The sequence below is a fragment of the Triticum urartu genome, chromosome 2, assembly GCF_003073215.2.
Source record: "Triticum urartu cultivar G1812 chromosome 2, Tu2.1, whole genome shotgun sequence".
NCBI classification, from domain to species: domain Eukaryota; kingdom Viridiplantae; phylum Streptophyta; class Magnoliopsida; order Poales; family Poaceae; genus Triticum; species Triticum urartu.
This window is the reverse complement of record NC_053023.1, coordinates 111,616,402-111,688,005: the sequence shown is the minus strand read 5'-3', so window position 1 is coordinate 111,688,005 and position 71,604 is coordinate 111,616,402. Positions and strand designations below refer to the sequence as shown.

Genomic DNA, 71,604 nt, shown 5'->3' with positions numbered 1-71,604 from the left:
AGCTTAAACCCTAGTTTATGCGTTGCTTCGTAAGGGGCTGATTTGGATCCATATGTTTCATGCTATGGTTAGGTTTACCTTAATACTTTTGTTGTAGTTGCGGATGCTTGCAATAGACGTTAATCATAAGTGGGATGCTTGTTCAAGTAAGAACAACGCCCAAGCACCGGTCCACCCACATATCAAATTATCAAAGTATCGAACGTGAATCATATGAACGTGATGAAAACTAGCTTGATGATATTCCCATGTGTCCTCGGGAGCGCTTTTCCTATTATAAGAGTTTGTTCCGGCTTGTCCTTTGCTACAAAAGGATTGGGCCACCTTGCTGCACTTTATTTACTTTTGTTACTTGTTGCTCGTTACAATCTATCTTATCACAAAACTATCTGTTACCACTTATTTCAGTACTTGCAGAGAATACCTTGCTGAAAACCGCTTATCATTTCCTTCTGCTCCTCGTTGGGTTCGACACTCTTACTTATCGAAAGGACTACGATAGATCCCCTATACTTGTGGGTCATCAAAAAAAATTTCTGGCGCCGTTGCCGGGGAGTGTAGCGCCTTTGGTAGGTGGAATTTGGTAAGGAAAAATTTATATAGTGTGTTGAAATTTACTGTCACTTGTTACTATGGAAAGTAATTCTCTGAGGGGCTTGTTTGGGGTATCTTCACCCCGTCCAGTAGAGCAAAGAGTTGCTCCTCAACCTACTGAACCTATTGAAAATGAAATTCCTTATGAGTATCCTTCGGGTATGATAGAAAAACTGCTAGATAACCCTTTTATAGGAGATGGAACAAAGCATCCTGATGAGCACTTAATATATGTGGATGAAGTTTGAGGATTATTTAAGCTTGCAGGTATACCCGATGATGTTGCTAAGAAGAAGGTCTTCCTTTTATATTTGAAGGGAGACGCATTGATATGGTGTAGGCTATGTGATGATATGAGATCATGGGACTATAAAAGATTGAAGTTAGAATTTCATCAAAAGTATTACCCTATGCATCTTGTTCATCGTGATCGCAATTATATATATAATTTCTAGCCTCGGGAAGGAGAAAGCATCGCTCAAGCTTGGGGGAGGCTTAAATCAATGTTATATTCATGCCCCAATCATGAGCTCTCAAGAGAAATAATTATGCAAAGTTTTTATGCTCGGCTTTATGAAAACAATCGCACCATGCTCGATACTTCTTGTGCTGGCTCTTTTATGATGAAGACTTGTCGTGGAATTGTCATGGCAGATGTCCTCTTGCAAGGACGTAGTCATGGAGCCATCGCAACTAGGAAGCTTAAAGGGGTTAATCGGGACAAAGGACACGAGAGGTTTATACTAGTTCAGCCCCTTACGGTGAAGGAAGGCCTACGTCTAGTTAGGTTGGTATTGCTTGAGGTTTCGATGACCAGGGAGCGAGATACGCTATGCCCAGTTCTCGATCGGTTGTTTCTAGTTATATACACAGGTTGATGCCCTTCGGCCTACAGAGTCCCGGCCGGCTCATAAACAGTGTCCGGCTCAGTGACTAGTTACTTCTACCTTACAGTACAAGTCATGCCATCATGGCGGTTTATCTTTACGGGCTTCAAGTCTCCTGTGGGCCTTTAGACCCTTTAGTGAACCGCCATCTTCATGCCTTGTTCTTGGGCTTCTGATGAGCTTCTCTTTGCGTAACTCGGCCCCTCCTGGGCGGCTTACACAAATAGTTATATCCCCAACATTAGGCCCCAGATTGATTTGAACCGGTTCATGTCAATGTTAAAAACCTTATGAACTGGCCTTTAGTCTTCTGTCTTGTGCGAAAGTTTTTAACCCGCCATGACGTCATCATTTGGATCCGGGTTAAATCATCGTGACGTCATCTTCAATAAAACTCAAATTTTATTTCGTTATATCCTCCAACGGATCTTTTGCCTTTACTGACCTTCCCGAGAATCGAGGCGTCGGGACCACTGGATAATGATGTCTTGGTCTCCTCGTTTTTCACGCTGTCTCGGTCGTATCCTCTTTATAAATAGACGCGACCTAGGTCTTTTTCATTTCCTTCAGTCGTCTTCCTCCTCGCACTTCCTTTCCGCCGCTCGAGCTCCGCCGCTGCCGCTGTCGAACCCCTCGTCTTCACCGACTCAGGCCGCTGCATCACCCTGTTTCTGACCAGAAAACGACGGCGACTGTCCGCAGCTCTTCCGCATATGTGAGTTCTTTTTACCCCCTTTGTCAGATCTGCATTAGTACTGCTTTGAGTTCGTCGACGTTCATCACCGCCTGACGCAAACCTCCATTAGTTCTTACCTCTACTATCTTGCTCAGATCGTAAAAACAACATAGAACTACCGCGGTACTTGTTTGTGTTTATCTTGCATAAAAACAGATATCATTCCCTTGTTTTGGAAGCTCTCCTCGAGTATATGAACATCTCGGTACTGTTTTTAGGTCTAGAAATTTTTCCTTTCCAGAGCATCGTTTGATCCAAAATAATGACTGCAACTTGTGAAACCTGTTTGTTCCACACTTAGCCAAAAACTGCGTCTGTTGACTCTGTTTCAGCCATAGTAGTTCATGTGACCGGTTTAAGATAATACCGGCTGTCAGCACTGCTTGCTTCTGGCGACTTAAGAAAATTGTAATTGCCTTTGATACCTGTCGTTTTTAAACATTATCACATAGTTACCGTATGTCATTAGGCCCCTTCTTAAGCCGCCATCTTTAAATAACCCAATAATGTTTATTCTCTGGGTTATAATAAACTGGAAAATTTCCTTTATCTTGTTGTAGGCTTCAATTTATCCAATGGCACCCAAAGCTGTTAAACCTCCGGTTACCTGCAACTGGGTCCCATCCATTGTTACAGAAAGCAAACTGTCCGAGTTTGTAAAGTCTGGCCATCTGCCCAAGAAGGATGTCATGTCTTATCGTGCTCCTGACCCGTCTGAAGAGAAACCTCAACCCAAGGAAGGGGAGGTGATCATTTTTACCGATCACATGAGCCGAGGATTTGCTCCTCCCGGTTCAAAATTCTTTAGAGACGTTTTGCACTTATTTGACTTAAGACCTCAAGACATCGGGCCCAATTCCGTGTCAAATATCTGCAACTTCCAAGTTTTCTGTGAGGTCTACCTTGGAGAAGAACCCAGCCTACTTTTGTTCAGGGAATTGTTCTATTTGAACCGGCAGAATGAGCGCGCCAACGGACCCAGTCTAGAACTTGGTGGCATCTCGATTCAGCGGCGGAGAGACTGTCTTTTCCCTTATGCTGAACCGCCGAGTCATCCAAAGGATTGGAACCAAACGTGGTTCTACTGCCAGGACACTTCTCCGGCTGGTGAAAACCCGCTGCCCGGCTTCCGCGCCTTGCGCCTTGAATCCAACCACCCGCTGCCGGACAAGTTGACTGCTATTGAACGTCTGTCACTCACCCCCACTATTAAGAAAATCAAAGCTCTTTTGGGGAATAGTTTAGATGGCATCGACCTGGTCCTAGTCTGGGTTGCTTGGCGAGTGATTCCGTTAAGCCGCCGCCCCGGCTTAATGTGTACTTACTCAGGCGAAAAGGATGACCCACTGCGTCATAGTCCTCATGACTTACCAGATGATGCGGTGGAAGCTACAACCCAGTCTTTGCTGAAAGAGGGCACGGTGACTAGTAATGCCTTTGGCTTACTTCCTTTCTGCAAGAAGAACCCGGCCCCTCCAGTGAGTTATTATCCTCCACAATTATCTTTATTATGTTATACCTTACATTTACTAATAACCCTTTATCCTTATTCATAGGTAAATAGCGACTTCTGGAAGGTCAAGTATGGCCATCAGGCTGCCAAACAAGCTAGAGCAGCAAAAAGAGCCGAAAGAAGAACCGCTAAGACTGGAACTTCAAGAAAGAGGAAACCCAGCGCCTCAGATATGATGAAATTGGATGATACTGATGATGATGAAGAAGAGGTAACTCCTAATTCCCCTGACTCTTTTATCATCATGTTATTGACATTAATTCCTTTCAGGAGGATACAGGCAACAGCCAAGCCGTTGAAGAAGAGGTAACTATAATCTCCTCTGACTCAGAGCCTTTGCCGAGGTTGAAAATCCGAAGAGTGACCCGGAAAGTAAGATTTTCACATCCTTTAGCTTACCAAGACCCTCAATTTATTTTGAAGCGACAGATTTATGAGAGCCGGAGGCAGACCCGGACCAGCAAAGACGCGGAACTCTCCTCCGGCTTACCTGATGTGACCAGGAAGCGCCAGGCTGAGGTTATCTCTTATTTACGCCTTCTTTTTCCTTTGGCGGGTTTCATTCGTCAGCCTCTCAATTCCTCTGACTCCAACTATCAGGATACTTCACCTTCCTCCGGTGAATCTATGCAGTCCAACATGCCGGCCTTCAAAACTGCTCCCGGGTAATATAAACTTGTTGTACCTTATGCCTTATTTTACTCATATTTTTTGTATTTAACTTGTCTACCTTTTCCACAGTGTGCAAGTAAAGCCCAGCAAAAGGGTAAAAAAGAATAAGCCGTCCCAAGATCCGATTGTGACTGAACCGGAGCTGGGCACAGCTGCTCCTGACGCCTCTGCTCATGAGCCGCGGCCTCAACCATCTCATGGTGTTCCTGTATCTTCCTCTGACCCGCCTGTTGAGCAAACCCTCAACAATTCTGATAACCCGGAGGCTCCTAGCTCCGCCAAGGCAGATGATCCAGAAGTTGAGATTCTCAAGACTCAGTTTGTTGAGCCGGCACAGCCAACTGTACTTGCCAAGTGTTCTGCTAAAGAGGAATTGTTAGAATGCCGAAAGGCCAAGCTGGACGTCACTGACTACACTCATTTGAGTATTGGAGAGATCATCTCCAGCTATATCAATCAAGTACATAGCAGCCGTGACCTGGAAATTGACATGGTGAAGCAGATACAGCAAAAATCTGAGGTATGACTTATGCTAGCTTTCTTTAACCATACTTACTGTACCAGCCCCCAAGTCTATTGCTTATAAGTAAATATGCTGTAGACTTTAGAAAACTGCCTAGCACTGCTTATCCGGCTTAGGAAAAAGATATTTAACCCGGTTGTAGCACTTGCGATACACATTAGCCCCCAAGTGCCAAACATCTTTGCTTGCAAAGTGCTTGGGACTTAATTTCCATGAACCGGAGTAGTAATTGAGAGTTCTTCAGTATACATTAGCCCCCAAGTGTTAAGTACCTTTGCTTGCAAAGTTCTTGGGACTTAATATGATCTTAAAATGATTCTGATTATAACCCGGCATCAATGCAGGCCACCATAAATCATTTTGAGTCAGAGATTACTGAACTGAAGAATCGCCTGGCAGCTCAAGAGCTTGAAATCCAGAAATCCAACTCCGAGTTTGAGTTCAGCGTCTCTGAACAAGAGAAGTTGAAGAAGAACTTTGAGTCGGAGAAGAAAACCTGGGCTGATGAAAAGGCCGCACCGGTGACCCGGGCCGAGATAGCAGAGGCATCGCTTGCGGAAGCAACGGCCGAACTGTCCGGCTTAAAGCGCCAGATATCTCGAATGGTCTCATCAATCTTTGGTGAGTGACTTACTCAAACCTTAAACACTGCAAAACTCCTTTAATGACCATTCAATTGTTTCCTCCGGCTCACCTTATGCTTAATAACGCAGGCCCCAGGAGCACAAATCTCAAGCAGAACATGGTGACCAAGCTGAAGGCGGTTTATACTCTGGTGGAACAGCTCTACACCGGGTCACAACGTGCTCTGGCCGTTGTGGCTTTATCAAATGATGTTCCCTATCTCCTGCAAGATGTGCTGAAGCGGCTTGCTGTGCTACCTCAGCGAATCCAAGAGTTAAGACGAGCATCTGCAAGAGCCGAAGCTATTGCCACATTGAGTCGAGCCAAGGCATGGCTTCCAGAGCTAGACCCCGCTGATATTGCTCTTGGGTATCCAAGTTTGAAGGAAGATGGCACCGTGTTTAATGATAAGGACTTCACCGCCTGTGTGAAGGATATACGCCCGGTGGCTACTCTTATTGGGAATGACACTGACCTCACCAAGTGTCAGCCGGGTTATGACAAGGAGAATCGGAGAATCCCCATGCCGCATTATGACGATGTCAGCTTGATCCCTCCAACCCGTAAGCACACCTTTGCCCCTGAAGTCGACCCAACCGGTTTAATAGATGATGAAGCTGAGTTTGAGGCCTTGAGTGGCATTGACTGGGCCTCATCATCCTTCCAGGACAAAACAGTCGGCGGAGAGGCGGAGAAGGATAACCCGGAGGCTTCAAGTCAACCCCAAGAGTAGATTGCCAGGCGCCACCTGCTTATGTCGTTGTAGAAAAACAATGCCGCATCATTCAGACTCGGTGAGTCTTGTAACAGAGTAGAAAATACTTTTAGTTTTGCTATGCCTTTGCGCATGCTTATGGCCCTTAATACTTGCATAAGCCGCCGTCACTATGCACTTTGTAGTTTATATGAATCTGTTATGTCCTTTGCAGAAATGTCTTGTATTGCCCTATGATGCTTGCGGCTGCTTTTCCGGCTTATATAAGCCAACCCCCGAGGGTAAGTTTAACTCCTGAAAATTGGCACATAAAATTTCACCTGGTACTTAACAACCTGATGTGACCAATATTAATCCTGGAGGATTGCAATGTATTCCATTGTATTTTCAAGAGGGTCGCAAGATATCCAATGTTGATACTTGTAAAATATGATGAACAAAATTCAAGGGTTTCTGATTCGAATATGATCAGTGAACCGTTCCAAAGGGGTTGAGCTAAGATTCGGATATGATCTGTTAGCCCCCAGTGGTTGTGGCGATGCCGATCAAGTGGGTATCGACAGCTATGTTCTCTTTGGTTCGAATATGACCTATGTTTGAACAGGAAGCCCCCAAGTGACCATAAGAGTTGTTTAATGACGCTGATTCGAATACGATCCACGTCAGACCCAAAGGGGTTAAGCTATGATTCAAATATGACCAAGAAGCCCCCAAGTGGGTTTGGCAGTATGCCGATCAAGTGGGCATCGACAGCTATGTTCTCTTTGGTTCGAATATGACCTATGTTTGAATAGGAAGCCCCCAAGTGATCATAGCTAGATTCAGATATGATCATAAGCCGGACTAAAGGAAAGCCGGATTCAGATATGATCCGCTTCTCCTTGGTTATCTCCACCACCTGACAAAGAAAACACATAAACCTTTTTTGGTAGTGGAAAAAAGGACAGAGGTCCAGCTTTATTGCTTTATGTAATATATATATATAGTATAAGTATATACACATTAGAGCCGATGGCTCAAGTATAATAAGGCCGAAGATGAGCGATATTCCACGGCCGACGGGTCTCCTCCTCCGACTTACGTGAGTCTTTGTGCTCCTGAACATCGATAAGGTAATATGATCCGTTGTTCAGATTCTTGCTGACCACAAAGGGTCCTTCCCAAGGAGGGGATAGCTTGTGCATGTCAGATTGATCCTTGATGAGTCGGAGCACTAAGTCGCCTTCCTGAAAGGTTCTGGACCTAACCCGGCGGCTGTGGTAGTGGCGCAGGTCTTGCTGGTAAATAGCTGAGCGGGCTATTGCCAAGTCTCGCTCTTCATCCAACAGGTCAAGTGCGTCTTGCCGAGCTTTTTCGTTGTCTTCCTCAACATAAGCTGCCACACGGGGTGAATCATGAGGGATGTCACTTGGCAGGACCGCCTCTGCTCCATACACCATAAAGAAAGGCGTGTAACTCGTAGATCTGTTAGGTGTAGTATTGATGCTCCAAAGTACAGAAGGTAACTCCTCCACCCAACAACCCGGCGTCCGCTGCAAGGGGACCAAGAGCCGGGGCTTGATACCCCTCAAGATTTCTTGATTAGCTCGTTCTGCTTGACCATTGGATTGAGGGTGAGCCACAGCTGAAAAGTCAAGCCGGATATGCTCTCGTTGACAGAACTCTTCCATAGCTCCTTTGGAGAGGTTGGTGCCATTATCAGTTATGATGCTGTGTGGAAAACCAAAGCGAAAAATCACCTTTTTCATAAACTGGACCGCCATGGCTGCATCACACTTACTGACTGGCTCCGCCTCCACCCACTTTGTGAACTTGTCAACCGCCACCAAGAGGTGCGTCTTTTTATCCTTAGACCTTCTGAAAGGCCCAGCCATGTCAAGCCCCCAGACTGCAAACGGCCAAGTAATTGGAATCATCCTCAATTCTTGAGCCGGCACATGGGCTCGTCATGCGAATTTCTGACATCCGTCACATTTACTGACCAAGTCTTCTGCATCAGCATGAGCCGTCAGACAATAAAACCCATGACGGAAAGCTTTGGCCACAAGAGATTTTGAGCCGGCGTGATGACCACAATCGCCTTCATGAATATCACGAAGGATCTCCCGACCCTCTGTAGGTGACACGCAACGTTGAAACGCTCCAGTGACGCTGCAATGATGTAACTCGCCATTGACAATTGTCATGGACTTGGACCGCCGGACGATTTGTCTTGCCAAGGTCTCATCTTCAGGCAACTCTCCCCGGGTCATGTAAGACAAATAAGGCACTGTCCAATCCGGGATAACGTGGAGAGCCGCCACCAGCTGCGCCTCCGGGTCTGGTATTGCCAGATCTTCCTCTGTAGGTAACTTAACAGAAGGATTATGCAAAACATCAAGAAAGGTGTTAGGCGGCACCGGCTTACGCTGAGATCCCAGCCGACTTAAGGCATCAGCCGCCTCATTCTTCCTTCGATCAATGTGTTCCACCACATAACCCTTGAAATGTCCAGCCACAGCATCGACTTCACGACGGTAAGCCACCGTAAGGGGATCTTTAGAGTCCCACTTGCCTGACACCTATTGAGCCACAAGGTCTGAGTCTCCCAAGCATCTTACCCGGCTCAAGTTCATCTCTTTGGCCATCCGGAGACCATGGAGTAGGGCCTCGTACTCAGATGCATTGTTAGTACAAGGAAACATAAGCCGGAGCACATAACAAAATTTGTCACCTCGAGGGGAAGTTAACACGACTCCAGCCCCCGAGCCTTCTAACTGTCTGGACCCATCAAAGTGAATAGTCCAATAAGTGTTATCAGGCTTCTCCTCAGGTGCCTGTAGCTCTGTCCAGTCGTTGATGAAATCCACAAAAGCTTGAGACTTAATAGCAGTGCGTGGCACGTACTTCAGACCATGAGGCCCGAGCTCGATGGCCCACTTGGCGCCTCGTCCTGTGGCCTCTCTGTTTTGAATAATGTCTCCCAAGGGGGCAGAACTTACCACAGTGATAGGGTGACCTTGGAAGTATTGCTTCAGCTTCCGGCTTGCCATGAACACCCCGTAAACAAGTTTCTGCCAATGAGGATATCTCTGTTTTGACTCGATGAGTACCTCACTGACATAATAAACCGGCCATTGAACTGGATGTTCCTTACCAGCCTCCTTGCACTCTACCACAATTGCCACACTGACGGCTCATGAATTAGCAGCCACATATAACAGCAAAGGCTCTTTGTCAATGGGAGCTACAAGAACTGGCGGCTCAGATAACTGCCTCTTCAAATCCTCAAAAGCAGCATCAGCAGCATTACTCCAGACAAAGGTGTCTGCCTTCTTCATCAGTTGGTACAGCGGTAGGGCCTTCTCACCTAACCGGCTTATGAACCGGCTTAAAGCGGCAACACGACCCGCCAGTCGCTGAACATCATTGATGCATGCCGGTTTAGCCAAAGAAGTGATTGCCTTAATCTTCTCCGGATTAGCCTCGATGCCCCTGTTTGAGACCAAGAATCCCAAAAGCTTGCCTGCAGGCACACCAAATACACACTTCTCTGGGTTAAGCATCATTTTGTAAACCCGGAGATTGTCAAAGGTTTCTATGAGATCAGATATCAAGGTTTCCGCCTCTCTGGATTTCACCACTATGTCATCCACATACGCATGAACATTGCACCCAATCTGATTGTGGAGACAATTCTGTACACACTGTTGATAAGTCGCCTGGGCACTCTTGAGCCCAAAAGGCATAGACACATAGCAAAAGGCTCCAAACGGAGTGATGAAAGCCGTCTTCTCCTGGTCCTTAACTGCCATCTTGATCTGATGATAACCAGAGTAAGCATCCAAAAAGCTCAAACGCGCACAACCCGCCGTAGCATCAATGATTTGATCAATATGGGGGAGAGCGAAAGGATCAGCCGAAGAAGCCTTATTTAAGTCCGTGTAATCCACACACATCCGCCAGGTGCCATTTTTCTTGAGCACGAGCACTGGGTTAGCCAACCACTCCGGGTGAAAAACTTCGACAATGAACCCAGCCGCCAAGAGCCGGGCGACCTCTTCTCCTATAGCTTTTCGTCGCTCTTCATTGAATCGCCGCAGAAACTGCCTGACCGGCTTATACTTCGGATCAATATTAAGAGTGTGCTCAGCGAGTCCTCTCGGTACACCCGGCATGTCAGAAGGCTTCCATGCAAAGATGTCCCGGTTCTCACGGATGAACTCGATGAGCGCGCTTTCCTATTTAGGATCCAAGTTGGCACTGATGCTGAATTGCTTAGATGAATTGCCCGGAGTAAAATCAACAAGCTTAGTCTCTGAGGCCGATTTAAACTTCATGGCCGGGTCATGCTCCGTAGTTGGCTTCTTGAGGGAGGTCATATCCGCCGGGTCAACATTATCTTGATAAAATTTGAGCTCCTCTGCTGCACAGACATACTCGGCATAAGTCGCATCGCCTTCTTCGCATTCCAGGGCCACCTTTCGGCTTCCATGCACAGTGATGGTACCCTTGTAACCCGGCATATTGAGCTATAAATAAACATAACACGGCCGTGCCATGAAGTTCGCATAAGCCGGCCGCCCGAACAAAGCGTGATATGGACTCTTGATTTTTACCACTTCAAAAGTTAACTTTTCCACCCTAGAATCATGCTCGTCTCCAAAGGCCACCTCTAGCTCAATCTTACCCACAGGATACGCCAACTTACCAAGCACCACTCCATGGAAGATGGTGTTCGAAGTCTTTAAATTCTTGTCAGTTAAGCCCATGCGCCGAAAGGTCTCGTAATAGAGGATGTTGATGCTGCTACCTCCATCCATGAGCACCTTAGTAAATTTATAACCACCAACCTGCGGTGCCACTATCAGGGTCAGTTGACCTGGATTATCAACCCGGGGAGGGTGATCCTCCCTGCTCTAGACGATAGGCTGTTCCGACCACCTCAAGAAACGAGGGACTGCCGGCTCAACAGAATTCATCGCCCTCCTATGAACTTTCTGATCACATTTACACAAACTTGTGGTGAACACATGATACTGCCCATTGTTTAGCTGTTTTGGATGGCTCTGATAACCCGACTGATGCTGCTGCTGACCTCCTTGACCAGACTGTTGTTGATTATAACCACCCTGGCTTCCCTAGAAACCGGATCCTGAACCGCCGCCCGGGCCATGAAATCCGCCAGCTCCTGAGCCGCCGCCTGGGACTTGATTGCCATCAAACGTATTAGAATTCTTGAAAGCCTTCATGATTGCGCAATCCTTCCATAAATGAGTCGCTGGTCGTTCCCGGGTGCCGTGTTTCGGGCAGGGCTCATTGAGTAGTTGCTCAAGAGACGGACCTGACCCGCCAAACCGAGGGGGTGGCTTTCCTTTGCGCTTCTGATTGTTACCCTGTGCATTGGCCACAAATTCCGGGTTACTGTCCGCCTTACGCTTATTGCCTCCTTGACTCGCCGGGTTATACTGCTGACCCTTTCCATTACCGTTCTTCTTTCCCTTCCCTGTCTTTTCCTCATCAGACGCGGGATCTTTGGTACTATCAAAATCGGCATACTTGACTAGAGCCGCCATTAGCGTCCCCATATCGTTGCAATCACGCTTAAGGCGCCCCAGTTTCTGTCTCAGAGGCTCAAAGCGGCAATTCTTCTCCAGCATGAGAACTGCTGAGCCGGCATCCATCTTGTCAGACAAATGTATTATATCTTTGACCCGGCTCACCCAATGAGTCGTAGATTCACCTTCCTCCTGCTTACAATTTGTCAGGTCCACAATTGACATAGACTGCTTGCAAGTGTCCTTGAAGTTCTGGATGAAACGGGCCTTTAGCTCCGCCCATGAACTAATGGAATTGGGTGGCAAACCCTTTAACCAAGAACGAGCCGTTCCGTCCAACATCATGGTGAAGTATTTAGCCATCGCTTCATCACTAACCTCTAGCAGCTCCATGGCCATCTCGTAACTTTCAATCCACGCCCTAGGCTGTAAATCGGCCATATAATTCGGCACCTTTCAAGGTCCCTTGAAATCCTTGGGCAGACATACATTACGTAGAGCCGGTACCAGACAAGGAACTCCTCCGGTTCTAGTAGCAACACCCGCCTCAACGGAAGTCGTCGGGTAAGCCGGTGAGTCCTGTTGGGCTGCTAGCTGAGCCGCTAGCTGAGCCGCCCGCTCGTCCTCCTGACGTATCCGATCCTGAACCGGGTTATACCCGGCGGGCTGGTTCCGACGCTGAGCGCTACTTGACAAGGCATCTGACTCCATGTATCTACTGTAACTCGGGCTCCGGTTTTGATGAGGCGGAGCTAACCAGGGCGAGGAGTTGAGTGAATCCTGTCCCGGCTGTAGGAGTAGGTCTCTTGCTGAGCCAGAGCTGTTTGGATAAGTTCCCTGATCCTCCGGGTTTCCACCGCTGCCGGATCATCACCATCTACTGGGAGAGCCGCCAAACGTGCTGATGCTGCGATTAAGTTCTCCATGGGGTTGGAGAAGTGACCCTGTGGTATTGGTACGTAATGGGGCGGTGCCATATTGCCGTGAAGAGGCGCCGTCACCGGAGGCTGGACTAGGCCTCCCGCTCTGGATGTCATAAACTGATTTGCACCTGGCGGGTTACTTGGGCCGGCCCCAGGTGTAGCAAAGAGATTCCGAGGATCATAAATCTGAGGTAAACGGGACTGAGTTTTCTGATGTCTCCTCCTCATTACCTCATTAGATGCGTTCAAGCTCAACGTGAGCTGAAAGGCCTCTGCCTGAAGTTGTTGCGCCCGTATGTCCAAAGTCGCCCGCTCTGTGGCTAATCTAGTATCTTCAACTGCTAAGGTTTCCTTGGCCCGGGCGATCTCATCGTGAACCTGTGCCACCTCTGCCTCATGCTCAGATTGGTTCGCAGGGACAACTATAGCAGTTAACAAGGCCGTAAGTTTATCCATGAGATCCATCAGCACCTGAGCCGGTGAGCGCACAGGGCCTCCTACCCCGGCTGCTCCTAACCCGGACATTATCGCTGCTGAGGCCGTAGAATTTTGGCCGGGCTGAGTACCAGCCATGAAGACTCCTGCCTAGTTTGGCGACTCTGAGGGGTCCGGAATAGTGCTGCCATCGGAACAGCCCCCAAGCACACCATCTTGAACTTGATACAACAAATCTGTTGAGCCGGCGGATGAATCACCGTCAGAGAGGACGGCCGGCTCACCATCACCTTCAGATCCTTCAGAAAGTTCACCTCCGTGGATGCAACCCACAAAGGCACGCTTCACGACGGGTTGAGCTCGGGCGGGTTTCGCACACTGAGCCGTCTCGACGAGGTCGGTGCAGCTGTCCGGCTCAGGGCCTGGCTCACCAATCCGGCCGATGAAGATGTGAATTCCGCCAAAGGGGACCCAGTACCCGTACTCAATTGAGCCGGCGTCGGGGCCCCAACCTTCGTCGTCGATGTAGATCTTGTCACGACGACTCTTGGTCATCCGGCCAACTGCGTATCCCTTGAGCCCTTCGAAGCCGCCCTTCAAGAACTCAAATCCACCGTGCGCTGGCCCCACGGTGGGTGCCAACTGTCATGGAATTGTCACGGCAGATGTCCTCTTGCAAGGACTTAGTCTTGGAGCCATCGCAACTAGGAATCTTAAAGGGGTTAATCAGGACAAAGGACACGAGAGGTTTATACTAGTTCAGCCCCTTACGGTGAAGGAAGGCCTACATCTAGTTAGGTTGGTATTGCTTGAGGTTTCGATGACCAGGGAGCGAGATACGCTATGCCCGGTTCTCGATCGGTTGTTTCTTCCCCTAAGCCGCTGGCGGGTCGTCCCCTTATATACACAGGTTGACGCCCTTCGGCCTACAGAGTCCCGTCCGGCTCATAAACAGTGTCCGGCTCGGCGACTAGTTACTTCTACCTTACAGTACAAGTCATGCCATCATGGCGGTTTATCTTTACGAGCTTCAAGTCGCCTGTGGGCCTTTAGACCCTTTAGTGAACTGCCATCTTCATGCCTTGGTCTTGGGCTTCTGATGAGCTTCTCTTTGCGTAACCCGGCCCCTCCTGGGCGGCTTACACAAATAGTTATATCCCCAACAAGACTATTGAATTCAAATGGAATTTATTGGATAGAATTAAATGCAACTCTAAAGATTGGGACCTCGACGAAGGTAAGGAGTCAGGTATGACACCTAAGTTTGATTGTGTTAAATCTTTTATGGACACCGATACTTTCCGTAAGTTTAGCACTAAATATGGACTTGACTCTGAGATAGTAGCTTCTTTCTGTGAATCTTTTGCTACTTATGTTGATCTCCCTAAGGAGAAGTGGTTTAAATATCATCCTCTCATAGAAGTAAAAGTAGCTGCACCTATTAAAGTTGAAGAAAAGACTGTCACTTATAATGATCCTATTGTTCCTACTTCTTATATTGAGAAACCACCTTTCCCTGTTAGAATAAAGGATCATACTAAAGCTTCAACTGTTGTTCGTAAAAGTAATATTAGAACTTATACACCTCCTGAGCAATTTAAAGTAGAACCTAACACTGCTATTGTTAAAGATCTCTTGTCTGATAATATTGATGGGCATGTTATTCAGTTTGAAGGTGAAACTGCTAGAATTGCTAAACCTTGTGATAAGGATAAACATAGACCTGTGGTAGGCGTGCCTGTTATTTCTGTTAAAATAGGAGATCATTGTTATCATGGCTTATGTGATATGGGTGCTAGTGCTAGTGTTATACCTCATGACTTATACAAAGAAATTAAGAATGAAATTGCACCTGTTGAGTTAGAAGATATTGATGTTACTATTAGACTTGCTAATAGAGATACTATTGCACCAATTGGAATTGTTAGAGATGTTGAAGTCTTGTGTGGGAAAACTAAATATCCTGCTGATTTTCTTGTTCTTACTTCTCCGCAAGATAGCTTTTGTCCAATTATATTTGGTAGACCCTTCTTAAATACTGTCAATGCTACCATAGACTGCACTAAGAATATTGTTACTGTTGGCTTGGATGATATGGTTCATGAGTTTAATTTCTCTAAATTTAGTAAACAACATCGTGAGGAAGAATTACCTAGTAAGGATGAAATTATTGGTCTTGCTTCTATTGCCGTACCTCCTAGTGATCCTTTAGAACACTATTTGCTAGACCATGAAAATGATATGTTCATGAATGAAAGAAGGGAAATATATGAAGTATTCTTTAAACAGGAACCTATTCTGCATCACAATTTTCCTGTTGAAATTTTAGGAGATCCCCCTCCACCCAAGGGTGATCCCGTGTTTGAGCTTAAATCTTTGCCTGATAATCTTAAATATGCTTACCTTGATGAAAAGAAGATATATCCTGTTATTATTAGTGCTAACCTTTCAGAGCATGAAGAAGAAAGATTATTGAAAACTCTAAAGAAGCATCGTGCTGCTATTGGATATACTCTTGATGATCTTAAGGGCATTAGTCCCACTCTATGTCAGCATAAAATAAATTTGGAAGCAGATGCCAAACCAGTTCATGATCCTCAACGCCGTCTGAATCCTAAAATGAAAGAAGTGGTAAGAAAAGAAATACTAAAGCTTCTGGAGGCAGGTATAATCTATCCCGTTGCTGATAGTGAGTGGGTAAGTCCTGTCCATTGTGTCCCTAAGAAGGGAGGTATTACTGTTGTTCCTAATGATAAAGATGAATTGATTCCACAAAGAATTATCACATGTTATAGGATGGTAATTGATTTCTGCTAATTAAATAAAGCTACTAAGAAAGATCATTACCATTTACCTTTTATTGATCAAATGCTAGAAAGATTATGCAAACATACACACTATTGCTTTCTAGATGGTTATTCTAGTTTCTCTCAAATACCTGCGTCGGCTAGAGATCAATCAAAGACTACTTTTACATGCCCTTTTGGTACTTTTGCTTATAGACGTATGCCTTTTGGTTTATGTAATGCACCTGCTACCTTTCAAAGATGCATGATGGCTATATTCTCTAACTTTTGTGAAAAGATTTGTGAGGTTTTCATGGACGACTTTTCCGTCTATGGTTCCTCTTTTGATGATTGCTTGAGAAATCTTGATCGAGTTTTGCAGAGATGTGAAGAAACTAATCTTGTCTTGAATTGGGAAAAGTGCCACTTTATGGTTAATGAAGGTATTGTCTTGGGGCACAAAGTTTCTGAAAGAGGTATTGAAGTTGATAAAGCCAAGGTTGATGCTATTGAAAAGATGCCATGTCCCAAGGACATCAAAGGTATAAGAAGTTTCCTTGGTCACGCTGGATTTTATAGGAGTTTCATTAAGGACTTCTCAAAAACTTCTCGGCTTCTGACTAATTTATTGCAAAAAGATATATCATTTGTCTTTGATGATGATTGTGTAGAAGCATTTGAAATACTTAAGAAAGCATTAGTCTCTGCACCTGTTGTTCAGCCACCTGATTGGAACCTACCCTTTGAAATTATGTGTGATGCTAGTGATTATGTTGTAGGTGCTGTTCTAGGGCAAAGAGTTGATAAGAAATTAAATGTTATTCATTATGCTAATAAGACTCTAGACAACGCTCAAAGAAATTATGCTACTACTGAAAAAGAACTCTTAGCAGTTGTATTTGCTTGTGATAAGTTCAGATCTTATATTGTTGATTCTAAAGTAACTATTCAAACTGATCATGCTGCTATTAAATATCTTATGGAAAAGAAAGATGCTATACCTAGACTTATTAGATGGGTTCTCTTGCTACAAGAATTTGATTTGCATATTGTTGATAGAAAGGGAGCTGAGAACCCCGTTGCAGACAACCTGTCTAGGTTAGAAAATATTCTTGATGACCCACTACCTATTAATGATAGCTTTCCTGATGAACAATTAAATGTTATAATTACTTCTCGTAGTACTCCATGGTATGCTGATTATGCTAATTATATTGTTGCTAAATTTATACCACCTAGCTTCACATACCAACAAAAGAAAAAGTTCTTCTATGATTTAAGACATTACTTTTGGGATGACCCACATTTTTATAAAGAAGGAGTAGATGGTGTTATTAGACGTTGTGTACCTGAGCATGAACAGGAACAGATCCTACACAAGTGTCACTCCGAGTCTTATGGAGGACACCATGCTGGAGATAGAACTGCACATAAGGTATTGCAATCTGGTTTCTATTGGCCTACTCTCTTCAAGGATGCCCGTAAGTTTGTCTTGTCTTGTGATGAATGTCAAAGAATTGGTAATATTAGTAGACGTCAAGAAATGCCTATGAATTATTCACTTGTTATTGAACTGTTTGATCTTTGGGGCTTTGATTATATGGGACCTTTTCCTGCCTCTAATGGATACACACATATTCTAGTTGCTGTTGATTACGTTACTAAGTGGGTAGAAGCTATTCCAACTAGTAGTGATGATCATAACACTTCTATTAAAATGCTTAAAGAAGTTATTTTCCCGAGGTTTGGAGTCCCTAGATATTTAATGATTGATGGTGGTTCACACTTTATTCATGGTGCTTTCTGTAAAATGCTTGCTAAATATGATGTTAATCATAGAATTGCATCTCCTTACCACCCACAGTCTAGTGGTCAAGTAGAGTTGAGCAATAGAGAGCTCAAATTAATTTTGCAAAAGAATGTTAATAGGTCTAGAAAGAATTGGTCTAAGAAACTTGATGATGCATTATGGGCTTATAGAACTGCATACAAAAATCCTATGGGTATGTCTCCGTATAAAATGGTTTATGGAAAAACATGTCACTTACCTCTCGAACTAGAACATAAGGCATATTGGGCTATTAAAGAGCTTAACTATGATTTTAAACTTGCCGGTGAGAAGAGGTTATTTGATATTAGCTCACTTGATGAATGGAGAACCCAAGCTTATGAGAATGCCAAGTTGTTTAAAGAAAAAGTTAAAAGATGGCATGACAAAAGGATACAAAAGCGTGAGTTTAATGTAGGTGATTATGTATTGCTATACAACTCTCGTTTAAGATTTTTTGCAGGAAAACTTCTCTCTAAATGGGAAGGCCCCTATGTTATCGAAGAGGTCTATCGTTCCGGTGCCATAAAAATCAACAACTTCGAGGGCAAAATCCGAAGGTGGTAAACGGTCAAAGAATCAAACATTATATCTCAGGTAATCCCATAAATGTTGAAACCAATATTATTGAAATCGTAACCCCGGAGGAATACATAAGGGACACTTTCCGGAATGTTTCAGACTCCGAAAAGGAATAGGTATGTGGTACGGTAAGTAAACCGACTCCAAAACAATTTTTAAGGCAATATTTCTCTGTTTTGGAATATTTAGAAAAATAGAAAAAATAGTAGCAGTCCGGGAAGGACACGAGGGCCCCATGAGGGTGGTGGGCGCGCCCTACCCCCCTGGGCGCGCCCCCTACCCCGTGAGCACCTCGTGTGCCTTCCGGACTCCGTTTTCTTGCACGTTACACATTTTGGTCGGTAAAAATTCATTATATATTCTCCCGAAGGTTTTGACTCCCGTATCACGCAAACCTCCTATGTTTTCGTTTCGAGCTATTTTCTATCAGGGTTTTCCAGGCTAGGCATCATGTCGTCTCCCTCCTCCAATAATGGTGACAATGATGCTTGGCTAATGAAGATAGATCTGAAGAGGGAAGAACCCACGAAGGTCAACAAGGATGAAAGGATCAAGAAGGCCACGGAGGATCAAGCTCCAGCAGCAGAAGACACCCTTCAAATTGATCATAACCTTCTTACCCCAACTGAGATTGAAGCTTTCAAGATGATTGAGTTAGCTCGTGTTCAAAACAAGTATCTCACACAAGAAAATATTTTGTTGAAGGAGCATATTGTTACACTCAAGGGCATTATTCGCAAGCTGGAGGACCTCTTACGCTCGATGTGCGATTATCCGTCACCTCCACCTTCTTCACCAACCAAGGAGATATAATCACATAGGTATGGGCACCCCCCTTGGCAACTGCCAAGCTTGGGGGAGGCCCCCTGGTATCGTATCACAATCACAACTCCTATCTTTACCGTTTTTTTAGTTCGATCCTATTAGTAGTAACTTGATCTAGTATAATAAAGTTTATGGCATGATCTAATTTTGAGTTTTGCTTTATGATCTCTCTCTGTAATCGAGTCCGTGAGCTATATATAATAAAGATTAGTGTTGAGTCAAGGGCTTGATTATTTTGCCATGATCTTGGGTGAATAAAAGAAAGAGAAAAAAGAATAAAAAGAAACAAAAAGTTCATATTGATCTTATTGAGAGTAATGACTTCACATAGAAAGAGTATGATGATTAAAAGTTGTTGGGAGTTGGCAGACATAGCTTTGGTCATTGTTGCAATTAATAGGAAGTAATAAGGAAATAGAGGTTTTCACATATAGATATATTATCATTGACATCTTTTATGATTGGGAGCACTCATTAAAATATGACATGCTAAAGAGTTGATGTTGGACAAGGAAGACAACGTAATGAGTTATGTATTTCTTATATCTAAGATAAAGTATGTTGTCATGGATCCTCTAACTTGTTGAGCTTGCCTTTCCCCCTCATGCTAGCCAAATTCTCAGCACCAAGTAGAAATACTACTTTTGCTTCCAAATACCCTTAAACTAGTTTTGCCATGAGAGTCCACCATATCTACCTATGGATTGAGTAAGATCCTTCAAGTAAGTTGTCATCGGTGCAAAGCAATAAAAATTGCTCTAAATATGTATGATTGATTGGTGTGGGAGAAATAAGCTTTATACGACCTTGTGATGTGGAAGTAATAAAAGCGACGGACTGCATAATAAAGGTTCATATCACAAGGGGCAATATAAAGTGACGTTCTTTCACATTGAGATTTTATATATCCAACCATAAAAGCGCATGGCAACCTCTGCTTCCCTCTGCGAAGGGCCTATCCTTTATTATTATCTTCTACCCTATGCAAGAGTCATGGTGATCTTCACCTTTTCTTTTTCATTTTATCCTTTGGCAAGCTCAGCATGTTGGAAATAACATGATATATATATCTAATTGGATGTAGGGGAGCATGAACCATTATTGTTGACATTACCCTTGAGGTAAAAGGTTGTGGGGCAAAACTATAAGCCCCTATCTTTCTCGGTATCCGATTAAAACTCCGTGACCACAAGTATCGCGTGAGTGTTAGCAATTATGGAGGACTAAATGATAGTTGAGTATGTGGACTTGCTTTTTAGCTCTGACATAGACTCTTTCCGATGTTATGATAAATTGCAATTGCTTCAATGACTGAGATTATAGTTTGTTGGAGCCCAATAAGGTTTATGATTTATACTTTTGCATTGTGAATAAATCATCACTTGAACATAAGTAATCATATGACAAAATCTATATATGTTGCTGTTATGAGAATAATCATGATGCCTTCATGTCCATATTTTATTTTTATCGAAACCTCTACCTCTAAACATGAGGACATATTTATTGTTATCGGCTTTTCGCTTGAGGACAAGCGAGGTCTAAGCTTGGGGGAGTTGATACGTCCATTTTGCATCATGCTTTTATATCGATATTTATCGCATTATGGACTGTTATTTCACTTTATGTCACAATACTTATGGCTATTCTCTCTTATTTTACAAGGTTTACATAAGAAGGGAGAATGCCGGCAGCTAGAATTCTGGTCTAGAAAAGGAGCAAATATTAGAGACCTATTCTGCGCAACTCCAAAAGTCTTGAAACTCCACGGAACGTCTTAAAAGAAATAAATAAAAATCCACACCAAAGATGAAGGCCAGGGGGCCCACACCCTGCTCACGAGGGTGGGGGCGCCCCCCCAGGGCGCGCCCCCCTACCTCGTGGGCCCCCTGGTGGCTCTCCGACGCCCATCTTCTCCTATATGAGGTATTTCGATGAGAAAAAAATAGGGAGGAACTTTTCGGGATGAGACTCCGCCGCCACGAGGCGGAACCTTGGCGGATCCAATCTAGAGCTCCGGCAGAGCTGTTCTGCCGGGGATACTTCCCTCCCGGAGGGGAAATCATCACCATCGTCATCACCAACGCTCCTCTCATCGGGAGAGGGCAATCTTCATCAACATCTTCACCAGCACCATCTCATCTCCAAACCCTAGTTCATCTCTTGTATCCAATTCTTGTCTCAAAGTCCGGGATTGGTGCTAGTAGGTTGCTAGTAGTGTTGATTACTCCTTATAGTTGATGCTAGTTGGTTTAATTGGTGGAAGATCATATGTTCATATCCTATATGCATATTATTACCCCTCTGATTATGAACATGAATATGCTTTGTGAGTAATTACGTTCGTTCCTGGGGACAAGGGAGAAGTCTTGCTATGAGTAGTCATGTGAATTTGGTATTCGTTTGATATTTTGATAAGATGTATGTTGTCTAGCCTCTAGTGGTGTTATGTGAACGTCGACTACATAACACTTCACCATTATTTGGGCCTAGAGGAAGGCATTGGGAAGTAATAAGTAGATGATGGGTTGCTAGAGTGACAGAAGCTTAAACCCTAGTTTACGCGTTGCTTCGTAAGGGGCTGATTTGGATCCATATGTTTCATGCTACGGTTAGGTTTACCTTAATACTTTTGTTGTAGTTGCGGATGCTTGCAATAGAGGTTAATCATAAGTGGGATGCTTGTTCAAGTAAGAATAGCGCCCAAGCACCGGTCCACCCACATATCAAATTATCAAAGTATCGAACGCGAATCATATGAACGTGATGAAAACTAGCTTGACGATAATTCCCATGTGTCCTCGGGAGCGCTTTCCTTTATATAAGAGTTTGTCTAGGCTTTTACTTTGCTACAAAAAGGATTGGTCCATCTTTCTGCACCCTATTTACTTCTATTACTTGTTACCCGTTACAAATTACCTTATCACAAAACTACCTCTTACCGATAATTTCAGTGTTTGCAGAGAATACCTTACTGAAAACTGCTTATCATTTCCTTCTGCTCCTCGTTGGGTTCGACACTCTTACTTATCGAAAGGACTATGATAGATCCCCTATACTTGTGGGTCATCAGCAGCCTATTCGGCCCTCAGCTCTTCGACCGCCTTTAGAGCGGCCGCATCACTATTCCTGGCTTGTTCCTTGGCTCGGGCAAGTTCCGCCTGAAGGGTCTCCACGGCAGCAGCTCCATCTGTAGTCACAACATATTAAAGATACTGGCATCATGCTCCTCTTACTATGTGTTGATCACTGGAGAAATCACATAACATGTGCCTCGTCGAGCCGCTTGTTGACAAACACGATGTCGGCATCTGCCGCATCAAATTGCCGCTTCAGCTCGGCAAACTCACCAGTCCGGCTAGCCACCTGACCTTCGGCCACCTGCACATGAAGGCGGCCTGATTATTACCTGGGACTATGATCCTCTGTTTGCCGCTGTTCTCGACGGCAACCAGAGTCTTAGGGGCTACTATCTTTTTGCATAGGACACACCTAACGTGTGCGGTACTATCAAAAACATACACTATTTCACGTACCTCAAAGCCTTTCAGCAGACTCATAAAATCTTCATGCAACCCGCTTTCGGCGGATGAAATCCTCTCAATCACCGTACCCATTAGCGTACGATGCGCTTCTGATATGGCCGCTTTCTCCAGAAGATCCTTCGGTGCGTCCGATCGCACACCGGGCGGTTTTGGACTCTTTCTGTTGCTCTCTTTAGGAGCCGAATACCGAGGACTTCGGGTGGCCAAAGGATTACCCTCTGGCCTTGGCGGATCAAGATAAACCCTCCGCGACGACACTTCAGGGTTGCCCGCCTCCTGAGGCGGGGTGGCATGGGGAGGTGTTTCGCTCTCCATCATCTCCGGAAGAAGATCCCCCAAAGACGAACTCTGTCGAGAAGGGCTACGATCCGAACTACAAGATAGATCATGGTGATGCACAGCAACGGGAGGGGAGAGTATCGTCTACGTACACTCATAGACCGTAAGAGGAAGCGTTATGAGAACGCGGTTGATGTAGTCGTACGTCTTCACGATCCGACCGATCCAAGTACCGAACGCACAACACCTCCGAGTTCAGCACACGTTCATCTCGATGACGTCCCACGAACTCTGATCCAGCAGAGCTTCATGGGAGAGTTCCATCAGCACGACGGCGTGATGACGGTGATGATGTTGCTACCGACGCAGGGCTTCGCCTAAGCACCGCTACGATATGATCGAGGTGGATTATGATGGAGGGGGACACCGCACACGGCTTGGAACAATCAACTTGTGTCTCCTAGGGTGCCCCCTGCCCCCCTATATAAAGGAGCAAGGGGGGAGGCCGGCCGGCCCTTGCAGGGCGCGCTAGGAGGAGGAGTCCTTCTCCTAGTAGGAGTAGGACTTCCCTTTCCTACTCCTACTAGGAGGGGGAAAGGAAGGAGGAGAGGGAGAAGGAAGGAGAGGGAGGAAAGGAGGAAAGGGGGGCCGGCCCCCTAGTCCAATTCGGTTTCGGCTAGGGGGCCGTGCGCCCTGCCTTGTCCTGCCTCCTCTCTTCCACCACTTGGCCCATGAGGCCCAATACTTCTTCCTCCGTATTCCCGTAACTCCCCGGTACTCCGAAAAATACTCGAATCACTCAGAACCTTTCCGATGTCCGAATATAGTCGTCCAATATATCGATCTTTACGTCTCGACCATTTAGAGACTCCTCGTCATGTCCCCGATCTCATCCGGGACTCCGAACTACCTTCGGTACATCAAATCATATAAACTCATAATACCGATCGTCACCGAATGTTAAGCGTGCGGACCCTACGGGTTCGAGAACTATGTAGACATGACCGAGACACGTCTCCGGTCAATAACCAATAGCGGAACCTGGATGTTCATATTGGCGCCTACATATTCTACGACGATCTTTATCGGTGAAACCGCATAACAACATACGTTGTTCCCTTTGTCATCGGTATGTTACTTGCCCGAGATTCGATCGTCGGTATCTCAATACCTAGCTCAATCTCGTTACTGGCAAGTCTCTTTACTCGTTCCGTAATGCATCATCCCACAACTAACTCATTAGTTGCTTTGCTTGCAAGGCTTATAGTGATGTGCATTACCGAGAGGGCAAGAGATACCTCTCCGACAATCGGAGTGACAAATCCTAATCTCGATCTATGCCAACTCAACAAGTACCATCGGAGACACATGTAGAGCACCTTTATAATCACCCAGTTATGTTGTGACGTTTGGTAGCACACAAAGTGTTCCTCCGGTAATCGGGAGTTGCATAATCTCATAGTCATAGGAACATGTATTAGTCATGAAGAAAGCAATAGCAGTAAACTAAAACGATCAAGTGCTAAGCTAACGGAATGGGTCAAGTCAATCACATCATTCTCTAATGATGTGATCCCGTTAATCAAATGATAACTCATGTCTATGGTTAGGAAACATAACCATCATTGATTTAACGAGCTAGTCAAGTAGAGGCAAACTAGTGACACTCTGTTTGTCTATATATTCACACATGTACTAAGTTTCCGGTTAATACAATTCTAGCATGAATAATAAACATTTATCATGATATAAGGAAATATAAATAACAACTTTATTATTGCATCTATGGCATATTTCCTTCAATTTGGGCCTAAGGGAATGCATTGTGGAGTAGTTATTAGATGATGGGTTGCGAGAGTGACAGAAGCTTAAACCCTAGTTTATGCGCTATTCCATAAGGGACCGATTGGATCCAAAAGTTTAATGCTATGGTTAGAAATTATTCTTAATACTTTTCTCATAGTTGCGGATGCTTGCAAGGGGGTTAATCATAAGTAGGAGGTTTGTTAAAGTAAGAACAACACCTAAGCACCGGTCCACCCACATATCAAATTATCAAAGTAGCAAACACAAATCAAACCAACATGGTGAAAGTGACTAGATTAAATTCACGTGTACCCTCAAGAATGCTCTGCTTATCATAAGAGACCGTTTTGGCCTGTCCTTTGCCTCAAAAGGATTGGGCTACCTTGCTGCACTTTTGTTACTATTACCGTTACTTGCTCGTTACAAATTATCTTGCTATCAAACTACTCGTTACTTATAATTTCAGTGCTTGCAGAGAATACCTTGCTGAAAGCCACTTGCCATTTCCTTCTGCTCCTTGTTGGGTTCGACATTCTTACTTATCGAAAGGACTATGATTGATCCCATATACTTGTGGGTCATCAGGAAGCAGGGATTTGTAGAGGTGCCAGAGCTCGAGCTTTAAAATAGAGATGAATATAATTTTGAGTGGCATGCTTTCATTGTCAATATAACAACCAAGAGATCTCACTATCTTCCATGCTAGATACATTATAGGCGGTTCCCAAACAGAATGGTAAAGTTTTTACTCCCCCTCCACCAACAAGCACACTCCACGGCTGGTCCGAAACAACAGGTACCGTCCATACCAACAACAGTCCTGGGGGAGCTTTGTTTGAAGTTATATTTTGATTTGATTTCAAGCATGGAACTGGGCATCCCAATTACCAGCCACTTTCTCGTGAATGACAAGTGAATAAGCACTCATCATGAGAATAACCCACCTAGCATGGAAGATATTGACAGCCCCCAGTCACTACATGAGCAATTCGGGCATACAAAACAGCTTATCATTTGAAGATTTAGAGTTTGGCACATGCAAATTTACTTGGAACGGGAGGTAAATAACGCATATTGGTAGGTATGGTGGACTCATATGGAACAACTTTGGGTTTATGGAAGTGGATGCACAAGCAGCATTCCCGCTTACTACAAGTGAAGGCTAGCAAAAGATTGAGGAGTGACTAACTAGAGAGCGACAATGGTCATAAACATGCATTGAGATTAACTAACATTGATTGCAAGCATGAGTAGGATATAAATCACCATGAACATAAATATCATGGAGGCTATGTTCTTTTTGTTTCAACTACATGAGTGAACATGTGCCAAGTCAAGCCACTTAAATCATTCAAAGGAGGATACCATCCTATCATACTACATCACAACCATTTTAAAAGCATGTTGGCACGCAAGGTAAACCATTATAAACTCCTAGCTAATTAAGCATGGCATGAGTAACTATAATCTCTAATTGTCACTGCAAACATATTTCATTCATAATGGGTTGAATCAAGAACGATGAACTAATCATATTTACAAAAAAAATAGGACGAGTTCATACCAGCTTTCCTCCATCTCAATCATTTCATCATATATCGTTATTATTGCCTTTCACTTGCACGATCGAACGGTGTGAATAATAATAATAGTGAGCGTGCATTGGACTAAGCTGGAGTCTACAAACATTTATTCAAAGGAGAAGACAAGGTAATATGGGCTCTTTGTTAGATCAATAATAATGCGTATGAGAGCCACTCAACATTTTCATCGTGGTCTTCTCCTTATGACCCAAAGAAAGGAAAATGAATTTCAAATAAACACACTGAAATATTTTTGGAGTTTTTGTTTTTCTGAAGAAAGTAAAACAAGAACGAGAAAAACTATTTACACGGGAAAGCTCCCAACAAGCAAAAGAAGAACGAGAAATATTTGGGTTTTCTTTTAATACTAGTACTAAATAAACTAAAAAGAAAAGCTGAAAAGAAGCTACAACTATTTATTTTTATTTTCTCAAAGTTTTTCAACCACATAAGAAGAAAGCGAGAAAAAAATAAACTAACATGGATGATACAATGAAAAAGTATGAACACCGACAACTGAAATGAGTGTGTGAGCATAAATGTAATGTCGGTGAGAAATACGTACTCCCCCAAGCTTAGGCTTTTGGCCTATGTTGATCTATGGCCATGGCTGGCCTGGCGGGTATCCAAAGTTGTAGTCGGGGTTGTATTGGGATGCGGCAGCTACTGCCTGAAGGGCTGCAGCGTGGAGGCGAGCGGCCTCCACCCCTCTCTCATACTCGTTTGTCTCCTCTCTGGTTATAAAGTATCTTTGTTTTACCTGAAAGTTAAAGAAGGCAGGAGCAGGAAGGGTAATATGGACAGCACGCTGCCTGTCAAAGATCAGTCGGTGCAGGAGGGATTGTTCGTTCCTCTCAAGAAACTGGTAGTGCACCATAGCATTATAATCAAGAAACGCGTGTGGTAACTCAATGTCATTCTCCCTTATGGGTACCCCAATATAATTAGCTAGATGGGTCGCATAAATCCCACAAAAGAAATCTCCATCCTTGGCATTAAGTTGTAACCTCGTCGCAATAATAGCCCCCAAGTTATATCGTTTATCACCCATTACCGCACACTTGAGGACACTAAGATCTGATGCGCAAAGGTGGATATGATCATGTTTACCATTAATGCATCTACCTATGAAGGGAGCAAAATAATGCATGGCAGGAAAGTGAATGCTCCCTATGGTGGCTTGTGTAATATTTCTAGTTTCTCCCATAGTGATGCTAGTAAGGAAATCATTATATTCAGTTTTGCGAGGCTCGCTAAGAATGCCCTGATGTGGGATTTTGCATGCATCGTTAGAACTTTCTAGGTCCATGGTATATGATTTATCACAGAGATCAAACAAAACAGAATGCGTGCTATGCTTGGATGTAAATTCAAACCTCCGCACAAAGGACTCAACGAGGTGATAGTATTGCCCGCATTATCTGTAACGAAGTCCTCAAGGTCAGCATTTTGTATGTATGCATCAAATTCCTCCTTGAAACCATCCTGAACCATGAATTCATCCAACGACCATTCACAAGGACGCACTTGAGCCTCCCTCGGTGGTTCGAAATCGAACTCGTGAATTGTGAGCCTAGGGGCTTTCTTGCTCGAGGAACCACCTTGGTATATTCTCCTAAACATTTTTCTTCCTCTGAAAAATTTCTAAAAATTTTAGTAACTCAAAATAAAAGTGAACCAAATTCAACAAAATTGATAGCAACTGCCCCACAAGTACCTAGAGGCTATATCGTGAATCAAAACTACTTGGTACCATATAATTTGATATGCAAGCTCAAGAACAAGGTCACCACAACAACAAAAATTTGCAATATATAAAGCACTAGAACAAAAACTAATTGGACCATTGGAGGAGTCACATACCAAAGAACAATCCCTCAAAACAGTTTTGCAAATGGAGCTTTGCACAAGGAGATCCAAAATGGCAGCAAGATGAGCAAGAACACGGGTTTGAGCAACGGGATGAATTTTTCTGGAGGAAGACAAAGTGGATGGGTACTGGAATAAGTGAGGGGGACCCACATGGGATCCATAGATAGGGGGCGCGCCCAGGGGGGTAGGGCGTGCCCTCCACCTTTGTGGCCCCCTGGTGTGTTCTCAGTGCCAAAAATTCTCAAATATTCTATAAAAAATCATACTAAATTTTCAGGACATTTGGAGAACTTTTATTTTTCGAACATTTTTTATTGCATGAATAATTTAGAAAACAGACGAATAATACTATTTTTGCTTTATTTACTCTAGATTACAGAAAGTAAAAGCGGGTACAGAAAGTTGTGTTTTCAAAATCCATCCAACTCATGCCCATCAAAAGGAATCCATTAACAAGGTTGATCAAGTCTTATTAACAAACTTCTTCCGAATGACATGAAATAGGAGAATTTTCGAATAACATTAGGTTACCTCAACGGGGGTATGCATGTCCCCAACAATAAGAATATCATATTTCTTTTTGAAAGTAGGAAGAGGGAATTCAAAACCTCCAATAGTGATTGTTGAAATTTTTCCAATAGAATTGATACTATTCATTTGAGGTTGTTTCCTCGAAAAGTGTACTATATGCTCATTACCATTAACATGAAAAGTGAAATTGCCCTTGTTGCAACCAATAACAGCCCCTGCAGTATTCAAAAAAGTTCTACCAAGGATGATCGACATACTATCGTCCTGGGGAATATCAAGAATAACAAAGTCCGTTAAGATAGTAACATTTGCAACCACAACAGGCACATCCTCGCAAATACCGATGGGCATAGCAGTTGATTTATCAACCATTTGAAAAGAGATTTCATTAGGCGTCAACTTATTCAATTCAAGTCTACGATATAAAGAGAAAGGCATAACACTAACACCGGCTCCAAGATCACATAAAGCAGTTTTAACATAGTTCCTTTTAATAGAGCATGGTATAGTTGGTATTCCTAGATCTCCAAGTTTCTTTGGTATTCCACCCTTAAAAGTATAATTAGCAAGCATGGTGGAAATTTCAGCTTCCGGTATCTTTCTTTTATTTGTAACAATATCTTTCATATACTTAGCATAAGGAGACATTTTCAGAATATCAGTCAAACGCATACGCAAAAATACAGGTCTAAGAATTTCAACAAAGCGCTCAAAATCATCACCATCCTTTTTCTTAGATGGTTTAGGATGAAAGGGCATGGGTTTCTGAACCCATGGTTCTCTTTCTTTACCATGTTTCCTAGCAATGAAGTCTCTCTTATCATAACGTTGATTCTTAGATTGTGGGTTATCAAGATCAACATTAGGTTCTACCTCCACATCATTATCATTACTAGGTTGAACATCAACATGAACATCATCATTAACATTAGCACTAGGTTCATGTTCATCACCAGGTTGTGTCTCAGTATCAGAAATACAAATATCATTTGGATTCTCAGGTGTGTCTATAACATGTTCACTAGAAGCATGCAAAGTCCTATCACCTTTATTTTTCCTTTTTGAAGGACTAGGTGCATCAGTACTAATTCTCTGAGAATCTTGATCAATTATCTTAGGATGGCCCTCGGGATACAAAGGTTCCTGGGTCATTTTACCTCCTCTAGTAATGACCTTAACAGCATTATCATTGTTCTTACTATTCAACTCATTCAACAATTCATTCTGAGCTTTAAGAACTTGTTCTACTTGAGTTTTCACCATGGAAGCATGCTTACTAATGATCTTGAGATCATTAACAGTTCTACTCATATAATCACCCAAGCAGTCAAGCATATAAGCACTACGTTTCAATTGTTTACTAACATAAGCATTGAAATTTTCTTGTTTAATAATAAAATTATCAAACTCATCCAAGCATTGACTAGTAGACTTATTATGCGGAATATCACCTTCATCAAATCCATAGAGAGAATTTACCTCTACTACCTATGTCGGGGCATTAAGACCATGTATTTCTTCAATAGGTGGTAAATTCTTAATATCTTCAGCTTTAATACCTTTCTCTTTCATAGATTTATTTGCCTCTTGCATATCTTCATGACTGAGAAATAGAATACCTCTTTTCTTCGAAGTTGTCTTAGGAGTTGGTTCAGGAAGAGTCCAGTCATTATCATTACTCAATATATTATTCAAAAGAAGTTCAGCTTGCTCAACAGTTCGTTCCCTGAAAACACAACCAACACAACTATCAGGTGGTCCCTGGAAGCATCGGCTAGTCCATTATAAAAGATATCAAGTATTTCATTTTTCTTGAGAGGATGATCAGGAAAAGCATTAAGTAATTGGAGAAGCCTCCCCCAAACTTGTGGGAGACTCTCTTCTTCAATTTGCACAAAGTTAAATATTTCCTTTAAAGCAACTTGTTTCTTATGTGCATGGAAATATTTTTCAGAGAAGTAGTGAATCATATCCTTGGGACTACGCACACAACCAGGAGCAAGATAATTAAACCATAACTTAGCATCACCCTTTAACGAGAAAGGAAACAACTTAAGAATATAGTAATAGTGAAATTTTTCCTCGTGAGGAAATAGGGTGGCTATATCATTCAGTTTAGTAAGGTGTGCCACAACAGTTTCAGATTCGTAACCATAAAAAAGGATCAAATTCAACCAAAGTAATTAACTCAGGATCGACAGATAATTCATAATCCTTATCAGTAACAAAGAACGGTGAAGTAGCAAACTTACGATCATATTGCATTCTAGCTATCAAAGATTTTTCTTTCCACTTGCATAATAATTTCTTAAGATCATCTCTATCCTTACAAGCAAGAAAGTCCCTAGCTACCTCTCCATCCATAACATAACCCTCAGGCATAACAGGCAATTCATATCTAGGAGAGCTAGGTCTAACAGGTGTCTCAAAGTGTTTAGTTTCAATAATTTCATCAGTTTTAGAAATATCATCACCTTTAGCATAATCAATAGTTCTAACTCCAGCAAGGTGTTCATCAAGTAATTCACCCAGTGGCACTGTTTTATCAAGCAAAGTAGTAGCATCATCAGCATCATTCATAGCAGAGGTAGCATCATCAATAACATGCGACATATCAGAATCAATAGCAGGTGTAGGTGTCGTGAGCTTACTCAAAACATAAGGTGAATCAAGTGCAGAGCTAGATGGCAGTTCCTTACCTCCCCTCGTAGTAGAGGAAAAATCTTGGTTCTAGTATCTTTCAGATTCCTCATAGTGATCAACAGATATAAATCCCATGTGACTCAGAAAATAGAGCTATGCTCCCCAGCAACGGCGCCAGAAAAAGGTCTTGATAACCCACAAGTATAGGGGATCGCAAAAGTTTTCGAGGGTAGAGTATTCAACCCAAATTTATTGACTCGACACAAGGGGAGCCAAAGAATATTCTCAAGTATTAAAAGCTGAGTTGTCAATTCAACCACACCTGAAAGACTTAATATCTGCAGGAAAGTATTTAGTAGCAAAGTAATATGGAAGTACCGGTAACAGTGGCAAAAGTAACAGTAGCAGTTTTGTAGTGATTGTAACAGCAGTAGCAATGAAAGTAACTTAGCAAAGATCAATATGTGAAAATCTCATAGGCAATGGATTGGCAATGATAATTGTGTCGGATGATATTCATCATGTAGCAGTCATAACCTAGGGTGACACAAAACTAGCTAGCTCCAATTCATCAATATAATGTAGGCATGTATTCCATATATAGGCATTCGTGCTTATGGAAAAGAACTTGCATGACATCTTTTGTCCTACCCTCCCATGTGTGACGCCCGGATAATTAGGCTACAGTAATCCCGCGTTAACGATGCCACGTCACCTCAGGTACTGTTGATAATCTCGCGTTAGTTCAAAACGGATTCAAATTCAAAATTAGAATTAAAGTTTTCAAAAGTCAAAACTAAAATGTTCGGAGCGTGGCAATAAATGTCTAGATATTTATGGTGAAAGAACCATGCTTTTATAAAAAAAAACCTACATATTTAAAATAAGAGGAAAACAGGAAAGAAAAATAAAGAAAAAAAGGGAAAGATAATAAGCAGAAAACAAAAAAGAAAAAAAAGAAACCCCCAAACCCCCGGGCCAACCGGCCCATCTGGCCCAGGCCGCCCCCACACTCCCCTTATCCCCCCGAAACCCTAACCCACAGCTAACCCCACGCACTCCCCCCTCCCCACTCTCCCCGATTCCCTTCTGGATCGGGGCAGCCACCGTGGCGCCCAGCGCCCTTTGCCTGCCCTGGTGCTCCGCCATCGCCAGGCGCGCGCTGGCCCTCAACTCGCAGGTGACGACCTCATCCTCTCTGTTCTGGATCTGGGCGCCCCGGGCGCCCTAACGCCGTCGCCAACCACCGCCACCTCACCGACGCGGCTCGGCGCTGCCCCGCCGTCGCCCACCTCCACAACCTCCCTCTTGCGTGGATCCGGTCGGGGGCAATCGACGCCCCCAACGCCCTACACCGACGCCGGACCACCCCCGCCGGAGCCACCCCGCCACCCGCCGTCGTCGGCGCCGCCTCCCCGACTACGTCACTCGTCCCCATCCTCCTCCTCGCCGGACACCATCGAGCCACGCCGCCCTCTTCGCTACAACGAACGTGAGCATGCCTCGTGCTTCCTTTCTGCCCTCCTGTGGTGGCCGTGCCCCGCTCCTACCGCTGGTCGCCCCTGTCTCGCGTGTCGTCGCCTTCCGGACGCCTCCTCCGCCTGCGGCGTGCCGGCGCTCTGCCACTGGCTCGGTTGCGCCCGCAACCGCACCCGCTGGCGCCCAGCGCCCGTAGCCCCGTGCCCGCTTTGGCTCCCTTCGGGCCACTGACTGCTCGGGCCCAGCACCCTGGCCTTTAGAACAAAAAAAGAAAAAAAATCAAAATCAAAATAATAAAATTAGTAAAATAAATAAATAATTAGTTAGTTAATCAATTAGTTAACTTAATTAAATTGGTTTAGTTAAACTAACTAATTAGTTAGCCTAATTAATGAAGTAATTAGTTAGGTGAGTCAATGACAAGGGGGCCCCACCCCCTGTTGACCAGTCAAGGGTTGACTGGTCAACCGGGACCCCCTGGCCCACCTGTCAGCCACTGGTACACTTCCGTGTACCCTGTGCTGGGTGCCCCTAGAAATTTAGTTTTTATTTTCGAATTAATAATAAATCCAGTAATTCCAAAAATCAATAAAACTTTAGAAAATCATATAAAATAAACTATAAGTCGGATGAAATTACTTTGTACATGAAAGTTGCTTAGAACGACGAGACGAATCCGAATACGCAACCCGTTCGTCAGCCACGCGTCCCTATCATAGCAAACCTGCAACATTTCACCTCCGGTTCATCTGTCTGAAAACGCGAAACCCCGGGGCTACTTTCCCGGATGTTTTCCCCCTTTGCCGGTATCACCTACTACCGCGTTACGACACACCTAGCACCGTTGTTTGCTTTGTCATGCATCGTCATGCATCTGTTTGAAATGAATTTACTGTTTCTCCCCCTCTTCTTCTCCGATAGACCCCGAGACCGACGCGGATGCCCCTGAGTACGACTACATCGACGACGACCCCTCCTTCTTGCCAAAGCAAGCAGGCAAGCCCCCCCTTTGATCACCAGATATCGCCTACTCTTCTCTCTACTACTTGCATTAGAGTAGTGTAGCATGTTACTGCTTTCCGTTAATCCTATTCTGATGCATAGCATGTCATTGTTGCTACAACTGTTGATACCTTACCTGCAATCCTACATGCTTAGTATAGGTTGCTAGTACTTCATCAGTGGCCCTACATTCTTGTCAGTCTGCCATGCTATACTATCGGGGCGTGATCACGTCGGGTGTTGATCACGGGTAAATACATACATATATACATACTATACAGGTGGTGACTAAAGTCGGGTTGGCTCGTTGAGTACCCGCAAGTGATTCTGATGTGGGGGCTGAAGGGGCAGGTGGCTCCATCCAGGTAGTGGTGGGCCTGAGTTCCCGACGGCCCCCGACTGTTACTTTATGGCGGAGCGACAGGGCAGGTTGAGACCACCTAGGAGAGAGGTGGGCCTGGCCCTGGTCGGCGTTCGTGGTTACTTCACAATAACACGTTTAACGAGATCTGGGTATTTGATCTGAGTCTGGCTACTGGCCTATACGCACTAACCAACTACGCGGGGACAGTTATGGGCACTCGACGTCGTGGTATCAGCCGAAGCCTTCTTGACGTCAGCGACTGAGCGGCGCGCGCAGAGTTGGACTGGAATGCCTGCTCTTGTATAAGGGAGGCTAGGTCTGCTCACCGGCCGCGTATGCAACGTGCGGGTGTGCAATGGGCGATGGGCCCAGACCCCTGCGCCATAGGATTTAGACCGGCGTGCTGACCTCTCTGTTGAGCCTAGGTAGGGCTGCGACGTGTTGATCTTTAGAGTATGGGCATGACCTAGAAAAGTGTGTCCGGACAAAGGGGATCGAGCGTGTTGGGAAATGTGGTGCACCCCTGCAGGGAAGTTAATCTATTCGAATAGTCGTGATCTTCGGTAACATGACGACTTGGAGTTGTACCTTGACCTTATGACAACTAGAACCGGATACTTAATAAAACACACCCTTCCAAGTGCCAGATACAACCGGTGATCGCTCTCTCACAGGGCGACGAGGAGAGGATTGCCGGGTAGGATTATGCTACACGATGCTACTTGGTGAACTTACCCTCTACTGTCTTCTACATGCTGCAAGATGGAGGTGGCCAGAAGCGTAGTCTTCGACAGGACTAGCTATCCCCCTCTTATTCCGGCATTCTGCAGTTCAGTCCACATATGATACCCTTGTTCCATTTGATACCAATGCATACATATGTAGTGTAGCTCCTTGCTTGCGAGTACTTTGGATGTCTACTCACGGTTGCTTTGCTTCCCCTTTTCCCCCTTTCTATACCCGATTGCTGCGACCAGACGATGGAGCCCAGGAGCTAGACGCCATCGTCGGTGATGACTCCTACTACACTGGAGGTGCCTACCTCTACGTGCAGCCCGCTGACGACGACCAGGAGTAGTTTAGGAGGATCCCAGGCAGGAGGCCTGCGCCTCTTTCGATTTGTATCCCAGTTTGTGCTAGCCTTCTTAAGGCAAACTTGTTTAACCTATGTATGTACTCAGATATTTGTTGCTTCCGCTGACTCGTCTATGATTGAGCTCTTGTATTCGAGCCTTCGAGGCCCCTGGCTTGTAATATGATGCTTGTATGACTTATTTTATTTGTAGAGTTGTGTTGTGATATCTTCCCGTGAGTCCCTGATCTTGATCGTACACGTTTGCGTGTATGATTAGTGTACGATTGAATCGGGGGCGTCACACCATGGCAGCGGGGTCCTAATAGAAACTAAGAGATATTAATGCCTCCTTTTAATAGAGAACCGGACCAAAGCATTAGCACTTAGTGAATACATAAACTCCTCAAACTACGGTAATCACCGGAGAATCCCAATTATTGTCACCTAGGGGTATGTGGATCATACTCGTAATAGGTGTCTACAACTTGCAAGATAGGATCAAGAACACAAATATATTCATGAAAACATAATAGGTTCAGATATGAAATCATGGCACTCGGACCCTAGTGACACACATTAAGCATAGCCAAGTCATAGCAACATCAATCTCAGAACATAGTGGATACTAGGGATCAAACCCTAACAAAACTAAGTCGATTACATGATAAATCTCATCCAACCCATCACCGTCCAGCAAGCCTACGATGGAATTACTCATGCACAACGGTGAGCATCATGAAATTGGTGATGGAGGAAGGTTGGTGATGATGATGGCAACGAATCCCCCTCTCTGGAGCCTCGAACAGACTCCAGATCAGCCCTCCCGATGAAGAACGGGAGGCGGCGGCGGCGGTGGCTCCGTATCGTAAAACGCAATGAATCCTTCTTTATGTTTTTTCTCTTCGGATGTGAATATGTAGGGTTGGAGTTAGGGTCGGAGGAGGTCCAGGGGACCCACAAGGCAGGGGGTGTGCCCAGGGGGGTAGGGCGCGCCCTCCACCCTTGTGGTCTCCTGGTGGGTCCCCTCTGGTTGATTCTTTCGCCAGTATTTTTTATATATTCCAAAAAATATTCTCCGTAAATTTTCAGGTCAATCCGAGGACTTTTATTTCTACACAAAAATAACACCATGGCAATTCTGATGAAAACATCGTCAGCCCGGGTTAGTTCCATTTAAATCATGCAAATTAGAGTCCAAAACAAGGGCAAAATGTTTGGAAAAGTAGATGCGATGGAGACTTATGAAGGCGCGATGGCTGGCGCGGAAGGATCGGCAGGACGCGGGCGCGGCGGCAGGAGCTCGAGGCTAATGTCGACGAGCAGCCCAGGGCGGCAGTCCATCAGGTGTTTGAAGAAATGCTGGGATGGACATGCCCAAAATGCGTCTGCCCCGTGTTGGGCACACCGACTGACCCAAATGAAAAAGCAGATATAGATGTCCGTCAGCCGACCCAAACGGACAAAAAGCGAACAAAATCCGTGTCCATTTGAGTCACTGCGCTGCAGTTGCTCTTACTCCCCCACCATGGGAAGTCTTAGAGCATCTCTAGTCGCCCCCAACAGGCCCCCAGGGCGCCTTTTCACCGTCGGCGCCGAAAAAATGATCCAGCCCGCCCCTAGATCCTCGTTTTTTGCCGGTTTGGGCCGAAATTACAACCGACAAACCCAAGCCAAACCCAGCGCACCAGGGGTCACCTGGGGGCACCGGCTTAAGCGAAAAGGCGCGTGGGCCCGCGCTGTCGGTGACACCGGCCAATTTTCCCGCTGTTTCCCCCCTTTCCCTCCATTTTCCATCACCAACCCCCTTCTCCCCCGTCGCTCCCGCCATTCTTCCCAGATCCGCCCGCCATGCCACCGAAGAAGTATGCGCCCCCTCGCCTAGCCACCAATTTCGCTCAGCCAAAGAAGAGGAAGCCGAGGGCACCGATGCCAAGGCCCCGAGGCTTGACAAACGGCCAGTGGAAGGCCGACGTTGATCGTCGGGCGGTGGTCACCACCGATCAGCGGAACAGGCTCAACATGAAGAAGGTCGGGGACGCGGCGGTGGAGCAGGAGGAGGCATCTGACATGGGGATCACAAACCTTCCACCTCAACAGGCCGGCCAGTGCCCACAAGGCGCGTGGGGGAACCAACACAGCGTCGCGTCGCCAGCCAACTTCTCGCCTCCACTGTGGGGGTACGCGCCCTTGCCTGGGTACGTCGACGGCGACGCGCATGGCAGCTTCAACCCCAGCATCACCTTCCCGCATGGAGTGGCGCCGCACACGTCCCCCCGTCTTTAACCTCGACCAGTGCACTCCTTCCCCTGCATTCACCGCCGGCCTCAACACCGAGTACAGCTACTCGCCGCCGACGTGCTTAGGATCGCCTACACCGTGGGGCCCTACCCTTCGCTCACGGCTCGGCGCCATAGTTCAACAGCACCGACGTCGACACGGATGAGATCATCACGAACAGCTCGGTCGACACCGCTTCATGCCCCGGGTTCCGCACGCAAGACAAAACGCTGGACACCGCCATCGGCATGGAGGACAAGCACGACGATGTCGAGGAGGAGGTGGAGGAGGAAGAACCGGCGGAGCCAGCGCCCAAAGGGAGAAAGAAGAAGCGGGCGGCCAACGCCAGGCTAGGCGAGCCTCGCGTCAAGTGGACACCTAGGGAAGACGATTGCCTCGCCAAAGCATGGAAGACCGTCAGCATCGACCCGATCACCGGCGCGAATCAGAACCCGACACGTACTGGAGAAGGATTAAGACGGCGTTCGACAAGCGCAAGTTGGTCGACCCCTACTTCGCCAACATCCACATGGATCGCAGCGAGAAGGCCATGGCGAACCATTGGGCGACCATCCAGCATGCCTGCAACAAGTGGCATGGGATTCAAGAGGAGGTCATGGCTCGCCCGGAAAGCGGCGCCAACTTCGAGCGTCAGGTATGGCCATCGCTCGTTGGCCCAGTTCTTCGCCGTGCACTTCGCCGACACTTGTTCTTTGACTGTGCAGATGGTTCGGATGTCCGACATGTTTCGCCTGGACAACAGGGACCAAGAGTTCAAGTTTCTTCATGTGTTCACCAAGATCGAGTCGTGCGAGAAATGGACAGAGTGCCGGCTTGCTCTCGCCAAGGCCAAGCACGGTGTCTACAACCCGGACGCGCCTGCCTCGGCGGCGGTAGAAGGGCGTCCTGATGGCAACAAAATAGGCAAGGTGGCGAGGGACACGGCACCCACTGCCGAATGGCTGCAACCGTCGATAGAACAGTGGTCGTCGACGCCAAGAGCAACGCCGCCAAGAGGGAGGAGAAATCCGAGGCGAGGTGTTCAGCATTGATGACGAAGCAGGACGTCAAGCTCAACCTCCTCAGGACCAACGTCGCCCGAAGAAGAGGAACACCGACCTGGCGTTCCTGATGGGGGTAGACATGTCGACGATGGATGAGCAGGTGAAGGCGTGGTACCTGGTGGAGCGTGGCATCATCTTGAACCAGATGTCGGGACCGGCGGCGACCACTGCCCCTACGCCCACGCCCGCGACTACGCCTACGCCAACGCCTACGCCAATGCCGAGCACTGAAGTTGTGCCCACAACGCCGACGCCGACGCCGACCTCTCCCATCCCTACGACAGAGGAGCCTGCCATTTGAGTTCCATGTCTATGGTTCCTATCCTTTTGATCGCCGGACTTTGGCTATGTTCGATCGCCGACATGTGGCATGATGATCGTCGACTTGTGGCATGATGATCGTCGAATTTGTGTCTTTTTTGATAGCGGGAAAGAGAACTTTGAATTTTGTTGTGTTTGAGCGCCGAAACCTGGGGCGTAGCTGGAAACTCGATCCACCCAAGCCAAAAAAACCACCGGCGCAAACGCCCAAACCCCTTCGCCGGGTGCGCTGAGGGGCCAAACAGGTGGAGATGGCTCCTATATGCTGCTTAGGACTCCATGTCATCATCGCCGTGGCGGCCCTTCCGCTCAAACAGCGGAAATACTGTACGCACAGTGATCGGATAAGCTCTCCTATCTCTGGCAACGGGGGAGACGGAGAAATCAGAGCTGGCAATGGAGTCTACGCTAATCACGAGATTATCCCCCCTCCTCCCCTCTCCCTCCAAGTCCAGCCCCCTCTCCTCACCCCCCCTCGCCGGAGCGCGCCGCATCGCCTCCATTTCCTTCTCTTCCGTCAGCGTGTGTGGCGTCTTGCGTCCCCGCGGCGGCGTTACCTCGTCGGTCACCGCCGCAGCAGCGGCGCTCGGCGAGGCGGCAGAGCCCGGGTCTGAGGCCATATTGCTCGGTGTTCAGGTGCTCCTCTCGCCCCGACCACTAGTCTGAATTTCGAACATCCCGACTCTCCATTCTGTTATTATCTTCGATTTGCGCTAGAGGCCGAGAGGGTTAGGGCTCAGGCATGATGCGCTACTGTCTGGCTCTTACTTGCAGGGCATGATGTGCGACGGGTGCGCTGCGAGTGTGAAGCGGATTCTCGAGAGTCAAGTAGCCGTCTCTCTTTCACTTATTTACTACCGCAATTCTGCTTCATTTCCCTGGGGAAATCAGTTCTCCTGCATGGTTCGAATTTATTTTTTTTATGTCTGATCAAACCAATGGGTAGTTCAGCACAATAGGACAGTGCTGAACTATGGTTAATCTTCTTTTGTTCATTGCAATAATTGATGCCTATGCTCATATAAATTTTACTGAAGAAAAAACGGGAATGGATGAAACTGAAACAAAAAGAAACACAACATCGAACTGAGTTTGTGCATAGAATGTAAGAGGAGCAATTCATTGATGAAGCTTAAGTAATAAACTAGAGGTTAGAGAATAGGGATTGCCCAGATAGGTGTCCTCTTTTGCCTGCCTTCAATCCGAGCATGACCTGAAACCATATGGGTCTTAAGTTTTCATCATAAAAGACCATAAAAGTTTTAGTTGCTAGTCTTTGTATATTTGAAATTTCTGCCAGTGGTTGAGGGGGACGCCTGATCAGAAAGTAATGAATTGATGGGAGAAAGAAATTATCTCTTCATTTTTGCAATGCATTTACAGATTTATTTCGATCATGGCAGCAATGACTGGGTAGAGAGGGCAGCTGCCCATATGCTGAAAGCAACCGCTGTCATCTTGCTGAGCAAGGAAATGTATGGTTGATGTGGCATTTTGGTAAAGCAATTATCTGTATACGGATGTTAACTATATTGACTTGTCTAGATGTTTTCTTCCTATCATTCCATATTCCTGAAACCCTTTCTGTTTCTACTATTTATTTATTTATTTGATCTTTTGCTGCTGCTCACCATGGGCCACTCTTAATCCCTTCTTCAGCCTGAGGTTACTTCTGCTACAGTTGATTATAAGGAAGCAAGGGCTGTCGTGTGGACAACTCCTGATGTCAAGGTGGCAGAAGATTGGCAGAAACAATGTGGAGAGAAACTTGCAAGTCATCTTGGTACTTGTGGATTTGAGTCTCGCCCACAAGGTAAACTAATTGCTCGAGTTATTGTGTGACCTGCTCCAGAAAATATGGAAGTCTAGAAGAAATAAAGATCTATTCCTTGTCTGCTTGTGAACTATCGTCCAGACACAGAAGCACGTCAAAATATTATCATGTGCATCTCATGTAAACATTTGGTCAGTGATGTACCAAATTGGTGCAGAAGTATCCTAATTCAGTACTACAGTAATGCAAATTCTGATAATCCTTACAGGAATGGACTATCACTAAATATAGGCTGTATACACATCAACCAGGACCAAACTCGCTATTGGGTGTCCTTGAGCATGTTCATATCAACATTGTTAATGCACCATTATTTCTCCAGCTTTCTGAAATCGCAGTATCTACTATACTGTTATCAGCTGAACTAAAATTTAGTTTCTATCACAGGGTAAGGTGAAGCCTGATAAAGTCAACTCTGAGTCGTAACTGCTGCCGCAGATGAGCTATAAGCCCATGATGTTAACCAGCAGAGGGTACCTGATGCTCCATATTTGTGTGACTCAGTGTGAGCGTCTGTGAAAGTTGTCCTCTAGAGTTCTGGAAGTGAGATTATTATGTTCATGTTCTTATCTCTAGTGTATAAGCAATGTAGCTTGCCTTGCTTGTGAACTTCAACTGGAACATTCCATCAAACAAATTGCAAGTGTCATTACTACTCCCTCCATTCACAAATATAAGATGTTTTTTTACATTTATCTGAATCTGATGTATATAGACAATTTTGGTGTGTTTGTTCATTAATTTCCGTCCGTATGTAGTCCATATTGAAATGTCAAAAATAGCTTACATTTGTGAACAGAGGGAGTATTAAGCCAATCAGTTTGACGAAATGTTGAATTCGTGGTATGTCCGGCTGAACTTAGAATGAAGTGTGTAACGTCATGAAGATATTACAATTGAAAATTTTGAGTTGCTTAGCAGACGGCATCATATTATTTGTTACTCTCTATAGTGTGTTTAATGGAAATGTAATCTTTTTTTACTTCAAAAGGTTGTATATGTTGTTGAGAAGTCATCATAGTGTGGCGATAAGAATTTGTGGGGCATGATTTCAGTCATAGTATAACTTCATCATCTCTTCGTTAATTTTATTGCAATTGGAGAGATATGTGCTTCTTCGGTCTGATCATGGGGAGAATTTTTCGCAAATTTACATGTCACAACATTATGTATATTGGTAAAGTTTCCAGAAAAATACAACTTCTTAGTTGAATGTTTTCATTCAAACCTTTTTTGTTAACAAATTCATGACAGCCTGTTTGTTAACATTTGGGATAGGGGAATGAGAGTTGCATAAAGGGGTTTGTGGAGGGATTAGACGCATCCAGGATGGAGCCCTGCGCATGAATTACCAGGTCCCTCGTGGGAAGGAAAAAATCAGTGTGAGTTGAGGGAGCCAACTCTCATTCCTTCAAAGAAAAGGCATCCTTTCCTTTCCTACTTCATTTCTAAGTGACATTGCCTCTAATCAATCAGTGGACTTTTAATCTTCTTAACTCTCAACTCATATTCACCATCAACTCTAGTAGATTTGCTAAAAGCTATATTTGAGGAAATTTTTGTTTTGCTTAGGGGATTAAGCGTCATCTAGCATATCCCCCACAACTCCTCAAGTATAACCATCTCCCTACCCCCCCCCCCCTTACCACTTGTCTACAGCTTTCCTGCCCAACCCCGACACTACCATCGCTCGCCCCGCTAACGACAGACGTCGGACCTGAATCGTCGAAATGGATAGTCGCACCCTTGTCCACCCTCATCCAGGAGACCCACCATCGCCTGTGAATTTGGAGCCGCAAGGGCCAAAACGATGACACCAAGGGAACAATGTCTTTTGGTCACCGGCCGCTCCGCCGCCACCATCCTATCACTCTTGGCCCGTAGGCAAGCATGACCATCGGCCAATGTAGCAGACAACACGATTGCATTGGCGAAGAAGAAGGTTGTAGTCACCCCAACACCTCCCCATCCGCGTCCCCTAAAGTCGACGACTACTCCTCGGCCTCCTACAACCGAACGGCCCCTTCTCCACCCTGGTGGCTAAAGAGGAGACGGATTCAGGTGAGACAAGGAGTGAGGCCGACGTGCTCGAGGATATGCTCGCAAGGTAACTTTTTTTGTTGATTTGCAATTGCTCAATTGAATGATGCATGATTTGGTATTCATTGCTAGGTTTTTATTTGGTATTGTATTAAACAATTGAATGATGATGCGAACGATTTCATGGAACAATTGAATGCAAGCCACACACTCAGGCTCGAAGACATTGTAATGACCATGCCACTTAGGTAAGTGATGGCAAGAAATGTCGAGATGGTGGAGGAGGTTGAGGAGGTGAATGGGTTGGGCACAAAACATTGAAGAGGAGGAGTAGGTTGTGCGACTACGGCACCAAGGAAGATAAAGCTTCATGTGGAGCTCATATTAACATCTCTCTTGATGACACTGTCGGGGCGATAAAAAGGAGCGATTTTGGTGGAGTATCAAAGAGTACTACAATAGCAATGTGTTCGCCCCCTCCAACCGCACAATTGGGTTTATCACTCTCATCGTTGGAATGTGATCCAAGATCAATGCAAGACGTGTTTAGCTAGTCAACCTTGCGCCGCCAAGTGGCATCCCCAAGTATGAGTATGATCTCATCATACAACCTCTTAAAAAGTAAATGGACAAGAGAAATGCTCCAAAAGCATTTACTTTGCATCATTGCTACAATGAGCTTGTTGGAAATGATAAGTGGGGGAAGGAACTTTGAAACAACACCATGGAGGCAAAAGGCTCAACCCCCGAGTTAATGATGATGATGACTTTGTAGAGAACCATCCACTCCTCAAGTCCTGCTGGATGGAAATAAAAATGCAAAGCTGGCCAATAAGCATGGTGTTAGAGCATACAAGGAAGAGTTGATTGCGATGGTGGAGGTGAGAGGGTATTGGAGGCCGACCAAAAGGAAGAGAAGATGACTTGTTTCACTGAGATGAATATGAGATAGGAGAATAAATTGAAGGCCAAGTTGGCGGCCAAGGAGAGAAATATGCACGTACAAGAAAAAAAGACTCGAGATTGAGGAGCAAAGTCTTGCACTAGAGGTCGAGGAAAAAAAGAGAACAATTGGCGTTGAGGAGCGTAGGCTTGCATTGGACGTCGAGGAGCAAAGGAAACAAGAGGGTGGCCGAGGAACATGTCATCATGTGGATGTACGATAGCAATATGGACGATAAGTCAAGACAATATTGAGAGTTATCTCGTGGGGTCATCTTGGCTAAGTTTGATGATGGCAACAATGATGACAGGAGTGTGTGAGGTTGTTGTGAACTATGATGGCTTTTGGCCCACCATGTGTTTGATGGTTTTTGTTCCAAAAGCTATAATAATCTTTTGGCCCACCACATTTTGAAATCAGGAAAGGAATTTTGTTGGAGTTGCTCTAAAATTCCCATGAATGGAAGACGTTGTGAAGGCTTGTGTGAGAATGTCAAAGTAAAAAATTAGGCAACATCCTCTTTCCCCGCCACTCTCCCGTCCCGATCCAATGACTCGTTCGACGGTGTTGCCGACAGGTGATGGCTATGAAAAGGTGCTCGGGCCTTCCTTGTGCATATTAGGGTAGTAGTAGTATTAGTTAGTCTTGGCTTCATGTCGTGGTCCGGCGATATGACATGGGCATGCAAACCACTGGAGCTCTCGAGCAGGAGTAAATAGCATAAAACTACTAGTTTACAGGTTAGGGTTCCAAAAAACTACCAGTTTTCAAATTTTCTCAGAAAGCTACCAAACGCACGGTCCGCTGTTTTAAAAAACCCAAACCCGCGGTGACTAGCGATTTAACCGTTTTTCTGACGGATTGGGCCCATCTGTCAGCCCACGTGGCCACGCGCGCTCACGGCGCGGCAGTTAACGGTCGTTAGCCGACGCGGTCCGGTCGGAACCAAAGTAGGCGGTCGGGCCACACACTCTCTCACTCCCCCTCCTCCCCCCCTCCTCTCCCTCCAGTGACCTAGGTGGGCGATGGCGGCGGCGCAGCCAAATGTCGTCGGCGGTGAGCTATTGAGCCAAGGCGGCACCGGCCAGGAGGGCGGTGGACAGTCAGAGGTGGACAAATGGCTAGGTAGCTCGAGCTTCCCAGCGCAGCGGTCGCAGCAGCCATCACCGCCCGCGGCTCCTGTGGATCCGGCGAGCTCAGATCCGGAAGTCCGCGCGGCCAGGGCAGTGGCGAAGCGCATCCACGCTGATCCAGCAGGCGGCCACCATTGGGCGTCGTCCTTTGGTGGAGTGAGGTAAACACTGGTCAATGTTTCTGGTCTGGGTCCTTTAGTTAAAATTTTTGGGTGCTTTAGTTCAAATTAGAACTAGAGATAGTAATTGTTTGTTCTTGGCATGCTACTGTATTTTATTGGTTAAGTCAGTGTAGAAGAAAGTGCATTTGGTTAGTTCATTTGGTCAGTGCATTCACTGTAATTAGAAGAAAGTTCAGTAATGTTCAGTGACTTAAAAAACGGTTGTTTGTCAATTTAATCCTATAGCTTAGATGAAGAGATTTGGGACTTGAGGCTACATTTCCAAGGAATAGATAATATGGAGAAAAAGTATTCAGTTTCCTCAGATATCAGTTATCTGACCATATTAGCATTGGTTGAGTTGGAGGGCTATGGCATGGATGCATTTCTGACATATGTAAAGGAAGAGGGAAAGGGGCTGGAGGGTGTGGAGGCCCTGGATAGTGAGGAGGCATTAGAGGAAATGCTTGACTTATTTGTTGATAATAAGGTACTGAACATCAGTGTCAGAAAAGCTACTGATCCAAGCCCAGCAGATGAGGAATAGATCCCCATTGATCATGTTGGTGATCCTGTTGTTTACAGAGTTTCACAAGAAGGTGTTTTGTACCCTGCCTCTAATGCTAGTTTGCCAGCTTTAACCCTTGATGAGCCCTACATGAACACACAACAAAGCAGCAATTTTAACAAAGGGAAAACAATTGTGGAAGAAGAAGATGTAGAAGAAGAAGCAGATGAAGAAGAAGAAGAAGTACCAGAGGAAGAAGATGAAGTTGAAGATGACAAATCATCTTCAGATTTTGAGTTCTTTAGGGGTGATTACAAAGGGGAGAAAATTTCTTACAAAGCTTGGTGTAGGGGTGAAGATGAGGCTGGCACTGATACTGCAGAGCACTTTTGTGCAGCTAACTCGGAACCTTCTGAGTTTTGGGAGGAAGAACCAGTTGTTTCTGAAGATGAAGTAGTAGAGGATCCTGCTGTAACTACAAAAGCAGCCAAAAAGCTTAAGCCAGTTAGAAAACCTGGCCCAACTAGCAGTCTCACAGTGAGCCTGAGCACATCAAGTTTGAAGATTATGTCCCTGAAGCTGATAAGTACTGTTTTCCAGGTGATTTTGGCATAAGTGATGAAGATGATGCACCAAGGCTGCCATCTGGAAGGAAGAGTAGGAAGAAGCAGAAGAAGGAGAGGATATGGTATGATCCATCAAGGCCTGATGCACATGAGCAGTTTGCAATGCATTTGTGCTTTGAAAATGTAGTTGAGTTCAGAGAAGCACTTAGAAATTTTCATGTGAGGACTCTTAGGAATTTTGAGTATCACAGAAATGAACCAACTAGGGTTATTGCTTGGTGCTCTGACAGAAAACATGGTTGTGAGTTTTACATAGTTGCCTCCAAGATAGCTCATGAGGCAACTTTCAGTATCAAGAAGATGAACCTGGATCACACTTGTGGAGCAAGTGGAGAGAACACAAAGGTGACAGTCAATTGGGTTGCTAAGGTTTGTGAGGATACAGTCAGATCCAACCCTGGAGCTGGTGTTGACACAATTATGTCATACACAAAGAAGAAGTTTGGTGTGCATGTGCCTAAAAGCTTGGCATATAGGGCAAGGAAGCAAGCAGTTGAGGTTGTGCAAGGAGATCACAAACTCCAGTATCACGGAATAAGGGACTACCTACAGTGTGTGCTAGATACTAACCCTGGCAGTAGGTGCATAGTAACAACACATGAGGACCCACTTAACCCAGCTCCTACCCCAAGGTTTCACTATATGTTTTACTGCTTGTTTGCATGCAAGGAGGGTTTTCTGAATGGATGCAGGCCATTTATAGGTAAGTATTCAGAAATTTATATGCTTTTTAAACATTGATGTACTTAGGCACTCATGTTATCATGTTAGCAGGTCTGGATGGTTGCTTCATCAAGCTAAGCACTGGTCAGCAGATATTGGCAGCTACAGGGAGGGATGGCAACAATAACATCTTCCCAATAGCTTTTGGTGTTGTTGATAAGGAAGAGATAGACAGTTGGACATGGTTTCTCACACAGTTGAGAACAGTCATTGGAACTGGCAATAAGTTTGGCAAATACACAATTATGTCTGACAGGCAGAAGGTATTGTTCTGAACCTAGTCTTTACATTTGCCTTTACATTTGCCATGAGTAAAATGTTATTCAGTAGATGAGTAACACTTAAGATTACCTTACATTGAACAGGGATTGTTGAATGCAATAGATGATGTATTCCCTGACTCTCCACAAAGGTTTTGTCTTAGACATATTTATGCCAATTTCCAATCTGCTGGTTTCAGAGGAGAGGAACTTAAGAAACATTTAGATCAGGCTGCCTATTCCTTTACCAAACATGGACATGATTTAGGCATGGAGAATTTGAAAAAAGAAAGTTTAGAAGCTTGGCAGTGGTTGTCACAGATACCAGAGCATACCTGGGCTAGGTATAAAATGGACACTGTGTGCAAAACAGACCTGGTAGTAAACAACCTTAGTGAGGTGCCAGCTAAAAAGCACATAATATTCCCTGTGCCAGGTCCTGACCATTGGCCTCATACACCTGGTGATGATATTTCTCCACCTGTGTTTAGAGAAAAGAAAGGTAAAAAACAAACTGCCAGGAGGAAAGGCCTGTTTGAGGTGCCAGCTAAAAAGGATACTTCTAGGATTGGTACAGTGACATGCAGCAACTGCAAGAAGCAAGGGCACAGGATCAACAATTGTGGTGTCCCTTTGAAACCTAAGTTCCAGATGAGGCTGAACAAGCACCAGGTATGTCCATTCATTCCATTGTTACATTCATTGCATTGTTACATTCATTTCATTTGTAGGAAAATAGTTCTAACTAATATTGTTGTGTAGGAAAATAGAGCAAACTACTTTGAGGCTGGTTCTTCAATGGTTGCAACTGCACAAAGGCCACCAAGGGTACCTGTTGCCTCTGCACCTGCACCAACTCCTCCTCCAACAACAACTGAGTCAACACAGACAGCTTCTAGGTCAAGGAAGAGGGCAGCACCAGCTACAACAGCAGCAGCACCACCTCTCAAGAAGAGCAGGACCAACACCTCTTCTGCAACAGTAGTACCACCTCCCAAGAAGAAGAACACAACTATTTCTGGCAATGGATCAAGGTCTTCTCCAGCAAAGAACACCAGGTCATCAAGGTCTTCTCCAGCAAAGAACACCAGGTCAGTTGCTGCCAATAGAGCTGGCACTGGATCTTTCATTGCTCCTAGACAATCTGGTACAAGTGCTGTGCAGGATGGGTCAAAGAGGGTCAGGAAGCCATCTAATAGGCTGAAAGATTACTTTTATGCAAGTGGTAACTAGCTGAAGTTGTTGAACTCCAAGTGTTTGATACTGTTTGATTTGGTTTGTAATAACATTGCCTCACTAAGTACTTGATACTGCACTGTTTGATTTGGTTTGTAATATGGTACTGTATGTGTGGATTCTGCACTTGTTTGCAACTTCATTTCATCTGCAACTTTTATCTATATGTGGATTCAACACTTGATATACACCTTACAGATAGAAACATAGATAGAAAGATAGTCTCATAGATAGTCTCATAGATAGAAAGATATCTATCTGACCAAGTGCATTATATGGTACTGAGAGCACTGACCAAATGCATACATTTATTCAGAAACATCCACATGTTACATAGATAGATCTCTAGATAGATAGATAGTCTCATAGATTACATAGATAGATAGTCTCATAGATTACATCCAAGTCTCACAAAAACTACCAAAACTCTCTCTCAAATTGACTTACAGATAGAAAGATAGATAGCTAGATCAGTCATAGTGCTCAAAGAAACGGACCCACTTGGCCCTAGTTGCTGGATGAGGAGCCATGACTGCCCTAATCCTTGCCCACCTAATGATCTCCATGAATGATCTTCCCCTGCCTCCAGTGAAAACCAGCTCTAGTTCTTCATCATTGCACCTCTCCAGTACCTTGTTGGAGAGTCGGCAGTTGAACTCCTCTTACTGCTCATCCTGGGCCGCCTCTAGGGCCCTCTGCCTGCGCCTCCTCCTCCTCCTCCTCTGTGCATCTGCTGCTGTCCTAACCTCCACAGCCTCCCCCTCTTCCTCTGTGACATCTCCCATGTCAGGATCCATCTGTAGGGTTTCTTTTGGGTGGCGGCTGGTGGAGTCACTGGGAAAGGGTGGGGGTGGGGAGGGGTTTATATTGAGAGATGGATGGGGGGTTGGGTTTAGTAGGCCTAGGGTTGCATTTGGTCAGAGAGTAGTGGGCCACTAAGCCTAATTACCCACAGAAATAATATATGTACGCTAACAAATAACATATAAAAGATATAAGATCAAGTTGAACACTTAATAGCATAAAAGATCCACAACTTAGTAGCATAAGAGATCCATTTCCACTACTTAATAGCATAGGTGATCCATTACAACACTTAATACAATAGGTGATCCATTACAACTTAACAACATAGCAAATAAGGTTCTTACACTAGGTTAAACTTCACATTCCCCCAAAATGTACACCCATAATCACTTGAAGTCATGCCAGGCCACATCCTTATATAAAGGCCTTTGGATGTACTTACTTCACCAACATATCACAGCAAGTTCAAGACTCAAGGATGGCCTTGATTTGCTCTAACTTCTCCTTGCTGCCATACCCTTCTTTCAGCAGCTCAGCAACAACAAGCTCAAGCTTTGCCTTCTCCTTCTTAAGAACATCTCTGTCAACTTCAACATCCTTCATAGCCTTCCTGGTGTTCCTGATGATATCAGCTTGGCTCTGCAAAATGCACCTCTGCTCTTTTGCAAGTTTGAGCTTTTCCATCTGCACCTCCAACATGGCTTTCTCCTCTAGCTCCTTCTTCTTCTCAAGTTCTTCCTCCTCCACTTGTTTCTGGTACACCTGCTTGTCCACCCTACCATCCTGCCAATCAAACATCTTGGATACATCATCAACAAGCTTGGTGTACTCAATGCAAAGCTTGTCATTTTCAGTCCTAAGCTTGGCTAACTCCCTTTCATGCTCACTCTTAAGCCTGGCCAACTCCTTCTCAAACTTTTCCTTGTCATTTACCCTTCCAAAGTTCTGCTCATGGAACATCTCCCATAGCTTGCACAAACAACTCTGAAGAACAGTTGGCCAAGGCCCATCAACCCACTCTACAACACCACAATTCACACCATTTTCCTGCATTTGTAAATGTGATAAGTTATTACAAAAGGACTAGTACCTTATTTCAATTCCATGATTAACTTGATAAACTTAAGATTTTCTAACTATTAATAACATAAATGAGATATGATAAGTTATTACAATGCCATGATTAAGTTTCCAAAGTGACAAAAATACATATGTGTCTGTCATATCAAACAAACTGTTGCATCATATCAAACATCACTGAACACCCATAGCAGAAAACTTAATTGGCATCTAACCTGGACTGGGCAGCCATAGAAACGCCTCCCTATTACAGGCCCTTCAAAAGCAACATGCTTAATAGGCCTCAGTTGGTGCAGAATGCACTTGGGATGAGCAAGCTCAAGTTGGCCACAGAAAAGGGGCTCCACAGTGGTGTCTGGTTCCTCCTACAACCATAATAACCAACAAACACTGGTTTCAATCTGCACTCAATACCAGAATCAACTTGCACTGTTCATTAAATCCCCAAATCAGCATGAACCCTAACATTGTACAGAGATGAACCCTAGGTTACCTCAATCCTACAATCAAACCCCACCCTCACTAATCAAGAACAGTATCACACACACAACAACAACACTACACTAAGCAACATCCATGGCTGAAGCCTAAGCTACTAGCACCTAACCCTAACCTTAGGTGGCAAAGAACTTACCATAAGTCCCATGTCCATGCTGACAACCTCGCACTCCTCCTCCGAGCTGGTTTCCTCGTCGTTCCAGGAAGGCATTGCGGCAAGGAGGTCGATGACCACCGGCCTCGAAGACGACGCACGGCGGCGAGCTCGTACTGGAGCAGGGGTCTGGGAGCAGGGGAGTGAGAGAGCACGAGAGAGTGAGCGAGCGTGTGATCCCGACCGACCGAGCGGGTATATTTACCCCAGTTTCGACCGGGCCGGTCGGCTAACGGCCGTCAACTGCCGCGCCGTGAGCGCGCGTGGCCACGTGGGCTGACAGATGGGCCCAGGCAGTCAGAAAAACGGTTAAATCGCTAGTCACTGCGGGTTTGGGTTTTTTGAAACAGCGGACCGCGTGTTTGGTAGCTTTCTGAGAAAAATTAAAAACTGGTAGTTTTTTGAAACCTTAGCCTGTAAACTAGTAGTTTTATGCTATTTACTCTCTCGAGCAGTGTCTAGGGGTGCCGGTTCTGGTCGTATTCTTCCTTCCCCCAAGGTGGGGGAGAGTGGAAGGTGTCGGATCTGGCAAGATCGCCTTGGATAAGCTTGTTCAGTGCGATGGTGTTCCCTGATCTGGAGGACATCCATCTGCTGCTGCTTGTTTTATCAGGCTACCATGATGGTGGACGAGGAGCAGGGTAGGCGCAGAAAACTGAAGCCTGCAAGTCAGGTTTGAGCTTATCAGAAGAGGTATCTTTGGTGGAGCAACGACGCCCACAGATGGATGCCAGTATTCGCAAGTGCTTTTGCTTCTTCTGGCTGAATGGTGGCTGACTCCATTCTTCCCGGCTTGCGTGCCTGATGGGAGGCAGTTCCAACAACAGTTTAAAGGCCATGACGAGCAAGTGATGCTTCCATGATGATTTCGTCGCACCAGGTGGTTCGTCCCGGGGACGGCGAGGTTCAAATCGGGCAGCGGCTGTCAAGGACCCAATCACGTTTCTTGCTTTCAGCTCGAGGTCTTCCTTGTAGAAGTTAAGGACTTAGTTGTAATGTTTTTATTTGGGTCCTGTTTTTTTAACTGAGTACAATCGAAGCCATTCACATACACGAGCATACACTCACCCTTATGAATGCGCGCATGCACACCCTACCCCTATGAGAACCTCCGAGAGACTGAGCCGGCACATCATCTTAAGATTTGACGAAGTCGCCACAAACTCCTTGACAGAAACGTCTCCTCTGACTGAACGCACATCACTGAATTAAATTCAGAAAAATGCGAGCACCAATGTCAAGTCTAGGACTTGAACTTTGGTGTACTAGGGATACAACTGTCCTGTTGCAATTTGTGCTTTGATGTTTATCCAATGAAGTTTGGGGCTTTTGGAACCCTCTTTCTGTTCAATAAAATGTACATGGAGAAAATCTGCTTTTTTGTAGGGGTATATCTAAGCTTTATTAATCATAGTCCACATGAAGTGGTATACAACAAGGATCATGGGGATGGATAAACCAAAGATGTCGCCCTTGATCAAGAGTGTTTCAAAACTTAGCTAACCTATCTGCATCAGTGTTTGATGCCCGACCTTCAAAAGTAAACTTATATTTAATTAAACTAGCTCGCTGCTTAATCTCACTAGTGATACAAATACAACCATAAGTGCTACTAATCCCACTTTCAATGTCGTTCACCACCTGCTTAGAGTCGAGGCAATTATAACATTTTGAATCATCAAGTCTTCTGCCAGAGCCAAAACTTCTCTGCATGCCATCGCCTCGAGCATGGTTACAACGATGATTCCTCAGACAACCAGAAAGGAGCTAGGAAAGATTTTTTTTGAGACAAACTTCAAAGCTTTATTAGATCGTCACAATGTTTACAGGGACGAAATCAAGTTCGTTGGGCTGGCCTAACCAAGCATGGCGGCCAGTCCCGAGAGATAAAGCGTGCTTTGCCAGTTTGTGAGCCTCGATATTCGAGCTCCTAAACTCATGAATAATATTACAAGTTTCAAAAGACGATTTATATTGCATAATCTCCTGCACAATTGCACCGTAGCTCCCTTTATATTGCTGATGGATATCGTCGACGGCCACCTTGCAATCCGATGCCACATGGATCCTTCGGACGTAGAGATCATCGGATAAAGCCAGTGCCTCCCTGATAGCAAGTGTCTCCAGAATGCCGGGATCTGACAAGTTGGGGAAAACCACCGCCGATGCTCCCATGAAAACACCATCTTGATCTCTGCAGACAGCTGCCACTGCTCCAAGCGATCGTCCCACCGCTGCGTCTACATTGAGTTTTACTAGCCCATCCGGAGGTGCCAACCAATGATTTGGGCGGCGTTGGGGCGGCCCCCTTCCGACCACTCCAGGCTGTTGTAATGATTTTAGTTCTGCTATGTGTGATGTAACAAAGCTGTTGATAGCAAAGGGTGTTTGGAAAATATCCTCATACATGGCCTTTCTTCGTGAACTCCACAACGCCCATAGGGTGACCACAAAAGCAAGGAAATCCTCCTGGTTGAGAGCTTCATACATTACGAACAACCACCTCTTTGGGTTTTCCTCTCTGCAAGTACTTAGTTTATCCAAAACAGCTTCCGTTGAGAGTGCCCAAGTGCTCCTCGAGACCGAGCAGTCCACCAAGGCATGTCGCCAAGTATCAACAGCCCCGCAAAGGCAACAAGCCCTGGAAGATGACATGTTTCTATGGTGGAGAAGTGCAGTTGTGGGAATAGAATTTCTAGCGAGCCTCCACAAGAAAATTTTCAGCTTGGAGGGAACCCTGATCCGCCAAAGATCAGTCCAGCCTTGGTCAGCACCCTGGGAGTCGGAGGAGCCCCCCTGCTCATACAGCCATGCCTCTCGGCCTAGCTTTGTCCGTTGAATCATCCGGTACGCTGAACGCACTGAAAAGATACCCTTTCGATCCTCTGACCAAGCCCAAAAGTCATCTATCTGTCTTGTGCAAAGAGGAATTTGTAAGATGGCCTCTGCGTCTATTGGTATAAACACCGAATGCACCAAGTTCTCGTTCCAGGTAGACGAGGTATGGTCGATCAGCTCAGCCACCTTCCTCGGTGGATCAAGGATCAAACAAGCAATGGGCCTTCTCGCATGTGATCTCGGCAACCAGTTGTCCTCCCAGATATTGGTTGATTCCCCATCTCCAATCCTACGCACCAAACCTTGAACCATAATGCCCCGGCCATCAAGAATGGCTCGCCAGATCTGCGAGGGGTGTGGTCCCAAGGTTGCACCGAAGATATCTGTATCAGGATGATAGACTACTCTCAGGATCCTCGCGCTCAACGACAGGGGTTTTTGCAACATACGCCAGGACTGCCAAGCTAAGAGGGCCAACTTAAAGATCTCCATGTCTCGAAAACCAAGGCCTCCAATGTTCTTTGGTAATGTCATCACGTCCCAAGCCACCCAGCTAGGCTTCCGCTTTCCTTGTTTGCTCCCCCACCAGAATTTTCTGATTAGCGAAGTAACACTTTCGCATAGTCCCCGAGGGAGACGGAAGCATGCCATAGAGTATACTGGAATTGCTTGAGCAACCGCCTTGATTAGTACTTCTTTCCCTGCGGATGATAAGAGTTTTTCCATCCAACCTTTCACCTTTTCCCAAACACGATCCCGCAAGTACTTGAAAGTCCCATTCTTCGAGTGTCCGACCTCCGTTGGCATACCCAGGTACCTGTCACTGAGTGACTCATTTTGCACATTCAAAATATTCTTCATATCATCTCTAACCTGTTGCGGGCAGCCTTTGCTGAAAAAGATTGATGACTTATCGTGATTTATCCTCTGTCCAATGCCAAATAGTATGTGTCCAGTAGGTTTGATACCGCTACTGCCCCCTCATTCCCTGACTTAAAAAGCAGCAGGCTGTCATCGGCGAAAAGAAGGTGGTTCACGGCGGGAGCCATAGGTGCCACCTTTAACCCTAAAATGTTTGATGACGAAGAACTGGTTTTCAGGAGGCACGAAAGGCCCTCCGCTGCAATTAAGAAAAGGTAAGGGGATATCGGATCTCCCTGCCTTATACCTCTGCTTGGTACAAACTGATCAAGCTTTTCTCCATTAAACAGTACTGAAAAGGAAACATACCGCACCATGCTCATGACAGTTTTTATCCAGGGGACGACAAACCCTAGCTTTCCCATTATGGCCTCCAAATAGTCCCACTCCAGCCTGTCATACGCTTTCATCATATCAAGCTTAAATAGCACAATAATTGTTAGCCTTCGCTTTACTGCGCTTCATGAAATGAAGACACTCATAAGCACTTATAATATTATCTGTTATGAGTCTGCCTGGGACGAAAGTCGACTGCTCCTCAGATATGATATCTGGTAGAATTTGCTTCAGCCTTTTTGCAATGACCTTGGATGCAATTTTGTATAGGACATTGCAGAGGCTAATAGGCCTAAATTGTGACAAGATGGAAGGGTTTGTTACCTTGGGAATCAGAACAAGGATGGTGTCGTTTATGCTCTCCGGAGTTTCTTCCCCTCTCACAATCCTCAAAACATCATATGTCACCTCTGCACCACATAACTCCCAGTGTCTTTGATAGAAGTGTGCCGGAAAACCGTCGGGACCAGGCGCCTTTGTTGGGAACATTTGAAACAAGGCTGCCTTAACCTCCTCATTTGAGTAGGGGGCACACAACATGTCATTCATCTCTGCCGACACTTTAGTTGGGACGCAATTTAAAACTCTCTCCAGATTGCTCACCCCCTCCGATGTATATAGAGTCTTATAGAAGTCATTTACCATCGCCTTCAACTCCTCCGGATCATCTGTAATTACCCCCAGCGAGTTTTGTAAAGCCTTGATCATATTCTTCTTTCGACGGATACTCGCCCTTAAGTGAAAAAATTTGGTGTTCCTATCACCCGATGTGAGCCACTCCACCCTTGATCTCTGCCTCCACATAATTTCCTCCCTGTGATATAGCTCCACAAGCTTCTCGTTGATTTTGAGCTCAACATGTGTTGGCGCAGTACGGCTTGCGTCTAACCTGAGCTGTTTGATCTCCTCGCAAACACTCCCGAAAAGTGTCTTTGTTCCATCGGCCCAAATCCTGTGACACCGCTGAGAGTTTAGCTCTGAGCTCTTCTACCCTGGTGGTGGCTCCGTGCATTGCCCATGCCTCGGTAATCTTACTGCTCCAGGAATCATGGCCCTCCCACATGACCTCATATTTAAATGGGCTAGAACTCTGGCTTCTCCTCTGATCTGTGTTCGTTCTTGCTAATATCGGGCTGTGATCTGATGTGGCAGCCACCAGATGTGTTAGATCAGCCAAAGGAAAATGTGCGTGCCACTCAGCCGACACCAGGGCTCTGTCGAGGCGCACCCTCGTGAAAGTACCTCCAGTTACCTTCTTTTCAAAAGTCCATGGAATACCAGAATAGCCAATGTCCAGCAACATGCAAACATCAACGACATCTCGAAAGGCTTGTATCTGCGCACTGCTATGTTGCCTGACTCCCACATGCTCATCTGGATGTAACACTTCATTAAAATCACCCACGCAGAGCCATGAGAGACTGCTCAGAGTACTGATGTTTTTTAAAGTGTCCCATGTCTTGTACCTCAGGTGGGTTTGAGCTTCGTCGTATACTACAGTTAATCTACAAGGGTCATCGCCCGGTTCAAAGACCGAGCAATCAAGATGGTAATCAGAGTAACCCAAAATCTCAATATTTATTGCATTGTTCCAAAACAAACCGATACCTCCACTTCTACCACGACCGCTAACAGCATAACCATTATCGTAACCAAGTGTTCCTGCTAAAGCTTCTACCCTAGAGCCTTCCAACTGGGTTTCTACGATACAAAACAGAGTAGGGCAAATTTCCTCGCGAAATCGCGAAGTTCACGAATCATCGTGGCTTTGCCCACGCCACGACAGTTCCAGCAAAGAACACTCATTGGGCTCGGCGGTGCCCGTCACTCGGGCCCGCCAACTTTGGATCTATCTTGCTAAGCAACATGGACTTCACCACTGAAACTTTCTCCGTCTCTGTCCCCACCTTTGCTCTCTTTGTTTCCTGTGTATAACTCGGGCTTGATGGCACCGTTGGGGGAGGCAGTGCAAGCATCTTCCCTTGTATCCCCTCTGGGGATTGTTCAGATTCCTTCAGGATCGTCTCCGGTCTCAGATTCACGGGTGGTTCAGACCCCCTTTTCCTGACCCTTTCAGCGTCCAGCATCTCCAAGTCCTGCTGAGAGTATTCAGCTTCGGCCCCATCATGCTGAGAGCTTGAGCCCCCACTTCTCCCAGTTCGTCCTCCTCTGCGCCCCCTGCGTCCACGGCCACCTCCGGGACCGCTTCCGTTCCTCATGAACCAATTTTGCCCTGAGCTCCTTAAAGACAAGAGCCGATGGAGGGTGAATGCCTGTACCATGTTCCTTGTAGAGATGGCCTAGCATGCCGCATACCGCACACCAATCCGGTAGCTTTTCATATTTGACCTTGTAGATTTGCCTCTCGCCTCCCCTGATCATAGATACAACGTTCTTAAGCGGCTTGGTGACGTTTATCCTGACCCACACACGGTAGAAGTTTCCCGTGAAATCGTGCAACTGAGCTTCAGTGAAGAGGACCTCTCCCACCTTGGCTGCAAGGGAAGGAACCAGGTGGGCGTAGAGGAGCGGTACATCATGAATCTGGATCCATATCTCGATTGAGTCCAACCTGACAGTTGATGGCTTCGTCACCCCATCATATTCCTTGAGAATTACTGCATCACCTCTGAAGTGCCATGGTCCCTCATGCATGACCCTCTCCCAATCCCCTAGGCAGGAAAATTGGATAGTGTAGAGGTTCTCCTCTAAAGGCTTGAACTTAGCTTCTTGTGCGAGATCCCATGCCGCTCTCATGTTCTTGAAGAACCAAACTGACTGTAGGGTTTATCGGAATTAACCCTAGCGAGAGCAATCCACCTAGCCGCCTCCTGCCGGACGTCTTTCTCATCGAAGATCACGTCGTCCAGGTCGTCCTCCTTCAGCCCTAGCTCTTCCATCATCCTTGCGACGTCGCTGATCCCCTCCGTAAGCGGAGATCCATCTGCCGCCATGTCGAAACCCTAACCCGAGTTTAAAGATCGGGTTTCTGCAGTCGCCCTATGCCCCCATCCTCCGAAAACAGCCAAGGCCCTCGGCCAGGAGACACCGAGAGGCCCTCCCGCGGTCCAGGAGAAGTAGCTGCGGAGGGGTCGCGGGCGGGGAAGATCAAAACTCGACGGCGGCGACAATCACCCCCGAGAAAGCAAAACCCTAACTAGAGGGAAAACTATACTCGAAGCTGTCTGTTAGCCACAAGAAAGCTAGGAAAGATAAACAGACTAACAGAGGCAGGATCGGGTCGGCCTTTATGGCAAACAAAAGGAGGATTGGGCCGGCCTGTTTTTTTTTTTGAGATAATAGTCCGGCCTGGTATCAAGATCGCTTTAAAACAGGCCGAACGGTTAGGCCCACGTACCCTCCGCCGTGCCGCGTGCGTGTGAGCCCTAGAAGGATCGGCACCTTCTTGTGGCCACCCAACCCACCCTCGCGTTCCCCCCACATCTCGTCGCTCGTCGTTTCCCCCAATCCGCTCGCCTCGCCTCTCCCCAACCGCCGCTCCGCCCCCCGCGCCGCCTCCTGCTCCGGCTCCGGCGAGATGTCTCGCTTCGGGCGCTCCGGCCCGCCGCCGATCCGCGACACCTACTCCCTCCTCGTCCTCAACATCACCTTCCGTAAGTTTCCCCTTCGCATCTTCACTGCGCACCCTTCTCCCCGAGGTGCGCCTCCAATAGGCGGCTGCTCTAATCCTCCCCGTGCGTGTCGCGCAGGTACGACGGCCGATGACCTTTTCCCGCTCTTCGACAAGTACGGCGAGGTCGTCGACATCTACATCCCCAGGGACCGCAGGTAGGCAAAAAAAAAGACAAAAAACCCTAGGTTCTTCGTATGCTGGTTTGGCAGTTGGTCTGTGTTCGTGTGTAGATTGGGTGGGTGTCCTGTAGGGCTGCGGAGTGTGCACACGGAAATTTTAGGGTTGTGGGATTTGATTCATGTTGTTTGTACACCTGCACACGGAATTTTTAGGGTTTTGGGAGTTGTTTCATGTTGTTTGCACATCCATTTTCTGCAGGACTGGCGACTCGCGAGGGTTTGCCTTCGTGAGGTACAAGTATGAGGACGAGGCGCAGAAGGCAGTTGATCGCCTGGACGGTGGGTTCCTCTCCTCCATGCGAATTGGAAAATGCTGTGGTACATGTTGTTTTAGGATTGGATTCAACTTCATTTTGTTGGTTATCTTCCAGGGAGGTTGGTGGACGGGAGGGAGATGATGGTGCAGTTTGCCAAGTACGGGCCAAATGCTGAGCGGATGTAAGATAAAACGTCTTTCCTGACTACTGGCATAATTATTGAGGAAATCTTGATATTGACACTTACTCCCTCGGTTCACATATATAAGATGTTTGGATATTTCAATATGGACTACATACGAACTGAAATGAGTGAACACACACGCTAAAATGTGTCTATATACATCCCATCCATAAAAGAAAGTTACAAAATCTTATATTTGTGTACGGAGGCACTATTTTTAAGCCAATGCCGATGTCTTGATATTTAGGCATGGACCGGTTATTTGCTAGATGTAAACTTCCTGGTTGGATGTGTTAGGCACTACATACCCTATGTCTAGTGCAACAGTAGATTACTCGGTACTAGAGCAAAGGAATCGATGGTTTTGAAGATTTTGCTACATTTGGATGCCATGAATTATCTTTGATTATGAACCATCATTCCCAAAGTGTTAGGTTACATCAGTATGGTGCGGTATTAGGTTACTCAATACTAGAGCAATTATGATGTTGTCTTAATTACACAATTTGCTGATCTTAACATATTAGCTCTTATTACGTACCAGGTTACAACTTGTGTGAATATGTGATGCTCTGTCTAGGAATCATTTTCTTGTAATTTTCTGTTGGCAATGGTAATCAGCAAGAAGTGGGCATGCGCTAACCATAATACTACCTGATATAGTTTATTTCTCATACATTGTTTTCTCTATAGTGAGAAAAGTAAGCTATGCATATTTTGTCAGGATATACACTATGTAGTCAGAATTGATTATTCCAAGAAGTTCATGAAAATTGCTCTATGTAAAAGAATGAACTAGCACCTATCATAAAGCTGTTCTGTTTGTTAGTGTTGAAGCCGATGACCTAATATTCTTTTGCCTGAACTTTGCAGTCAGAAAGGGCGAATCATGGAAACGGTCCCGAAGCCAAGGGGTCGTTCCAGAAGCCGCAGTCCAAGACGGGGGTATTTTTTTCCTAGATATATATACATGTTATCATATATTTCTTCGTTGTCGTTTTCCCACTTAGTATATTGTACATTTCATTTACCATGCACATGTGTATAGCCCTTTCGGAGGGAACTTTGGCTTGTGCACAAGCCCCATATGCCTGCTTATCTGGTTTGGGATTCAATTGAAGCACATTATTAAGAAAGAAAGAAAGAAAGAAAGAAGGCAAGAGAAATAGGGCTGTAGTTCAGTAGTTGTGTAAGTAATGGAGGTTCCAGTAAGTTCTTCAGCATCAAACTATGGACATGCCATGGTTGTCGACTTTGCTGACTGCTACAATGTCTATTGGTCACGTCGATGGACGAAGCCATGTTCCTAATGATAAGATTATCTATCAAAGTGGGATTCAATTCAGATTTCCTCCGTTCTTGTTGCTCTTTTTTTTCACAATGCCAAAAAATCACGTGCATACCTCATCTGCAGGTACCGTGATGATCATCGGGGCAGAGATTCTAGAAGGCGAAGTCGGAGTCGGAGTGGAGATAGATATGGACGTGACAGGTACAGAGAGAGGGATCATCATCGTCATAGCAGGAGTCGTAGCACTAGTCCTGATGATTACAAGAGGCGTGGCAGAGACAGGTATACACATCCAGATAATCATTGTTGTTTTATGCTGGGTTATATACCGTACATTCATCTTTAATTATATGTTTTTTGGCTGCACATAGAAGTCCTAGTCGTAGCAGGAGCCGCAGCTACAGTCCTGATGATGACAGGAAGGGTGGCAGAGACAGGTATGCACATCCGGGAATCATCTCTTTTGTTCCGTTTTACTGAATTTAACTGATGCCCTTTATTATTGCAGTTTGTCGCCCGCACGCAGAAGCACTAGTCGCTCCCCTCGCAAGACACCACCTCCTCGCAAGACACCACCTCCTCGCGAGGGGTCTCCTGCTAAGCGCAATGATGATCGGTCTCCTGTTAGGCGCAATGATGACCGTTCTCCTGTTAGGCGCAATGATGACCGGTCTCCAGGCTCTCGTAGCCCTTCAACATGAGCTGAATGTCAAACAACTGAGGTCTCTAAACTGTTCAAATTATATATGTCATCACAGTTGATACCCTAGCACGCGATAACATGACTTGTGCTTCTGTCTACAGGATCAATGGAACAGAGCTGCTCATATTGGAGGCTGTTCAGTTGCTTTATCATGAACAATCTGCAGTTACAATTGCAAATTAAAAATGTTGTGGTGCTTGACATCGGTGACTACTTCAGGCTACAGATGCTGCTTTGTGGATGTCTGGATACTTGTTAGAACTATATGTACTACTTCACCTTCTTCCAATTCAATCTTGTCTATTAGCACCAAGTATTACTATTTCCTTTCCAGTGTTGGGCACTTACTATAAATGGTAATTTGCACCTTTCTAGTTACATGATGTGGTGAAGAGGTGCTGGTTGATAAAGGCTGAACACACAAGTTGCTTGCTGTTGCCGTTGATATTGTTTGTGCTGTATCCCTTAATGATGATGATGCTGGTGATGGAGATGATGATGGTGATGCTGGTGGGGGTTGATGATGGTGGTGATCATTTTGCTGCATGCACTCTTGTTATGCTGACAAGTAAGGTTCAAATGATCCAGCTGAGGTTCACTGCTTAAGCTGTTCATCAATAATAAAGTATTAAACAACTCTGGTCCATGTTACTGCATGCTAGGATTTGAAAAAATTGGTTTCTTAGTTGAGTCTCTGCTCATGATTTATGTTATGCAACCACAACATATCTTTACAAAAGTGTGGTAGCAACAGACATTTGGGTGTTCTTTGTTGTTAGTTCTGGCCTAAATAAATTCTGATATGATGATAGAGTCTTGAAAGATAAGTGGAACTTAAAAGTTAGTACAGTACCTTTCTATACCATTTAGAAGTCTATTATGTAAAGACTACATAGCAATGCAAATACTCTTAATGTGCTGACCAAGTCAATTTTTAGTATCTTAGGATTTTGTGTGGTTTATAGAGTTCAGAATGTTTGGCAGTTGATGTTCCAAGTTTACAGTCACTGTAAGCATGTGGTAGCATCTTGACTTGTAACCAGTTTGTGAGACTTCTTTTCTTCATATTATGACTCTTATACGGCTTTTTTTTAAAAAAACTTTACAACTCTTAACATCCTTTCGCAATAGAAGGTGTGGTAGGTGTTTTCAATTGCAGACTGAATTATGTCAGCTCCAAGGCCTGCTGCCCTGTAGATGTATCATGCGAATGCTGACTTAGGATCATGTGGTGATGGCGGCCCTATGGAAAGAACCTACGCTCCATGATTGATGTATATATTTCCGAAGTGTAATGTATGGTAACTTTGTAGTGATGTTCATTTGGTACACAATTGAAAATTCCTTGAAAAGAACTTGCGCTGATTTGGTTTGATTGTACCATGGGCTACTTTGCTCATTGACGAGTGCTTGTTGCTTGTTTGGATATCCAATTCGAAGTATTTACCTGGCATATTTCGGATCTGCGCTTTCAGTGTACAGAGCTACCTGGCAAAATCGTATACTTGCTGTCACGGTGAACAACAGGCAGCGATGACTGCACACAACAGGTCACAGAATGTTCACGAACATTTTTCAGTTGTCCCGAAAGTGTCAACCGACATCCCTGATTAGTCTGAAAAGCAAAAGATGCCTAGCGGCACCCTCCATTTTCGCTCATATAAAACACGCTGGCTGAGTGGGGTTCGGGGTGCCAGAGGTGATGGATTTGTTCAGGAGAGCAGAGGCTCCCATAATTCGACAAAACATGCATAATGTAGTATTAGGGCTTCTCCAGCATGGTTTACCAAATGGACATCTCAAAATGTCCGTGGACAGCCAACCGTACGGAGGCAACCGTGTCCCTCAAACACCGCATTCCTAAATATTTGTTTTTTTAAAGATTTCAAATAGACTATCATATATGGATGTACATAGACATATTTTAGAGTGTAAATTTACTCATTTTACTTCGCAGGTAGTCATTTGTTGAAATCTTTAGAAAGATAAATATTTAGAAACGGAGGGAGTAGATTTTTATTGAATTTTGGATTACTTTTTAAACAGCGGAAGTCCCTAAAAAAACTAATTTACTCTTTGTCAGAGGTAAGGGCGACGACCATCGCACCAGACGGTCCAGCCTCCTCGTCGTTGGGGGCCACCGTGGTTTGCATCTTCGTCGTGCTGCTTTGATGCCTCCTCATCCTCAGCCGCTAGACCGCATTTTGTTGACGCGGAGTTGCCTCACGGTGGACCGCTTTGTATGGAGGCGAGAAACGCCCGGTTCACGTCGACAATTCCTGGGGCCGCCTCAACCATGGTCAAGACGGCAATGCAAGCCGAGCCTCCACCAAGTGATGCTCCTCCAGGAGTGCCACCCAACACCAACGCCCCATCAACAACCATCGCCTCCTTCGCTGCAGGCTGTTCTGGCTCTTTGACCTCCGCCATAGTCATGGGGTTGCCCCTCCCACTCCTTCGAGCTAGGCACTCCGGAGCCGAGCTCAAAGGTGCCCACATCAAATGTGGGCCTAGCACCAAGTGTCCACAGACAAACCACAGAGACAACCATTGTGATGGCGAACAACAGGCACAAATGTGATCTAGGGGTGGTCGGACGACATCTCGAACGGTTGGAGAAGTGACTCAAAGCTAGGGTTTTGAAGTAAATAACAGGGGCAAGGCACAGAGGGGCAAAGGCATGAGTGCAGGCAGCCAGAGTAGGCTTCTCAGGCGGCGCGTCGGGATGAATGCAGGTAGGGAATCCTGACAGCGACAACCATGAATCCTTTGTTCGGAACAACAATAATTTTAGGAGCTTTTGGCATAGGCTTCGGTGCATAATAACAGCAACCTGGGCACTTGTCATGCATAAAACTAAACTAACACAGCTTGCAATGTCTCGTCGAAGTAGAAATGTGCGATGAACTAGTTCAGCTTACAATGTCTCCAGGTTGTACAAAAGCGTTCGACGAATCGCTTGAGGATGCATAACACTGGCGGCAGTTTAATCAGCAGACATTACAGGTGCAACTATATGTAAAAGCACGGCCCCAGGATCACGACTGCATCAACTTCAAGCCTGCTCAGGGGCGCTTCGGAGGGAAATACTGCACGTTGTTGTCTTGGCACATCCCCTGGAATGACCAGAAGAGAAATTATTAGGTCAAGACATCAGAGTTGCGTCGCAACAGTCACAATTCTTGCAAGAATGAAGGCATGCAGTTTTTACCTGATACTCCTCTGGAAGTTCCTCTGAGACAGCCAGAGTATAGCACCCTGGAATGAACCTCCCTGCAGATTGAGAAACAAACATAAGCAGATGGTTTCAGTTAACCGTTACAACGCAACACTTTGTTTAGCATAAGTCGTGCGGTTATGACACAAAAGCAGACATGGTCCTCCGGCAAAGTCCATTTCAAAGGGCTGCCAGAGTAATGGCTAGCACCACCATGGACCATTGGCATTAATTTCTCTGTTCTGCTTGACTAAAAGCTTTCACATGATATGGAAGGACATAATACTGGCGCGGTGGTAATAACTGGTTGAAGTTCTTAGTAGGGGACTTCTTTTAACAAGGAGACTGCCTAGATTCGTGATGATAGTAACATCATACATATACTCGACAAAAAAGAAATATCTTCCTTGATATTGTTTCATGATGCAGAATTCAGATTATGGCCATCCCACTCAACTATTAGGATTCTTGTTGACAAATCCTACGGGCTAGAGCCATAGGCTCGATCGTTCCCACTACTACTTGAATGGTTAGGTCTGAATCCTGTAGTGGAGCTTTCCAAAAAAACTTTCCGAACAAATTCACAGTTCTATTAACTCAAGCGACTCTTTACTGTTGCTCCATTTTTTTTTACTTTCGCTTCAAGTTAAGATTTCTATTTATTTTATTTCTATTATATTGATGGTTCATCACATTGCCTTCTATGATGCAATTCATAGACAATACATATTGGAACCCTATTTCTTACTTTTTTTTTTATCATCCCTCCCTTTATCCACATCCCTTTAGTTTCTTCACAACCTAGAATCTCATTACTTTCTAGAGAATTCTAACGAATTTCATATAAAAAATCAAGACCATAATTTGATTCAAATTTGCACTAATGCAATCCTCAGCCAGTTCCTTTCATTTACATTTTGTTGGCATGATTTTTACATTGTGAAACAATGTCAAGGAAGTAATTTTCTAGAGTTCATCTTTTTACTAGAAACATACAAAAAATTGTTTAAGTATTGGATGACAGTACCAACATGCATTACTTAAATAAAGAAGGCTTCAGCACGCAAACAATGGAAAAGATATGCACTTGGGTTAACAAGCATGCAATCGGACAGTTTAAATAAAGATTCCAATGTCAAATCTAAAATGTTACAAATACAAGCTTAACACAGCAATTATTGTCCTATGAGATAATCCACTGATAATTTCCTTGCTATAACAAGGACTCAAGAACCCAGCCCTGGAATTAAACAAGCTAGGAGTGGATCTTGGCAAATATTTCAGTTCAGTTTTCTGATCCTTCACAAGTGGTAACCACATACAGGTCAAATAGATATATTTTATAAGGAAAGAATGCCAACACACTCAGGTGGATCCTTAATAACGAATTTAAGTACTACTAGCAACCATAATATTTTTAGAGAAGGGGAGTAAGAAGACAATGAACCATAAACAGTATAAGGTATATGCAGTACTCATCTGGACACCCCACCTAGTAGTGATTATAGACCTAAACGATTAGTATATGGTAGCTAGGAGAGCTTTCCAGTAAATGGTCTAACCTGTTCCTTTTTAGTACTCTATAAAAATGTATATCATAAGTTCATAACTAGGCTCGAAATGTAAATGTGCAATAGCATAAAGTAAACCAAACTGGATAGAGAAAGTACCCTGAAGACAAAAATAAGCAAATGCTGTGTGATAACTATTTAACTACACACTCACCAATTCTCAACCAACGAGCAGCCCAACTCCTATTGGGATCCATCAGCGATATTATTCTGCAAGCCAAAATTTGTGCAATAAATTCAGAAAGAGGAAGCACTGGGCTGCATAAATAATATATATTTAAGGGCATACGATCTTTCTGCGATCAGAAACAGCACATTCTTATGAATATATAAATGTTTTCATGAATTATTCACCAAAATCACCCAAAGAATTGAAGTAATCAACAAGAGGGGTGGAATTTATTTAGAGAAAAATAACAAGCATTGCATTTATTTCTTCCTCTTATCTGTTTGTCAGTCAATTTGCAGCCCGTGAAAGCACTAGATATATTCTTTATCACAAAAAGAGATTACAAAAACATGGATTCAGTGCATCTCCACCAGAGAATTAACCACTGAGCAACACTAGCCAGAAGAACTACAAGACTGCAGTGCAGAATAGAGTTACCCAGTGAAGTTGGCGGTGGTGCAGCTGACCACGTTGTCGCGATCTTTGTCCATGTCCAGGAAGGGGCAATTCTCGCAGCCATTCTCCCTGAACTGCACATCCCATGCAGCAATCAGACACAGTAGATGTTAAACATCAGCAAACAACAATAACATTCAGCCACGCTGCTTGTGCCACCAAATCGGACAATATTTCTCACTGCAGAATTTATAAGAAACACAGGCACGCGATCCAAATCGAGAACATGTGGCTAAACCCTACCATCCGACAGCGTACTAAAAGAATAAGGCGCCCTAGTTTGACACGCAGATATAGATTCAATTAACCGAAAGGGGGGTCGAAACCCTAGGTCCAGACGGACGGGTAGCGATGGGGGCGGCGGCGGCGGCGGGTAGGTACCTGGTCGTAGGTCTTGACGAGGCGGCAGCGGAGGCATGCGCGGAGCTCGTGGCCGAAGCTGTTCGGGATCTGCGCGTGCTCAACCCCGCCGTCGTCCATCATCCCGCCGCCGCCGCCCCTCATCCTTGCTTCCCCTCGCCTCCTCTCCTCGCCTCGCCTTGCCTGCTATTCGCTTATGTCCTCTCTCGCTCGTTCCCTCGCTCGTTCCGTTCTAGAGCTCTCTCGTATCTTCTCCTTTTCTTTTTCCTATTTTTCGGGTATTTGTGTTTTCTCAACTTTTCAGCTTGGGCCTTGTATGTGATGTTTGGGCGCATACGATCCAACGGTTGTTGGGTTTGCCGACCTTCCAGAGCCCGCTGGACTGGACTAAGTAATACTCACTCCTTTCTAAGGCTTGTCTCAACTTTTTTGTTTTTTCACTTACAGAATGCCTTGGTTGATGAGATTTGAGATTTGAGCCCTATAAATCGGAAGGGAGGGAGTAGGACAGCAAAGAACGAACTAAGGCCTCATTCGGTTCATAGGATATAAGAAAATCATCTTGTCTCAAAAAGAGAGAGAAGAAAATCATCTTCTTTGTCTAAAAAAAAGAAAGAAAAGAAAATCATCTTCTAGCCCTAAAAAAAGTAATCATATTTTTAAGAAAATAAGAAAATCATAAGAATAGAAAAATCATAGGAAATGAGGTGATATGTATTTCAATTTCTGCATGGAAAGAGAGGTTGTTTGATGCATTCCTTTAAGATATGAAGGTCTCTATCCTACATACCCCGCAAAAAAAGTCTTTATCCTGCATAAAAATAGGAATCCATTTCTATAAATCAAAGAGCTCTAAAGATATATTTCCGTTGAAAATCCTATCCTATAGATTTTCTATAAAATTCCTACAAACTAAAATAGGCCTAAAGGATTTCACAAAACTAGACCGTGTCAGTCCTTTATAAATATCCATGCCAGATGTGTAGTAGGTAGGGGAGCTCTTGTGGAAAGCGAACTTTTGGCTCTCGGGTGCGCACACACCCTATATGTGCAGTAATTTTATAATTCTAGGAAAATTAAAAAAAAATCGGAATCTTTTTTTGAAATAAGATCAAGTATTATACTTGTATACAAAGTTTGGACAAGGAAGCATTCCTGTTGACTTCCGGGTGAAAAGAACAAATTTATGATGACAATATAGCGTGAATAGTATTTGTATATAGTGTTTTTGATGAATCTTTGACCTGGGATACAATGAAAGTCATTCTGGTGAATCTTTTTATATGAGCATAATATTGGATAATGTTTGATTCCACAAAACCTTTCGATTATTTGACTTTTTTAATTACTAAATTACTTTTTAATATAGGGTTGCAATAACACGCGAGAGCACAAGTGTATTTCCTAGCTCTTGTGGCCATACAACAAAATCGCTTGATTTCAACAAAAAAATTCAAATGAATCATAACACTGACAGCACAAAGAGGCAAACACATGGAACGTACTAAAACTACGGAGACAACAATGAAGAAACACATTGCAATAAGATATTCAGTCATTTCCAACAGATCCGAGAATCATCACAACATGTTGCTCATGTATATATGCACAAAGATCATACACACTTGTGACATGTTGAAACACCTTACACAACATATAAAAGTTCCTGGATTCGCTAACATTTCACCGTCAACAATGGAGATGCCGACCTTTATTGATTCATGCTCGGCCACAAATTCGGCTTGCTGAAGCCCCACGGCAACCCTAGACCCATTCCATATAATCCGAAACCATTTTAGTGGTGTCAACAAAAAATGGTGATGGAATTTTACTGACAAATGTCAATGTTGACAAGATCTAAGCTAGTTATCTGCATAAAAAACTGATTATCAAGGATATCTATGAGTGTCAAAAATTGGTCACTATTATCCCACCTAACTTCTAACTCCTTTTTATCCTTTATATTTTTCACGTGTTAAAAAGGCGAGTGCCATCTTTTCAATGGACAACAACAATATTACTACATCATGCTGATCAACCCACGGAATTGTTTGAGTCATTGACTTGGGTGTGAATTTATTGTAGGCATGAGTAGTGAACAATTATCATCCCAATGAGTGTATTTAAATGAAAATCCTTCCACCAGTGCCATTAATTGCAATCCATTCTTCATACCTTTACTGAGCTTGTCTTGGGTATGATGATTTTATATATAATTTCCCCTCTTCTACCTAATTGTATTTTTTGTTCCTTTTAGAGAAAGGGAAAAGGAGACAAGGTGTACAATTACTTTTTCCTTCCTTCAAAGCACTTGTTTTTAACCCCTTCTGCATAAGATAGTCTATTGGAAAACAATAGAAATAATGATCTTATAGCAGGTTTGGAAGAATAAATTATATGCTACCTAATGCAGTGACGGTCCTAAACCACTTCGAGATGCATGTGTTTTGCTTACATAACCCGTTGGGTCAAATTTTATCTTTTTTTACCAAGGATATTGTCAAAGTCAAACTATCTTGGTCAATAGGGTTGTACTTGCCATGAGAACGTCTTATAACATTGATCTTTGAGTCACTGTACCTCTCAGCTGGATACTAGCCGTATAGTGTTTCGTCGGGGTCCCTTGTGTTCGTGTCAGGCATCGAAGGAAAGAAGGTTAAGTGATAATGGTGGTAGTGCATGGGAATGAAGTCTCCATGGCATGTTCGTTGAGGACTGTATCCAAGATTTAGGCAGAAGAGGGGTCCATAAGGCAATACTTACAACGAAAAGTAACAGAACAACAAATAATCACAAATTCAGAAAAATTAAATAAAAATCTATATCCATTGTAGGTTCGTTGAGAATCGTATCCAAGATTTAGGCAGAAGGAGGGGGGGGGATAAGGCAATAATCAAAAATAAAAGTAACAAAACAACAAATAATCACAAATATCTTGATCATACAGTGTACTTGTTGTGAAATAACTATATGTATTGATTCAATGTGATCGCGTGAACCATGATGCATCTGATGCTTGGTACGTTCAGTCATTTTTCTTGAACTTGGGTGTGAGCATATAGGGGGGCTAGGTGTCCACTAAAAAGTCTCGCTCATTTAATTTGTATCTGGTCAACCTTTTGACATAGTTCATATGTCTTGTAATAGCATTCCTTTCCAGTATATTCCTTGTGTGCAACGGTATGAGCATAAGATGTTTAACGAAATATATTGTATGCGGTAATGTATATTGTCTATGATACTTTCTAGTTTCTACGAAAAGGCATGAACTTACTAATGAGGGTAGAGGGAACTAGCAATTACAAATTTTGCAGGTTCCTTTAAACCCAAAACACAATGTGCTAAAGATTTTCAGAAAGGACATTCGACCTATACAATACATGCAACTAGATGTCTATCGGCTTGGACACTCGAGTTGTCGACTGGTACACTCCAAGCCCTATGCAACAAGTGTCTATCGGCTCGGAGACTTGGAGTTGTCGATTGGTAGACTCCGAGCCCTCTAGTCATATATTTTAAGGTTTTGACTTGGACACTAGAAGATTGTCCGGATTTTTAAAACGTAAGAATAGAAGAAAAAAATATAGAAACACGGTAGTGTGTCATCTTCATCACCACAAGATTGCAGATATATTAGATTGTGTATGAAAACACAAAAGATTCTTCACATGTGGTTTGAGGAGATTGAAATCCTTCAAATTGTTTCTGAATCCTTTCAATCAAAGAGTCTTTTGGACGCTAGAAGCTCTAGAAGCACTAGAATACTCTTAACTCCGGGTTGTCACTTCAATTACTCGACCATTTCAAGCTCTTCAACTGGAGTGATGAAGCTGTGTACCTAGGGTAGGGTCATGGACCTGTCCAAACTGACCTACCCAAGGACATCTCCAAAAGAAATCATCTTTCAATCGACTTGAAGGCGTCTCACTCGACAGACTTGAAGATACTCGACCAAGAAGCAATCACTCGACCAAGACCAAGCCACTCGACGGTTAGGTGGACTAAAGGCACTCCGCATGCTAACGGTCGGTTATTAAGTAGCTTTTATGGTCATCATAGCACTTTATTACTAGCGTTATCGGTAACGCCCTGCCTTAATGTACATTGAACCCTTTGTAACGTGGGTCGGCTGGGGTCCTGGCGCACTCTATATAAGCCACCCCCCTCCTCCGAGACAAGGGTTCGCACCCCTGTAATTCATACTCTCATAATCCAGTCGACCGCCTCCGAGCTCCGAGACGTAGGGCTATTACTTCCTCCGAGAAGGGCCTGAACTCGTAAACCTTGCGTTCTTACAACTCCTCCATAGCTAAGATCTTGCCTCTCCATACTTACCCCCCTACACTACTGTCAGACTTGGAACCACGACAGTTGGCGCCCACCGTGGGGCAGGTGTTTTAGCGTTTGTTGGAGGAGTTGCGACCTTTTCCGACCCGAATCATCATGGTTTTCAGCGGAGTTTTG

The 71,604-nt window shown here is 44.9% G+C and overlaps 3 protein-coding genes across 6 annotated transcripts; 2 read left to right on the top strand and 1 right to left on the bottom strand.

The window, feature by feature from the left end:
- Window positions 1–39,294: 39,294 nt before the first annotated feature.
- LOC125536203 (copper-transporting ATPase PAA1, chloroplastic-like) lies at window positions 39,295–41,544 on the top strand. Of its 2 annotated transcripts, XM_048699380.1 has the most exons (4): window positions 39,299–39,657; window positions 39,796–39,849; window positions 40,681–40,834; window positions 41,243–41,544. In XM_048699380.1, the coding sequence occupies exons 1-4, from the start codon at window positions 39,418–39,420 to the stop codon at window positions 41,245–41,247; spliced, it is 453 nt and encodes a 150-aa protein (XP_048555337.1). In that variant the 5' UTR covers window positions 39,299–39,417; the 3' UTR covers window positions 41,248–41,544. The 2 variants fall into 2 exon arrangements, with proteins under 2 accessions (XP_048555338.1, XP_048555337.1); XM_048699381.1 differs by lacking the exon at window positions 39,796–39,849 and having other exon boundaries at window positions 39,295–39,657.
- A 16,975-nt stretch (window positions 41,545–58,519) lies between these two features.
- LOC125536201 (serine/arginine-rich splicing factor SC35) lies at window positions 58,520–62,456 on the top strand. 3 transcript variants are annotated; one of them, XR_007294934.1, is made up of 10 exons: window positions 58,520–58,733; window positions 58,830–58,908; window positions 59,132–59,211; window positions 59,304–59,370; window positions 60,247–60,318; window positions 60,788–60,946; window positions 61,036–61,101; window positions 61,173–61,386; window positions 61,469–61,634; window positions 61,743–62,456. XR_007294934.1 is itself a non-coding variant. In XM_048699376.1 (9 exons), the coding sequence occupies exons 1-8, from the start codon at window positions 58,658–58,660 to the stop codon at window positions 61,363–61,365; spliced, it is 792 nt and encodes a 263-aa protein (XP_048555333.1). In that variant the 5' UTR covers window positions 58,520–58,657; the 3' UTR covers window positions 61,366–61,386; window positions 61,469–61,745. The 3 variants fall into 3 exon arrangements, 2 of the variants coding, with proteins under 2 accessions (XP_048555333.1, XP_048555334.1); XM_048699376.1 differs by having other exon boundaries at window positions 61,469–61,745; XM_048699377.1 differs by lacking the exon at window positions 61,036–61,101 and having other exon boundaries at window positions 61,469–61,745.
- Window positions 62,457–64,135: 1,679 nt separating this feature from the next.
- Window positions 64,136–67,405, bottom strand: LOC125536202 (transcription elongation factor SPT4 homolog 1-like). Its single transcript, XM_048699378.1, has 5 exons — window positions 67,162–67,405; window positions 66,763–66,854; window positions 66,310–66,365; window positions 64,579–64,640; window positions 64,136–64,483 (listed from the first exon to the last, which is right to left on the bottom strand). The coding sequence occupies exons 1-5, from the start codon at window positions 67,282–67,284 to the stop codon at window positions 64,433–64,435; spliced, it is 384 nt and encodes a 127-aa protein (XP_048555335.1). The 5' UTR covers window positions 67,285–67,405; the 3' UTR covers window positions 64,136–64,432.
- Between the last annotated feature and the right edge of the window lie 4,199 nt (window positions 67,406–71,604).

Coding starts and splice junctions, on each gene's coding strand:
- LOC125536203 (XM_048699380.1), top strand. CDS start 39,418: ATGGAGTCTACGCTAATCACGAGATTATCCCCCCTCCTCCCCTCTCCC. Junction 39,658..39,795: donor CCATATTGCTCGGTGTTCAG/GTGCTCCTCTCG, acceptor TCTTACTTGCAG/GGCATGATGTGCGACGGGTG. Junction 39,850..40,680: donor AGCGGATTCTCGAGAGTCAA/GTAGCCGTCTCT, acceptor TCCCTTCTTCAG/CCTGAGGTTACTTCTGCTAC.
- LOC125536201 (XM_048699376.1), top strand. CDS start 58,658: ATGTCTCGCTTCGGGCGCTCCGGCCCGCCGCCGATCCGCGACACCTAC. Junction 58,734..58,829: donor CGTCCTCAACATCACCTTCC/GTAAGTTTCCCC, acceptor CGTGTCGCGCAG/GTACGACGGCCGATGACCTT. Junction 58,909..59,131: donor TACATCCCCAGGGACCGCAG/GTAGGCAAAAAA, acceptor CATTTTCTGCAG/GACTGGCGACTCGCGAGGGT.
- LOC125536202 (XM_048699378.1), bottom strand. CDS start 67,284: ATGAGGGGCGGCGGCGGCGGGATGATGGACGACGGCGGGGTTGAGCAC. Junction 66,855..67,161: donor TCGTCAAGACCTACGACCAG/GTACCTACCCGC, acceptor TGGGATGTGCAG/TTCAGGGAGAATGGCTGCGA. Junction 66,366..66,762: donor ACCACCGCCAACTTCACTGG/GTAACTCTATTC, acceptor TTTGGCTTGCAG/AATAATATCGCTGATGGATC.